The 72089-nt window shown below is 36.5% G+C and overlaps 1 protein-coding gene, 1 long non-coding RNA gene and 1 pseudogene across 4 annotated transcripts; all 3 read left to right on the top strand.

The window, feature by feature from the left end:
- Nucleotides 1-14293: 14293 nt before the first annotated feature.
- Nucleotides 14294-16865, top strand: LOC113310325 (translation initiation factor IF-2-like). Of its 3 annotated transcripts, none has more exons than XM_026558948.1 (2): nucleotides 14294-15743; nucleotides 16558-16865. In XM_026558948.1, the coding sequence occupies exon 1, from the start codon at nucleotides 14696-14698 to the stop codon at nucleotides 15692-15694; it is 999 nt and encodes a 332-aa protein (XP_026414733.1). In that variant the 5' UTR covers nucleotides 14294-14695; the 3' UTR covers nucleotides 15695-15743; nucleotides 16558-16865. The 3 variants fall into 3 exon arrangements, with proteins under 3 accessions (XP_026414733.1, XP_026414735.1, XP_026414734.1); XM_026558950.1 differs by lacking the exon at nucleotides 16558-16865 and adding an exon at nucleotides 16413-16526; XM_026558949.1 differs by lacking the exon at nucleotides 16558-16865 and adding an exon at nucleotides 16108-16358.
- Nucleotides 16866-47957: 31092 nt separating this feature from the next.
- LOC113312949 lies at nucleotides 47958-49098 on the top strand (annotated as a pseudogene).
- A 154-nt stretch (nucleotides 49099-49252) lies between these two features.
- LOC113313406 lies at nucleotides 49253-49808 on the top strand. The gene is made up of 2 exons (XR_003341824.1): nucleotides 49253-49310; nucleotides 49766-49808. It is a non-coding gene; the product is annotated as an uncharacterized LOC113313406 (long non-coding RNA).
- The last annotated feature ends 22281 nt before the right edge of the window (nucleotides 49809-72089 follow it).

The raw sequence follows: 72089 nt of genomic DNA, 5'->3' as shown, positions 1-72089 counted from the left end.
CATACACATATCCTTGAGGAACTTGGCACAATCAGGAAGTTGCCTATTGCATATAATAAAGGAAGGTTTACGGTAACTTGCTTAAAAACCTCCAATATGCCGTTTAAGTTGGATTCCTTCTTTGTTGGTACTAGTAGCTGCGGAAATAGGGCTCTAGGCAGATAATCGGGCTTATCAGGGACCATATTGGCATCATCAGAGATTTTATCACTCTCCTCAGCTACTAGTGGTCCAGAGGGGTGAACTGCAATATGTTCACTGTCGGGCATGGTTACCTTATTGTCTACCACTCTACAACACCTAAGGGTTCTAATTGCATTCACCTTATTTGATGGTTTTCACCTACTTCATGAACTCCTCTAGGGTTGTTGTGTTTGACTAGGAAACCTACCTCTTTATCTGAAAGACTCATTTATCTGACTATCTTGGGTCCATAGATCGACAATAGCCTGTTTGTTTTCGTGACCAATCCTATTATTAGACTGTAAACTTTGTTCAACTGATTGCTAAAACTTTACAGCTTGCTGGGTTAACAAGGAAAGAGACTCCTCTAAACTCATGATCTTCTTATCTGAAGGGTTCTAAAACTGTGTTGGATTCTTAGTATAGTCAAAACCCGGGGGAGCATTACAATTACTAAACTGACCTTGAGTTTATCCTTAGACCATGTAAGGTTTGGATGGTTTCTCCAATCGATATTATAGGTTTCTTAATGTGGTTAACACTTCAGACGATTATCGAATTTAGTGTTATTATATAGAGCATTGGCTTGCTCTTCAATGGTTTGTACTTCCCAAAAAAGCTCTACTCTACCACTAGTTTGACTCAATTCTAAAGTTTCTAACTTTTTTGTTATTGTTGCAATTTTTCATCTGATTCAAAGTTTCCTTCTACCCTATTAACATTTCTTCTACTTGGAAGAATTGTTGTATGGGAGTCCCTACTACTTTCCCGTTACTGGATTTTTTCGAGGATTTCATCCAAAAATGTCATTGCACCATCAACAATTTTGTTTTCAAACCCACATGTGCATAAAGACTTAACCATGGTTGTTGTTGAATAATTTAAACCCTCGTAAAGGAACTGAACTAGCCTTACATTTTCTAAGTCGTGATGAGGACATTGTGCCGGTAAATCATTGAACCTTTCCAAATACCTATGTAAAGATTCTCCCTCTTGTTAAGCAAATGTGAAAATCCACCGCCTAATATTAGATAATGTTTTGTACCTAGGGAAAAACTTCTGAAAAAAGGCAGACGCAAGTTGTTCATAAGTTAAAATTGACTCAGAAGTCAAATTATATAGCCAAGATTTGGATTTGTCTCTCAAGGAAAAACGAAATAACCTAAGTTTCAATGCTTTGTCATCTAGGTATTTGATTTGATCGTACTGCAGATTTCATCAAAATCCTAACATGAAAATAGGAGTTTTTATTTTCTTTCCCAAAAAATATTGGAGGGCATCTGTATGGTCTTAGATTTCAATTCATAGTTTGCTTCAGTGTCAGCTAACCTGATAGCTGCTGGACGACTAGTCCCAGTAGGATTTCAAAAAGTTCTTAAAGTTGCCATTTTTGGCGCTCTCACAGGACTAGGAGTAACTTCCTCGCACAGGTTCAAGTTCGCAAATTTTTTTCCCGAAAATAAGACTCTCTAGATTAGGGTCTTCGACATCCTGGTTTTCAGAACTGGAACTACTCTCTAGACATCAATCATGTCACATGGGGGATATTCACTAGGGTTTTGGTATGGAAGCCCACGGCACGTGTGCACACCCACTATGAGATTTGTGAGTAAGTCGTGCATGCAGTTGAAGGAATTAACAAAGTAGTGGATGGACAATCAACCAAGTCTCCCGCGCAATGTGGAAATGGTTCAAACACGATTTCCACTTTCTCACTTTTCCACTCCTTTGTAACTGTCAAACTTATTAGGATCAATGTGTCTACTATTCTTGCAATATAAATAAGTTCCTCAATCCACGATTGAACAACAATAATTCTCAACAGAACATAATTCAATCGATCGGAACTTATCTTATTTGAACTCAACAGTTCGCATAAAACTTGCAGAAGTCTCCAACACATCCACAATCCTTGATCATCATTGATCTCACACACTTCTCACCTTCCCTTCTAGAGATTGACCCTCATGCATCTTTGTGACCAAATTGACTCTAGAATGACCATTTTCTTGGTTTAGGCCAGAGTCTTACAGATTGATCTCTCGAACTCAAAGCACAACCGTGCAGTGCATCTGTTTGCTAAAGGTTTAAACAATTTGCTCGTTCGAGGAACCGCTCGTCTCACCACTTTTCCTCAAAAACCAACAAATCATTTTCAACCATCAACAATAATTTTCCAAAAGGAAAAGTAAACAAAACCATAAAAATTAAAATAAAATTAAAATAACTAAAATCTTCATCTTCTTTTCGCTTTAATTTTGAATCCAAGTCTTTAATCAATCACCAAACCTTTGGTTCAACTTTCTTTTTGATCCAAAACCTTAGACAAAATATAAATACCCAAAAATGTAAACATATAACAAAATAACGGAAATCCAAAAATAAAATTACTAATAAAAACCAAACCTAAAAAAAATAATCTAAAACCCTAAAAATAAGTCGGCAGCGCCGAAAATTGATATAGTTTTGAATGTGGTAAATAAGTGATTTGTTTCTCAGACTTGTGAAGGATGCACAAATTCTAATAATTATACTAGAAAACTCAAAATAAAATTGATATCAAGATTATAAAAACCACTGAGACTCGGGATTCTACCATTAACCAATTAAAATGATTCAATTTAATCAATATTCATGCAATTCTTTACATTTTAAAGTGATTCTAATATGTTGAAAAAGTAGATTTTCATAATAAATATTGTATATCGAAAGCATATAACATCAACAACCCTAGGATAAGCATGCTCTATCAAAAGAATTCACAATTGCTTAATAGAAAATCCTTAAATCAAACTTTAATCAAAGCAAATAATCAAATATAAAAAAATTTGCAAAAATTAGTTAAAATCAATTGTTCGAACTAATATTGTTAAAGCGCTTTGAACATTCAATGCTTGAATCATATTTCGAGATGTTTAACAAGACAAGCTTGACTCGAAATTTCTTCTTTGCAATAAATCTACTAAAAGTCATACAACATAGTCTCAAATAGATACAATGTTAAATCTTGTGAGTAAATAGAATGGTTCAGTTTTCACATACCTTGTTGATGAAGTTCTCAAAATATGTTCATCGATCTTCAGTCTTCGAGGGTGATGTTTGATATTCAACAACCAACTTTTGTACCTAGTCCGAGACTTGACTTAGTAGACTAGAAATCAAGATATAATTTTGATCAACCAATATTGTCAACAAGCTTGTGATAGCAAAACTTGTGAGAACCGATCAGTTCTATAACAGTTACTGCCTCATGCCGCTCTCAAACTCTGTGGAAAACAAAATAAAACGTGTGAGCCACAACCAGTAGAGGAATAACGTAAAAACAAGCAATGCCTAGATAAAGATAACAATGAGTTATTGAATCGATTTCAACATAATCAACGTGTAAAGTTGCCGAGTACATAAATATCAAAGTATCGAAGGCTTTAAAAAGTCGATACAATCGAAATCATCTTAAATGAAAGAATCACAATACTCTACTGTAAGGGTCCAACCAACTATCGAAGTTTATCAGAAAACCACCCTATCATCCAAACGATCTGTTGCATATAACCATTAATATGGATCGCCCTTATAGAGCCCGACAAACTCAACAGTATAATTCAAACATAAAGGGTGCTTTATACATTCAATAATCGATTCAGAAAACATCATTAAGTACGAGTAATGTTCAAACCATCATAAGTATTGTTTCATAAACCACATAAGAAACTTACCTTATTTTACCTTGTATAAAACAAGACGATAAATACAGAGAAGTATCAAAACATAAAGTTGGGCACAACTTAGAATCGTCAAATGCACTAAAACAATGGAATACAAAATATATTTTAAACCAGTTATACTTATGAATTTCTATGGGCTATGATACAAGTTAGAATTCAATCAATCTTATATTATTTTAGAAACTATAAAAGGCTTGTATTCATGTAAAAATAACCGACAAATATAATACATTCAATAGCTCAAATAACTAAACACGTAGGTTTAAGATATCAACATAATTTTTCAGAAAGCTTGCGGAGCCTGTTTTCAAAAAAAAATGTGTATATTTCATTACACAATGAAAATGAGTGATTCTTGGCTCTTTTAAAAAAATCATAAGATATCGTATAATATTATAGAGAAAAAACAATTAGTTCAAAACCAATTCGAAAACATGCTGGAAAATACTGTCAATAATATTTCTACAGAAAATCTATAGATTTAACAGTCCTCAATTAAAAATTCACCCAAGCTTCGTTACTCATCCAAATTCATTGGTTATTGGCTCATTTTAAAGACGAGAAGATCATGTTTCGCATAAAAAAATATATAAAAAAAACAACAATAAATCCAGTAAGAAGCTCGAGAATCTCTGAAAAAGTCAGGCAGAAAAACTGCTTAATGAAACCTATAGTTTTGTAGTCACACTCAAGAATTCACCCAGACTTCATTACTTATCGGAATCTTTTGATTAATGGCTCATTTTAAACAAAAAAAGGGCCTGATTCATATAAAAAAATATAACCAAAAAGAAGGGTTAGATGACCTAGATATAAGGCTAGTTCTAAAACATGACAGAAAAATAATATATAAATTCTTAAAATACCTTAACATCGAATTTCAAGATGAAGTAGTAATTATTTCTAAGAAGTTGAAAGAACCCATTGATAGATTTATAAGTAACACAGTTTCAATATTAAGTTAGAAGAAACCCATAACTTAAATTCATGAACTCTAAATTCGAAATCAATGAGAACAAGCATGCAATAACTTAAAACATCACAAATTTATCTTACAACGTTTCATAAGAACATGAAAACAATAAATAAAATTTCATTAAAGGGAACTCAAAAAAGTTTCAAGTAAGAATTTCCCCTACTTTTTATGCAATTGAACTTTTCAAGCTACCTAAATCCTATCAAACAACCCAACGATGTAATTAAGCTTCAATTTTTTAAAGTTTAATGAAAAGATTTGGTTGGAGGAAGAAGATCAGATATTAACTATGAAGTAAAAATTTTGCTTAGAAATAAAAATATGTAAAAAATTTTATCAAATAAAATAATAGGTCTGAAGTTCCCTTAGTTAGACTCTAGCACAACACGTATCCCCAGGATGCATTGCTGTGCCATAATTTCAAATATAAATAAATTTGTTGGCGTCCTTACATGCTACGGGAAGGTGTGGCAAGAAGAGAAATATAATTTCTCGGGCAAAAGACCAAGTATTTCACAACCGAAACACAATTACAACTAGATTTCTCGCTCAACTTCTAGTCTTCCAAATAGATTGGGCTCATACCCTAATACTAAAAAAGAACTTGGGTATTACACTCTTTGCTAAAGAAGCTCTCCAAATGTCTTCGTTTGATCTCCAGTCTTCAATCTTCGAGGCTTATTCAGTGATGGCTAATACTCAACTACCATACTCTAATTCTAGTCCGACGCTTGACTTTAGTAGATTAGAAATCAAGATATATTTTATGCAACTAACATTGACAACATGCTTGAGATAATAAAACTTGCGAGTGCGGCCGAGCAGTGCTCTAACACAACTATCTAAACAACTGCACACAAACTTATCCCGTTTAACTCATAGTGAAACTGAATGAACTGAATATCCTTAAATCATACAACACCACATATCCATACTCTTACAATTTTAATACATTTGAAACTTTCATGAACACATCACCTGAAACAACATACACATAACATATCACCCCTATTATTGACAACCTTGTCCGCAAGGTTGTAAAGCCATAATAATCTTTGATAGCAACCATCAACATCATTCAAAGATAGAGTTAATATGCGTCCACTAATTTTTCCATTATAGTTGCTAAACCAATTCATGTCGGTAACCCTGAATCCCTATCGAAGGAAAATACGATTGATTAGTTAGTTATACACAATAATATTTTTGCAACACATATTGATACCTTTTGTTCAGCATGTTCATCAATATTTGAAAAGAAATCAACATTATTAAACCAAACATAACTTGTACTTGTAGAATGCATTATCACATACTTTGCTTTAATACGTTCTTGGCACTAAAACTCCGCCACTGATGTTGTACATGTTATTCGAGCATTACCAAATTTATGTATTTCTTTTAACATCATCCTATGGTTTATCCTAACATTCTCAATCTTTTGAACATCATCTTTTAGATTAATACTGTTAGATATGCGTCAACACATTCTATACCTTGTTTGTTAGTGAATCAATCCAAACGAGACCTCGATACTGCAACCAAATCCTTCATGTCCTTCATCATACTTTCTTGCTTTGTTACTATGCTTTTAACTTCAACCTTTAATTGATTTAACTTGTTATTATGCTTTGCGAAAAATGATAAACCTTCACCGGATACCGCTTGTTATGTCCTTACATAACATATCGAGTTTTCGACTACAAGTGAAGATGAAAATGAGGAAGAAAATATTTTCGCTATAATTAGAAGGTCGTTGGACCTTCGGTATATCAAAGGGACACCAGGACCTCTATGTTAGAAAGACTAACAAATATTTTTACTAATTAATTCTTTGATCCAATTGATTTGATCGTGGAATATATTTATACATAGTTACGTACAAACCAGGAAGAAACAACTGACCCAGCTATCTACGTAACTGTACACAAACTTATCCCATTCAACTCCTAATGAAACTGAATATCCTTAAACCATACAACACCATAAATCTATACTATTACAATTTTTATACAACTCAAACTTTAATAAACGCAACACCTAAACCATCACGCACATAACACAACATAGTCGATACTTGATAAGATTATTGAGATTTAAGGCGGATGGATGACTGAAACGTTGAATGAATTTGAGGACTCATGTTAGTAACTATTTTAGACTAACGAAGTTCGATTCGAATTAAAGTCCATCGAGACCAGACCGATATGTAATAACGTATGCTAATTTATAATAATCAGATTAAAAATTTCGTTCAGATTGTTTTATGATTAATAAATTTGGTAACGCTTTATTTCATGATTTGAAACAATTTGTATACAACCCCAATTATGACGGTCAAATTGCATCTGACAATTCTTAAATCCATTCCCTTGTTAACGATATTTTACTCCGACAACATTCATTAACCATCGAACTATGAGATATTTCACACTTTCTAAACTCTAAAACCTTCTTCTTCTGACAAGAATTACAAAGTGTTCTTGACATTTCAATTTTTATCGTTATAATGCCAAAATATCACGTACTTTTATATTAACCCCAATTTATTCATTATATATGTGTCAAGGGAACAAAAAAGGAGAAAGTGTTATTAAACTGTGGTGGAAATGAGAATGTGGTCACGATGGTGGTGTTGCTAAAAAGAATTTACTGTATTTCTCTCCCAGCCAGTCGGAAAAGAAATGTAAAAAATGAAATAGTTGATATTCGATGGAATTATGAATATCACAGACGAATTGAGAACCGACACTGAATGGATTTTGAGGACTCAGATTAGCCAATTTACACCGATGATTTTCGATTCGGTTCCAAAGTCCACCGAGACCAAACCAATGTCGAACTGTTTACATAAATTTAAAACCATTAGGAACCTTTGGATTAATGGCAGGGCCGGTCCTGAGTTGTTTTTCCCCTGAAGTGTACAATTTTTTTGTTGCCCCCATAATTACATCAATGATCATTTTTTTCTACAATGATCGGACAATAACAATAGCGAACTTAACTATCAAGAGAATGAAGATAGACAAGCATACAAAAGAAGAATGAGAGATTGAAGATGAGAATTAGAAAAACTTTACAACTTCACTCCTAAATCCTAAAAGCTCTGATTGATTTTTTTTCTTTTGTAATCCCCAGTAATGATTATCTGATGGAATGGGTAAAACACTTCCATTTTAGCACCGGCTATTCAATATTCTGTCGGTATACAACACAATTATGACTAAGCCTATAAAATATTTTTATTTTTAACAAAAGTGAAAACTACAGTCACACCCATTTTCTAGATTTCTCCCACTGTGAAACCCACGCCCAGCAATTTGAAGGCGCGCACCCATTTTTTAGGGAAAATTATTCTCAGACCCAAAATTATTGAAATTAAGTTCTATCCTGAGATTTTATATGTTCTTCGTACTCTTCTTCGTTCTTCTTCTTCTCTCTTTCTCCTCCGTCGTACTCTTTCTCTTTCTCTCTGCTTCCACCACCTACTCCTTCTCTACCACCACTGCTACCTCGGTCACCGGCACATCCACCACTTCGAACACCGCTGCCACCCCAAAATCAAAGTACTTTGTTTACCCAGGAAAAAAAAAACGCCAGCAACACCAAATCACCACCACCATATGCCATCACAACCACCTCCGTCACCACCAGAACCCCATCTATTCACTTCTTCCACCATCTGTATCTTCTCATAAATCTCAACAATCGATCATTTATTTACCTAATTGATTTGGTGAATCAATTTCTCAGTTCCGACTCACCTCTCTAATTAAATTTGAACATCGGTCTTTGCCATCTCCACTCACCTCCTAATTGCTGCGTATTCTTCCATCATGAAATCAATTTCAGTTCCCATCTCGGATTGTACAGGAAACCAATCAATCCACAACAAATGTCAACGATAAAAGATGAAACCCAGCAATTAATCCAAAGATCCCATTCTATCAATATGAATTTGATATTCTGGTTTAAAAAAAAAGAAAAAAAATGAATTTGATAGAAATGTAAGGGATAAGAAAATGGTACAGAAAAATGAAACGTGGTTTGGCCGCGGCTTCTAGAAATAAGATTGGAGTTGTTCTGGCTTGATAAGAAAATGAAACGTGTGGTGTAGACCTTGACACATCACCCACTGTTTTCTTAACTTCAGAGCACCAGGTCCCCTTATTCGGCAAATGAAAATAATTCTTTGTCCCACCACTTTTTTTTTGGTTAGAGTGTGCTACCGAGTAAACAAAACAAAAGGTTAACATGACTGAGCATAGGTATGTTATCGTCGGTACCACTTTTTTTTTTGAAACCTTCAATTATTGTTTCAAAATGTTGCTGTTCCAATTGGTTTCGAAAAGTTGTTAAACAGCTATGAAAATGGATGCATAACAGGTTATGCAGCTATGAAAATAGATGCATAACCTGTTATGCAGTTTGAAAAGTTCTTGTATAACTTGTTATGCAGTCCATAAAATGTTTGCATAACATGTTATGCATCAACTTTTTTGTTATTGTTGGAACCAACAAAAGCAAAGTCTGTATAACTTGTCATGTACCTACAATAATATCTACATAATATGTTATGCAGTCGTGAAAATGGATGCATAACATATTATGCATCCGAAAATATGACTGCATAATGCATTATGCATCGAAAAATTGTTGCACAATCTTTTATGCATCGAGAAAATAGATGCATAACCTGATATGCATCCGTAAATATGGATGCATAGTGCATTATGCATCAATTTTTTTTTATGTAAGCACTAAAATCAACCAAAACAATGGTTACATAACTTGTTATAGATGCATAACTTTGTTATCCAAATGCATAATTTTTTATGCAGTGGAGAAAATGGTTGCATAATTCGTTATGCGTATGCAGAATGTGTTATGCATCTTTTTTGGTGGCTGCATAATAGTTATGTATCAAGTTTTCAGAATTGCCTAAAATGATGATCACTTCCGATTTTTCGTGAAAAACAAAAATTTGATATTCTTGTTTGTACTCATTGCGTAGTTCTTTTAAAAAGATTTCCAACGATATAAAATTTGTAAAATTCCAAGACGCGGATTTTTAGATATGTTATATCCAAGTTGCGTTGCCAATTATACCCCTGATGCATAACCTGTCATGCGGATGCATAATCCGTCATGCAGACATTTTTAATAATTTCATATAATTATGAGTGTCACGGAAATAATTATGGGTGTCACGGTACCTAAAATTAATTGTGGGTCTGACAATGAGAATATTATTTTTTTTGGGTCTGCGCCTAATTTTCCCTTAACAAAAACCCAAAGGGGAAATTAGGCTAAGGCCCGACCCATGGGTAATCCATAATATGAGGCCCTTAATTAAAAGAAGTTTGAATATAGGCCTCGAGTTATTAAAAGACACCCATGCCCTTTTATATATTGTCAAACCCAAAATTAAATAAAATTTAAATTTAAGCCCAAAATTATTAAATCTAGGCCCAAAATTATTAAAGTATAGTGTGAATGTGTAAAAAGAAGTTACACATGCATATGGCATGTGTTTCTAGAAGTTACACATCCTTATGCCATGTGTAATGCGAAGTTACACATCAAAAAATAGACATCAAAAAGAACGCATACAAAAATTACATGTATTACTTTAATTTTCATTTACAATAATTTCTTAGCATGTGTAACTAGAAGTTACACACGCTTCTGTCTATTGTAATTGAGAGTTACATATGCATCTATCTAGTGTAATTGAGAGTTACAAATGCATCTGATTTGTGTATTCAGCGTCAACTCCAATTCCAGCGAGACTATTATCATATTTAAGAAATTAGCTTTTATGAAGTTATCTGAAACCTGAAATATAACAACAAGCAATCAATATTTATAATATTAAAATGAACAACACATACAACAATGTATATTCAGTTTCACCTACACGAAATCACATTCTATCATAGGGAGATGTGAAATCAAGTAATTAAAAACCAGAGCTTAAGAAACAACTTTGCTGCAAGAATTCAAATTTTTTGCAAACTCAAAACAAGTGCTCATAAAACACACCAAAGTATAAGCATATGAAACAAATACACATCCAGCAAGCAAAGAAATGCCAGAACGATACATGGCATGACTATGCATTAAGATTCAGATACTCCAGATTGGCCTCCAGCAATAAGCACGCAGTTCTTTACAGGAACTCCAACATACTCTGCCCCAGCGCGCAATGTAGTTACCATCTATTCAGAGCTGAACGTAAACTCAAAAGTATTATATTCCAAACTCTCTCATATTTCTTTCGTTACGATCTGAAACAAAATAAACAAACTTTAATATCAACACCAATACTAAGCACCGAAGCAACCTATTCTGTTATCTTTTGCTTCTGTGCCTAAGCTACTCACAAAGAAAAACTTCAAAAAGAATTTGAGTGCATTGAATAATGTTTTTCCTTTTCATGGAAGAGTCGAGGGAGAGAGTTTTAGGGTAAATAATTGAACTGCTTTACTCGCTTTTTTAGCTAGATCATCATCCAAACCGAATGATGGTCCTTTACTGAGAACAAGCTGGCCATAAAGCAACTGCAGACCAATGTTATCTAGTCATTCCAATATGCATGATATACCTTTTCATAAGAACCTGCAATATATAGAACATAAACTTTATATCCCAGGATGTGTAACTAGCAAGATGTGTAACTAGCGGTTACACATCCGTATAGCTTGTGTAACTAGTGGTTACAGATCCATATAGCTCGTGTAACTACTAGTTACACATCCATATAACTACTAGTTAGCAGAAATCACTAACCATTTCTAATTCTAAACCACCTCCAAGCACAAGTCCTCCTAGAACATCAACTGTTGGCTTTGGGCATCTGCATGGACGAACCACTATGATCAATCAAAGATAATCTAAGATTCAAAATAGAAAATTTGAACTCTTACCATCAGGTAAGGTTTCATACGAAACAACAACTTCGTTAGTTGGAGTCTGATCTTACTTCGTCAGCGCTCCAACAATAAACCCAAGTCATCAAACAAATACAAGGAGAGAGAGAGAGAGAGAATTCAGATGAATACTTGTTGTTTTCTCGATTCTACCCACATCAACACTTACCATGAGACTCCAATTAACAAGACACCAACATCTACTGCCAATTCTGCTTAAAATTCACACACAACTAAGCATCATATGAGAATTAGATACAACTAGTTATTACCCATTATTGGTTATAATTGAGAAACCCAAAAAATATTGGATCAAAAATCACTGACATACAAAACAATTGCATCTATAATTTCATACTTCATTGTTCAAAAGGGATTATGACATACATAATCACTGAAATGGTACACATAGTACATAAATATGTTAATGAACATTAGTACACACAACAATGTATAACCAGTTTTACATGCACTTGACTAGTGTAAATAGGAGTTACACATGTATATGATTAGTATAACTGGGAGTTACAGATGCATCTGAATAGTGTAGACGCAAGTTACACATGCAATTTGGATGTGTAGACGCAAGTTACACATGCAATTTGGATGTGTAGACGAAAGTTACACATGTTGTTCATAATCATCAAAATGAGAAACATAATCACATTGAAATATTAATAAAAAAATACCACCACTGACTTCAAATCCTCCTCTAAACCTGCTGCAACACCACCATCTCTATTCAAAAAGGGATTAGCTAAGAATTTTATTCGTTAAAGAGTGTCAATTCAAGTTAAATAAATTCAAAACAAAAGTGTATAACTAGTACTATCAGATTGAGCAGCTTTTTTCAAAGTATTAGGTATAACCTCAAGTGATAGATTCAAAATAAGTACTCAAAACTCGATTTTCGCTAATTCCTCTTCTTCATACTCGTCAAACATATACACGAATCAGAAATTAAATGATAAACGTATCAAGAACGACGACAAATTGAATTATCCAAAACAAAGAATCAAGCAAATCGAAACTAAACAACATCAACAACACAAATGATACATACAGTCTATAAACACTATTGATGAACATCAGTACCCTCTACAATTACTGATAACAACAAGTAATCATCAACAACAACAAAAACAACAATAATCTAAACGCATGCCTAAATTTAAAACCTGTTGATTCAAGTAAAAACGAGAGAAATCTTACGGATTTGCAGATCTTTACTCATACGACGATTTCATTTCTGTTGTTTTTGAAGATTTTCTTGATTCCATTGTTGAATCTGCACAAAAAGTATGTAATTAAGGTTAAAACGACTTTGAAGATCTTCGATTGATTCAAAAACAATCAGGTTCTTCTTCTTCTCAGATCTGAACATAATCAATCGAAATAAAAATCAAAAACCTAATCGAACTAAGAATGATGAACCTGATTAAAAACCTAATCGAAAATGATTTCTGCTACTTCGAATCAACTGAAACTTAGATTCAATTCAAAATCTTCAAAAAACCAGTCGAACCAACGAAAACCTAACCTGATAAAGCTTGGAAACAACTAAACATATATTCAAATGAAATCTATTGAATGATTTATTCGTATTTGTAGATCAACTTAACCTAGATTCAACTAAAACCTAATCGGATCGGTTCGTCTTCTTCTTCATCGATCTGAATTCGATGCAGCCAGCTGAGAAAGAGAATGGAGAAGAGAGAGAAACAGAATTTAGAAATGAAAAATATCTTATGTATTCCTCATGTATATATACTAAAGGGTAATGTTGTCATTATTAAAATTCAGAATAATTAATTATGGGCCAGATCTGAAGAAAAATTGATATTTTGGGCCTAGTAGTAGCATTTTTTGAAAGTATGGAGTTGATAGTGGAGGATCCATTTTGTGGGACTTGTATATATTGAACCCATATAATAGGAGGGTTCTAGTATTTTTCACAAACCCAAATAACATAACAACTATTTTGTTGTCCCTGGACCTTGTTGCCCCGAAGTGGAGCTTTCCCTGCATCCCCTATTGGCCCGGCCCTGTTAATGGTTCTGTTCACTTTGTTTAGGATTAATAAGTTTGGTTCCGTTGGATTTCACGATTTGAAATAGATTGTATGCAATCTGCCAATGCCATTTATGGCAGAGTATGGCAAATACATTTTAGAGTTGGTGCCAAACAATTCAAATTGGGTGTATCAGTAGAAAAAAGAATCCGGGTGCAAATAGAATATCCATAGATGGAATCATGGAAAGCAAAGCAGGGACGTAGGTTTTAATTTTGTAATTATAAAGGGGTATTTAGGACCCAAAATCCATAAAAGAATCCGGATCTCAACTAAATTACTCCAACGCCAACGAAACCTACAAGAAATCGATCTCATTCATCCAATTCTGAAACGGAAATCTAAGCCGTTGATTGAATCCGCTTTTCATTCTCTCTCCTTATAAATACTACCCTCTGGGTACCGTATAACCATTTGCATAGCGTCCGTCTTTCGATTACAAGAAGGAACAAGAAAACTATAACCAGAGAGAAAAAGAGGGTTTCAAAAATCAATTGAACAATCTTCCGCAGAATTTTAAAAAGAGGGATTTATTAGATCTGATCTGATTTTGTTATTATCAAGTGACCGTAGAAAGACAAAATTTCTAGGGTTTCTTCTGATCTGATCTGATTTTACATACCAGAAGAATCCTTTTGTTTTTCTTTTATCTTGTTGTTTAATAATCCAATTGATTGTGATAATTGAAGAAATCTGGTTTTAATTTTGAGTATTATCAAATTTCCCCTAATTTTGTACATTTATTCGGTGAGAAATTTTAGGGGTTTCGTTTTTAGTATTTAATTTAAATTTGTTGTTGTCCAGTTTAATGAATAACGATCAATCACAAACGATCAATCAGTCACAAATGATGATCAATCGTAGTTATGGCGGTTGGAATCAAATTCCATTACCACAACCTCCTCTTCCTGAAGATCCGATGAAATTTCATAGTTCACAAAGGCCTGGAGTCGGTGGTGCTAGTGGTTTCCCAGTTAGGAAACCACGAAGTAACTGGAAAGGGAAAAAAAGTATGGATAATAAATGGAGTGGTGGTGGTGGTGGTGTGAGCGGAGGTTCTGGTGGTGGTGGTGGAGGTTATATACCTCCAACTCTTAATGAATTACAGTCTCAAAATCGATTGAAAGCTCGTAGGTTTTATCCAAAGAAGAAGCATAATAGATTTGCACCCTTCGCTCCAAGGAACACAACTTCATTTCTAATTAGAGCAAAAAAATCAGGGGGAATTGCATCACTTGTATCACCTTGTCCAGTAACACCTGCAGTTTTACCAACACCAATATTTTCACCATCGAGAGAGGTTTTAGTTGATATGGCTAAAGAGGAATGGGGTGTAGATGGTTATGGGTCAATGAAAGGTTTAATTCGTCTTAGATCTTCTTCTTCACCTGGCCGTGGTGGTGTTGACGACGGCGATGAAGATGTTGAAGGTGGTGGATCAAGTGAAAGTGATGTTGAAGAACATGTTGAAGTGGAAAGAAGATTAGATCATGATTTAAGCAGATTCGAAATGATTTACCCTAATTCTAGCAGTGAACTACATCATTCAAATTTGTTAGAAAATCGAGTTGATGATCAAGATACGCACATAGCTCAGCTGGAAGAAGAGAATTTAACACTGAAAGAAAGACTTTTCTTAATGGAGTCCGAATTAGCTGATTTAAGGATGCGGTTACAGTTTTTGGAAAATGGTGGAAATCGTGCTGCTGTTGGTGGACAACAAGATGAGAATAACAACGATGAAGCTTCTGACAACGAAGGAATTGGAGATGTTTGTTCTGAGAAGAGTGTTGGAGATGGTGATTAAACTTAGGGTTTAGGTTACTATAATAATCAGTTCCACTCTCTTTGATGAAGTAAGTCTCTTCTCCTCCTCCTCCTATGTACAGAACTTTCTAGAGATTTAATCTTTCTTTATCTCTTGAATATGCTGTCTGTACAAATATCTGTATACATGACTTCTATGATGTTAGGTTAGGGTTTGGTTCTATTATTTTCAATTTCGATCATATATTTTGTTTGCTAACTTTTCTCTGTTAATAATTTTGACAATGGAGGAGAGAAGAAGGTTTCTTCTCTGTGGTTGATGTTGTTGACCCAGAAGAAGAACAAAATAAGGAACCTCTATAATCCTAACACGGTCTTTAGCTTTGTCTTTTTTAGTTTTTTTTTTTCCTTTTTCTTTTTGGAGGGTTTTAATGGCTTCTGATTCTTGTTCAGGGAAGCGAAGCTGAAGCTTTAAAACCTGCAATTTGTAGACATTAATGGATAATTTGTTTTCAGTTCCTAGTGTTCCTAATAATTTCATGAACAATTATGTTTATTTTAGTTATTATGTGTGTATTTTATTTATACTTTTGTGGTTGTTATTTGATTTTGTTTGTGGATAATAATAGTTATCTATGAGGATTGAATGTAAACGGATTTGTTTCCTAAGGTGGAATTTGATGTCTATGAATGTATTATTTTGCATAAATTGTTTTAGTTTTGCTGTAATATATATTGAGAGGAGTGGATGTTTGCAGCAGCAGTTAAAACAGAAGAAAGCTTGGGAGCTCCTCTCTCTCTGTTTACATGGCGAGCAAGAATTTCGTAGCCACTTTTGGTATCTGTTTCTATCTCATTCATAAGTTGGATCAAATAAGGATTTTTTCTTTCTTTCTGTGTTAGATACTGAGAATGGGCAAAAGCCGAACTCCTTCATGTTGTGGGTGAAGGAAAGGGAAAAAAGAGGTCTCATCAGGCTACTACTGTTGGAATCCTTTCAGCTCTTGAGGTTGACATTGCAGAATTAGGCGTTTTCTGTATTCTTGTCAATATGGCCATCAAAGTTGCGAGAGATCTCCATCCCAGCTCGGATTCCAATATATGACAATAGGAGAAATGAAATCAGTTTGACTTTGGCCAAATTTTGTTGCATACAGTTCTTATACGGACAATTGAACAAGATAACAAAACCCAAATATTATTTGCTCTTCTTTTCCTAGTTCCTACTAATATATTGCTCCAATTAATGAGTAAGAAGGGGTCTGTCCATGGTGCGACTGTTAGGTGCATGTACAATTGTCGTTGCACCCAGAAACAATGGACTTTGATTTGATTTTCCAAATTGTCTCGCTACGGAAAACACATTTACATGAAAATAATCTAAATACCAATCTTCTAGATATTGTGCTATTTGATTTGTTAATCCAAGTCTTACTAGTACGACCGTTGCCACGGTGGGAGATTTGGTTTGTTAATCCAAGTCTTACTAGTACGACGGTTGCCACGGTCGGCCTATTATTTTTCAGAAAAAGTGATACTTTCTCCCCGTTTCGTAAAAAGTGATACTTTACTTTTTCTGAAACGAAACAAAAGTATTATTTTTTCCGAAACGGAACGAAAATATCATATTTTCCGGAACGGAGCGAAAGTATCACTTTTCCCGGAACGGAGTGAAAGTATCACTTTTTCTGAAACGTAAAATTAGCCGATCCATAAATTAAAATATGGTTGCATGATGTGTTATGCATTCTTTGTGGCGGTTTGCATAATGGCTATGCATTCAATTTTCTAGAATTGTGTCTAAAATGAAAGTATCATTTTTCTTGAAACGGAGGGAGTACATCGTTTTATTAGTTGCAACGGAAAATTAATTGATGCATAAATCAAAATTTTGCTACATAATTATGTGTCCATTGTGGTTTGCATAATGGATATACATTTAATTTTCTAAAAGTATGCCTAAAATGATAAATACCTCCAATTTTTTCGTAAAAACTCTAAATTTGATATTGTTGTTTGTACTTGTTGCGCAGAGTTTTTTATAACCTTTCCAACGAGATAAAATTTGTAAAATTCAAAGGCACGAATTTTTAGATATGTTATATTAAAATTTGCTTTCCAATTATACCCCTGAAAAGATATGATACACAGAGTTATAGTAATTGGACTAAAAAAGGGAGAGACATTTTTGGTTTTTCGGCCCCAACCATTTCCAATCTTTTTGTGTCAATTGATCACTTACATTTTACAAAAAAGTGGTCATATAAAGGTCCTCCCTCGCTTCGCTCGATCGGCCCAATTAATCACCAATGGGTGGTTGTACACATTATTTTTAATTTTTATTGTATATAAAATGAAGCAAGGTACATCACACATTATACTCTTTTATACTCCCTACGTCCCTAATTAGATGACCTAATTGATTTTAAGTTTTGTTTCATAAATAGATGACCTATTTTTGTTATTATAAGAAATATGTATAATTTGATAATTATATTTATATTCGTTACGTAGGTGTTTTAAAATGTTTTTCAACGGTATAAAGTTTACGAAAAACCGTGATATAGTTTAAGAGATAAATCATTTCTAAATTTTATTAACATCTTTGTTTTAAAAATTATGCAAACTACAACTAGGTCATCTAATTAAGAACGGAGGGAGTATATAAACAAAAATGGGGCAACCTGGCATAGGATTTTGGAATTTGAGGTTCACCCTGTTTTCTAAAACCGCCATCCAGGGCCGACCAACTATTTTATGGAACGCGTTAATTTTACAGGTGTGATTCAATTGGGGTTCCGGGAAGGCGTTGTTGGACTTCGTTAATTGTAATTTGGTTAAGGCTGCGGAAGGCCGTTGGACTTGTTCCAAACGTAGCAGAGAAGGATTTATTCCTCTTTAGGTCTAGCATACGCTTCAACGTAACCTAAAGTATACTTTATTCTACCGTCAGTAAGCGCTGTGACATACCATACCGCATGGGAGAATAAGGACCATCGTTCATTTTGTAGTCGCCTTCTTGACTTTGGCAACAACCCACGAAAAATGAGATGTGTGTCATGAGCGAAGATGTACAGCTGCACGCCGTTAAAGATGACAGATACCAGGGCAGTTAGCACTCCCATGCAGGGGAACAGAGTTGTTACAGATGTGTGATTGACGTGTAGTTTTTCTTCTTTTGTTTGTATTTTTGTTAGAGATGAGGGAGTCCAAACCAACCAATGTAGTTAATATCGGATATCGGTTTATCTCGGTCGGGACCGATACACTGGTACGACTTTATCTCAGAGATATTATCGTTGAAATATCGGTATAATATCGGTTCCAAATTTTAAGACTGTAATTTTATAGCAAATATTTTCTGTTAGGATATAATAAATACCGTTAATTTTATCAAAAACACAAAAGAATAACTTCAATAACTTTAAAGTTCACTACCTAAAATGATTATTACTACATACGTTTCAAAAAAATAGGTTGGTTTCATGTATAAATTACATATGAAACCAGCCTATTATTTTGAAACGGGGGAGTAAACTTCAACAACTTTAAAGTTTACTACCTAAAATGGTAATTAAACAAGGATATCACAATTTTAATCAAAATCATACGAGTCATTATAGATATCGACCAATATTATCGGGAAAATACCCTTAATCCTTACCTAAAACGATTAATTTACAAATACCGAATTATCGTAAAAATTTCGTATCGGCCGATATTATCAGGAAGATACCGTATCGCCGATATACTGCTTCTCGTATCGCTCCAGAGGATATCCGATATTTCGCCGATATATCGGCCGATATGGCCGATATTGACTACATTAGTCCAAACACGTAAGGTAATCCAGTCCGATTTAAGATAAACCTGTAAATCGTTATAGGTGAAACCCGTATATTAAAAAAAAATAATCAAACACACAACTGATTGATATACTCTATATATTAATAACCTTTACATATTAATACAACTCAGAGAAACCTTCCCTCTTCTGTCCCGTCTTGGTTATTCACGTCCCTTCAAAGCCATGCGTATTCCCTTCAATTTCTACATCATAATCCCCCTATAAAACCCTATTTTCAACACCTAACAGCTTCATTAGCCATAACTCCCTATGGAACTTCCTTCAAGAGGAGTATTGGTAGGTCATCTAACTCTCACAAAGTATTTTGGGGTCTAATTAAAATTTCGTGTTTTATGCAGATTAGAAGAATGCAACATCAGTTGAGAGGCACCATTGCGGTTTGGGGCATGTCTGCCAGATGGGTTATCCCCAAAACTAGCATAACCATCAAACATATATCCACCACCAAAAGGCAAATCACCAACCAAAACCATAAACCACCATATTCAATTTCCCTCCAATTCTACTACCTCAATCCTCATCACCTATTTTGTAACACCACTACCATTATTACTCTTGGCACCTTTGAAAAAGCGGGGGTCTAACAACACCACCAAATATTTCGCATATCAATCTCTATGGACTAACTCCGAAATACTTTGCTAGAGAATCAACTAGACAGTCAGACTCAATCTAGATAAAAGTATCTCAAGGAGTTAATATCTCTCTCTTGATTTGATTTTTACTCAAGCTAAAAACAATAGCGAGTCTTTATTAAATACAAGGAATACTTGGACGGTACCAAAGATCAATGTCCAAGGATCAATCAATATTGATCAACAACCAAAGGTTGGATTTCCAATTGATGATCACGAACGCACAACCTGTATTATTTCAATTATATAAAATATAATGCGGAAAAGAAATAACACAGGCACCCGAAATTTTGTTAACGAGGAAACCACAAATGCAGAAAAACCTCGGGACCTAGTCCAGATTGAATATACACTGTATTAAGTCGCTACAGACACTAGCCTAGTGCAAACTAACTTCGGACTGGACTATAGTTGAGCCCCAATCAGTCTCCCACTGATCCAAGGTAGAGTTGTACTCAAATGCCTCTGATCCCAGCAGGATACTACGCACTTGATTCCCTTAGCTGATCTCACCCACAACCAAGAGTTGCTGCAACCCAAAATCACAGACTTGATAATAAACATATCCGTCTCATACAGAAAAGTCTATCAAAGGATAAATCTTTCTCCCACATATAAACCCTAGGTTTTGTTCCGTCTTAAGATATAAAATCAAGATGAACAGGAACCAATTGATAATCCGATCTTATATTCCCGAAGAACAACCTAGATTAATCAATCACCTCTCTACAATCCTTCCTGACTACACAGGCGGTTTGTCGAGGAATCACAAACAGTGAGACGAAGATGTTTGTGACTTCTTTATCTTGCCTATCAGAGAACTCTCACGATCTCAAGACAATCAATCGATTGTACTCGTACGATAGAAGATGCAAGATTAGATCACACAACTACGATAAAGTAGTATCGGTATGGCTTCACAATCCCAATGAAGTCTTTAAGTCGTTAACCTGATTTTAGAAGAAAAAAAAATCAAAGGTTAATGGAGATCGACTCTAGCGGGCGCACTAGTAGCACACAGACGTGTGGGGATTAGTTTTGCACAATGCTAGATGTCTCCTTTATATATCCTTCAAATCAGGGTTTTGCCTTAGTTACAAAGCAATCCTTATTCACCGTTAGATGAAAACCTGATTTAGATTCAAGCTAATATTTCTCAACCGTTAGATCGAAAAACCTAGCTTGTCACATACATTTTGGTAAACGTTTACTGGGTTCGTGAAAACCATGCACAAACGTGTACGTGTATGTTGGTTCAACATAGTAACCCAAAAAGGTCAACCATATGAGCATTTCATATTAACCTTGTTCTTCTCCACCATAACTAGTTAAATTGACTAAACTAGTTAAAGAGTTGTTCAATTGCTATGAGATCTTATGTAACTACACAAGACACAATTGAAACAAAGATGATTCGATTCAATTAAATCAGCCCATGAAAATTATAGCCACGGTTTGCATAAAGCATTCCTTAGTAATTTAATGTTTCATGTTCAGAGCACATCTTTAGATCCTAACCTCTTAAGTTCACAAAAAAGTTCGTGGACTTAAGTTAATCGGTTGAGTTTTCCAAACTCAGTAGAAATTCTCGGAAAGAGAACTTCCGCCAGTTCGTGGACTGGGTTCGCGGACTTAGCACACAAACGAGTTTTAGAAAATCCAGCAGAAATTCTTGGTCGAGAACTTCCGACAATTCGCAGACTGAGTTTGCGGAATGGGTTCGCGGACTTGGCAAACCAATTCCACAATCCTCCCGATTTCTCTTGATCAACAAAGTTCGAAAACTTCGGTTCAAGGAATACATGGTCATGTAATCTAAACTCTCATTTCAATCATTGAGACATTCTCAGAGGACGTTATGTAGCCGTTATTCACAGACCGATTCACGTCAGAGCAATTCTCAAAGTGATTGAAACTTTTCATGACTTTCGTCACTAGGTGAAGATAAACTTGATCAAAGCGAAACGCTTTACCAACACACGATTTCGAGATAAAAGATAAGCAATGAATGCTCAGCTCGAAATGTCAAATGTGTATGATCTAGTCTATATAGCATACGACTTTTTTCTCATAAGAAGTAGGAGATAGAATAGATAGACTTCTGAGTGATAGATAAGTTCAAGTCTCCACATACCTTTTTGTTGATGAAGCTCCACGGTTCCTTGTATAGATCTTTGTCGTTGTATGATGAATCGCCATGAAGTCCTTGAGCTCAACTTCACTTTTCTATCTTAGTCAGAGACTTAGCTATGTAGGCTAGAAATCAAGACTTATAGTTTTGATCACTAACATTGACAAACATGCTTGAGATAGCAACGCATGCGAGGTCGACCGAGATATGCTCTAAAAATCTCCCCCTTTGTCAATTTTAGTGACAAAACTATTAATACATATGAAATAAAAAAAAGATAAACTTTAGTGGCTCCTATTCCATAGTCTAATCTTCAACGTTCCTTGAAATCTTTGTCCTTCCAAGTACTCCAATGATCCCAAAGGTTGTAAGTTTAGCGTCACCGTTGTTGAAGATACGTAGCTATAACAATGAGAGAAATCGAGATTCTCGATCATTATTATACAGTGTCATAGTATTATTATGTAATATCAAAGTCCAATTTTATCACGACTTTAACAATAATACTACGGTGATATGTATCACTCCCCCTTAGTCAATACTCCATCTCGATCATGGAAACCACTCCCCCTTACACAATGATCCGAAAACCATATGTATTTGTAGTGTGAACTACATTATTTCTCCCCATTTTTGTCAATAAAATTGGCAAAGGTACAAGAACGGGATCATAATGAAATTTCCACAAGAGACATTTCATAGACTAAAATAAAAATACATACCAACTTAATTTAGATGCAATCATAAATCCGAAGCTAAATGCATTCATCAAGGAGTTTTAAGATACATGATAACCCCTATAAAATTCCATAGCCGCACACCCCGCAAGATATTACCATTAAGCACAAGTTCAAAAGAACTCTCCCCCATTAGATGTCATTCCCGAAAGAACAACAAGAGCGACCTTAATTTCTAAAGAGAAGAAGTATTTTTTTAATTGGACACCAAAAACCATAGGAATGATTTTCTATATCCGAAGCTCAACCAAATTAATCACAAGTAAACCCATGATTAATTCAATTGAAAATGCAACTAAATCAAACCGCAAAAGTGATCAATTTAATTGAAAGTGCTCAACATAAGTAAACTTACAGAGCTACGACTAAGGTAATCATACAGAGATGACTAACTTAATCGTTCACATACTCAACATAAAGAAAACCTTACAGAATATACGACTACATTAACCAATAGAACATGATTAGTATAGCCGTTCATATACTCAACACAAGAATTTGTGGAATATATGAAAACTCAACTAGATTAATTACAATAGAACCTATAATTAATCTAATTGGAATACAAACAACCAAACTAATAACCGAAGTAATCAATTTAATTATTTTGGGCTCAACATAAGAGAACTTATGGAACCCCGACTAAGTTCATCATAGAATATGACAACCTTAACCGTACATGTACTCGACATAAGAAAGAAAACTTATGGAGTACAAACTAAATAACCAAACTGGTTGATTAATTTAGTTCCTAATGCTCGACATATAGCATCATAGAGTAAATCGACTTAGTTGTAAGGTGCTTCAACATAAGACACACAATGGAGCCTTCACGGTAAAACATAATAAAATGGATCAATGAAGATCAATACCGTGGATAACATACAAGGATTTATTCTATTTTCCATCATAACGACATAATAGACTTTATCCTTGTCGAACAAAAGATATCATCCTATTTTCCATCAAAAACATGACTGCATAGGCATAACTTTTGTATATGTCAAAAGTCCATTCGTCCTTTCATCAATACGAATACCGATTCATAAACGACTTTACTTTTGACCGCAATATGGATCTTCAAGTTCACGGACGCAAACAATACATATCCCATAAAAATATTGCAATATCACAAACCATTAAAAATACTGCAGTAAACATCATCCTCCAAATATTTTTAGAATTTAATACCAATAAACCTAAAAAATAAACATAAGAAGATGAAAACAAAAATAGCTATATGTAATCACAATCATCGCTATTCAACGCACTAGTTATTCTTCCAACTAATCCAAAAATAAGACATCTTAGGCGACAATGCCTTTGAGAAATTCAGCATCATTCCCGAACTCCTTGTTGTCAACATCCATTGAAACATACGGTTCACGAAGATAGGAGTTTATATCAACGAACTGTCTTGGCTGATTATGTCGTACCAGGGCTCTCTGAATTTCTAAGGACTTTGACACAAAAGCCTTTATTTCACGAATCTCCTTTCTTACTTCCTTCAACTCATCAAGAACATCGGAAAACTTCTGAGAGTTAGAAGGCACAACCCTGGGATTTCTTGTATTTTTTTTTCAGGGACTTGAAAATAGGAGATTTTTCTTTTTTCTTGATTGAAGATTTAACAATCATGTTGACATCCTTTCCATCTGACATGGTGCTTTGAGAACAGTTATAAACAACTGGATTTTGTATGATTGAATCACTTAACTCAACAAGCAATCTTATATAGGATGTCAAAAAGGAAAAAGGAATGTAGGGTTCGAAACCTATTGACAGGTTCGTATACGCCCAACTCTAAACCCTGTAAAGAGTATAATTGTCGATAATAACCATTTATTTTATTTGATAGACAGAAAATAACAAATCTAAGAAAAGAAGGAAAAACTTTACTGAAGCCTGAATCAACACTCAATCTTGTCTCTTTTCGATCAGGCACATGAGACAAGATTTTCACAACAACACAATCAAGTTGTGTTGCGATGAACAACGAGTCTTTTTCCTCAAGGGAGGAATCTTCAGAATTTTGTCTATCAAAATGATTCGACCATACTTTCTTTTCAAATGGTCTTACACTATCCCTGGAAACCAACTTCTTAGACGAAGATAAGATCCTACATACCTTGGCGGTCTTCTGATCAAGTTTCAGCTTCCTTGCTAATCGATCTGCTCTTCGTTGAAGTTTGCTGGTGTGCCTTATTTGATGCTTGTACTTGTAACACCTTGATAGTTCGTGTCCCTTCATCGAGCAAAACGAGCACGTAAAACTTGGATAGTATTCAGGCATCTGAGATGTGCAAGCAGCTAGACATACAGTAGATCCTGAAACATTACTGACAGGGTTTCCAGTTAGAGAATCTTCCAGCTTGATTTGGTTTTCTTCTTCTCCGAACCCATTGAGGTTGATATATGTATTTCTACAAGTATCAAAATCGATGGTTTCACCAAGGAGCCCTACACTTGATTTCCTATCTTCATCGGAATCATAGGTTTCAGACATTTCATCAAGTGTTACAGCTAGACCTTTGTTCCCAGTGTATTTTCTACGATTTAGGCATTCGTTAGCAAAATGGCCAAAACCCTTACACTTAAAGCACCGAGGCATGTCCTCGTCATCAGCCTCGTCAGCATCCCTGTTTTTAGGAGGTACGCGACCGTGAGTTTGTCTGATGACCTAGGTTTGTCTCTTGAAAACCGTTTACTTCTCTTCAACAGAATATCCCTAAACTGTCTTGTGATCAAGGAGACCGACTTGTCAAGGTCTTCATCTGAAAAATCATTCTCAGACTGATCATCCTCAGAGACATGAACACCTTTACCTTTGGCGAGTAATTTAGTGCTCTTCTGTGCTTTAAAGGCAACATCCTTACCGACTTTGGATGTATGCTCATGGTCAAAGATCTTTAGCTTCCCAACCAAGGTGTTTCTGGAAAGATTATTGAGGTTATTCCCCTCAACGATGGCATGCTTCTTAGACTCGTATCTAGATGGCAGCGATCTGAGAATTTTCATCACAATGTCCTTTTCAGGAATAGTCTTACCCAATGTAAAAGATGCATTAACAATTTCAGACACTTTGTGATTAAACTCATCAAATGTTTCTTCATCTGCCATACGAAGGTTCTCCCAATCAGAATTAAGGTTTTGAAGCCTAGCTTCCTTTTCACTGGAGTTTCCTTCAAATACGGTTTCTAAGATATCCCAAGCATCTTTAGACCTAGTGCAATTAGATACATGGTGTTCAAGACTTGGGTCAATGTCATGTATGATAGCATTTAACCCTTCAGAATTCTTCTTTACAGCAAGAATCTCGGCAGCATCATATTCACTAATATTCTTGGGAACAGTTCCGTCTCCAGCTGCAACAACGGGCGCATCATAACCATTCACCACATATACCCATGATTGAAAATCACGCGATTGAATAAAATCTCGCATATCAATTTTCCACCATAAGTAATTTGAGCCATCGAAGACTGGTGGTACGTTAATAGAGAAAGCACCTCTGTCCATAGAGTCAGATCGCTACAAACACGGACTTGTTAGGTCTTTAATGTGTTTGCCTGCTCTGATACCAATTGAAAAAGCGGGGGTATAACAACACCACACAATATTTCACTTAGCAATATGTATGGACTAACTCCGAAATACTTTGCTAGAGAATCAACTAGACAGACAGACTCAATCTAGATAAAAGTATCTCAAGGAGTTAATATCTCTCTCTTGATTTGATTTTTACTCAAGCTAAAAACAATAGCGAGTCTTTATCAAATACAAGGAATACTTGGACGGTACCAAAGACCAATGTCCAAGGATCAATCAATAGTAATCAACAACCAAAGTTGGATTTCCAATTGATGATCACGAACGCACAACTTGTATTATTTCAATTATATAAAATATAATGCGGAAAATAAATAACACAGACACCAGAAATTTTGTTAACGAGGAAACCACAAATGCAGAAAGACCCCGGGACCTAGTCCAGATTGAATACACATTGTATTAAGCCGCTACAGAAACTAGCCTACTGCAAACTAAATTCGGATTTGACTATATTTGAACCCCAATCAGTCTCCCGCCGATCCAAGGTACAATTGTACTCCTACGCTCTGATCTCATCAGAATACTACGCACTTGATTCCCTTAAATGATCTCACCCACAACCAAGAGTTGCTGCAACCCAAAGTCATAGACTTGATAATAAACAGATCTGTCTCACACAGAAAAGTCTATCAAAAGATAAATCTGTCTCCCGCAGATAAACCCTAGGTTTTGTTCCGTCTTAAGATTTAAAATCAAGGTGAACAGGAACCAATTGATAATCTGGTCTTATATTCCCGAAGAACAACCTAGATTAATCAATCACCTCTCTACAATCCTTCCTGACTACACAGGCGGTTTGTCGAGGAATCACAAACAGTGAGACGAAGATGTTTGTGACTTCTTTATCATGCCTATCGGAGAGCTCTCACGATCTCAAGCCAATAAATCGATTATACTCGTAAGATAGAAGATGCAAGATCAGATCACACAACTACAATAAAGTAGTGTCGGTCTGGCTTCACAATCCCAATGAAGTCTTTAAGTCGTTAACCTGATTTTAGAGAAGAAAATCAAAGGCTAATGGAGATCGACTCTAGCAGGCGCACTAGTAGCACACAGACGTGTGGGGTTTAGTTTTGCACAATGCTAGATGTCTCCTTTATATACCCTTCAAATCAGGGTTTTGCCTTAGTTACAAAGCAATCCTTCAACGTTAGATGAAAACCTGATTTAGATTCAAGCTAATATTTCTCAACCGTTAGATCGAAAAACCTAGCTTGTCACACACATTTTGGTAAACGTTTACTGGGTTCGTGAAAACCATGCCCAAACGTGTACGTGTATGTTGGTTCAACATAGTAACCCAAAAAGGTCAACCATATGAGCATTTCATATTAACCTTGTTCTTCTCCACCATAACTAGTTCAATTGACTCAAATGAACTAGTTAAAGAGTTGTTCAATTGCTATGAGATCTTATGTAACTACACAAGACACAATTGAAACAAAGATGATTCGATTTCAATTGAATCGGCTCATGAACATTATAGCCACGGTTTGCATAAAGCATTCCTTAATAATTTAATGTTTCATGTTCATATCACATCTTTAGATCCTAACCTCTTAAGTTCACAAACAAGTTCGCGGACTTAAGTTAATCGGTTGAGTTTTCCAATCCCAGCAGAAATTCTTGGAAAGAGAACTTTCGCCAGTTCGGGGACTTAGCACACAAACGAGTTTTGGAAAATTCAGCAGAAATTCTCGGTCGAGAACTTCCGACAGTTCGCGGACTTGGCAAGCCAATTCCACAATCCTCCCGATTTCTCTTGATTAACAAAGTTCGAAAACTTCGGTTCAAGGAATACATGGTCATGTAATCTAAACTCTCATTTCAATCATTGAGACATTCTTAGAGAACGCTATGTAGCCGTTATTCACATACCGATTCACGTCAGAGCGATTCTCAAAGTGATTGAAACTTTTCATGACTTTCGTCACTAGGTGAAGATAAACTTGATAAAAGCGAAACGCTTTACCAACATACGATTTCGAGATAAAAGATAAGCAATGAATGCTCAGCTCGAAATGTCAAATGTGTATGATCTAGTATATATAGCATACAACTTTTGTCTCATAAGAAGTAGGAGATAGAATAGTGATAAGTGCATAATTCATATGATTTTAGTATCCATTCCATACTTGTTTAAGCTATTATTCTTGCATGTATTCGTATTATTACTCTGGTTTTCTCTTATTTTCCTCTAATAGGTGAATCATCCACAAAGGATCCACAAAGTGCTTAAAAGAGCTAAGAAGAGAAGTATTCCAAGTATCCAAGCGCCAAAGTCCAAGAGAAGTGGAAGATGGTGCGGCGAAAAGGAGCAAAACGCTCATAATCAAGACACAGGCAAAAGACAGATCTTAACTCATTCAAATTAAGGATTTCTCATCATCATCTTTAATAGAATTTAAAGATAAAAATAATTCAAAAAGAATGAGGTCATTCCGAGTTCGGATGAAAAAGTTGTGGCCAAAACAGTTTCCATTGAATACCGAAGACAGTGAAGTCCGCGAACTGGGTTTGCGGACGGGGTTCACAGACTTATTTCCGAAAATATATGCTGGAATTTGAAGTTTGCGGACTGGGTTCACGCACTTAGCAAATGGGAAACGTGTATTTACACCTTGGAAGGCCTAAGGGCACGTTTGGAGTCGTTATGTCGTGTTTTCGGGTCGGGTTCCTAAACCTAACTAAATACTTGGAGACCAAGCAATGTAAACCTATAAAAAGGTATTAGGTTATGTAATCATATCATCGAATCTCATATCACAAGTTCTACATCAAAACCTAGGGTTTACCCCTTTAGGGGGAAACCACCATGATTCATCTTCTTTGTAATATGAGTAGCTAAATCCTTTGTTGATTAAGGATGAATTCAATGTTCTAAGCGTGAAGCTTTATTAATAATACAAGTCTATTTGAGGTTTTAATCATCATCGTTTGTTTTCATTATATCTAGGGTTTATGATTGATTCTTAGATTGGTTTGGAGTGCACGCTAGATTAGCCTATTAATCATTCTATTGCTAGTAGCGAGTTGAACGATCCGTAATTGTCGTGCATCTCCTACACAAGTAGAAAACATGAGACCTTGCAGAGGGATTCTGTAAAGCAATCGTGTGTGGAAACAACACCAGTAAGTGAACCGAGCATACTGAGTTTAACTGCTGGAATCAAACCTAAATTCACAAACCCTAAACCGTTCGGTGAGTTACACTTTGTAAGCTTACCTCAAGGCGGCTCAGTTGAATAGAATCCGGTGACTAAGCGTACCTGTTATCCGGTGATACAAGGATTTTTGGGGATATCTAAGCGTACCCGCTATTCTACGGTTGGTGATGAATGGTTCTAACGTAAGATAGATAAGTATTCTAATCATGTTAATGCTTGGTAACAACGAAGGATTCCTTAATCATCTCTTTTCTTTATTGTCTTTCAATTTATCTTACAACCAAAACCCCCTTTGTTATTTACTTTATCGTGCTATTTCAAATAACCTATCAATTACACAGCTCTCTGTGGGGACGATCTTTTACTACCGCTATATTACCAGTTAATTAGTGGGAAATATATTTATTAATTTGTTGCATTAACGACACGCATCAAATTTTGGCGTCGTTGCCGGGAAGCAGTTGCTAAGTGATTTGTTTAGCTTTTTTTAATTTATTTTTGTAGATTTTTGTTTTGATTTTCTTTTTCTTGTGAATTGTCATGTTTCCTTACGGAAATAACATGTACGGAGCACTGAACCTTGTGAATCAATCATATAATAGTGGTAATCAATATGGTTTTCAATCTCATTCATATGACAACTACCAACCATCCTATGGGTATAATCAAAACCAATATTGGCTATGATCAATATCCCACTAAACCTTATGGATATCCTCATACATATCAACAACCTTATGATGGGTATGTAAGTGAGCAAAGACAAGGATGGGGGGATAGTTGTGCTTCTAATGATAATTCTTCTAGTCTTGCAGATCTAATGCAACAATTTATGGATAATTTGGATCGAGATATCCAAACAATGAGAGAGTACCGTCAAACTATGGATGAGTACAACAAAAAGACTGAAGATACACTCCAAGAAATTCAAAGGAATGTGGACAACTTAAAGTTACAACTTGCTCAACTCAAGGAGACAATGAATGAAGAAGAAGTTTGGCCTCAAAACCAAATTAATTCTGAAATTCCTATGGACGACAAAGAATATTTTGAGGATGACCAAGCTTTTGAAATTCCTTGTAGCAATGATGAAGTTATTCCAACTTCGGATCGTAATAATGATCATTCGCCTATTCAAAAGGAGGAGCCTTGGTATGATTAAACCATTGTTATGAACGGTGTGACATACTCGAATGCATATCAATGTTACAATGAATATCCGGATAACAATATTTTTAGGCCGGTTGATTTGCAAGAAGTAGACCCGATTATTCCATCGACGGATGCTCATACAAAATACCCCAAAATATACACTGAAGAAGAGTTCATGAGAGCGGAATTTGATTCGGATGATGAGAGTGTTGAAGAGATTGAAATTGAGAATGGAACCAAATTGATTAAAGTCGTGGAAGACCCAATTGAGCTAGATAATAATAGTTCGATAGAGGACCACGATATACTTGAGGTAAATAATTCACTGTTAGTTACGAATGAGGATCGCGTACAAGGTTTGTCTAATCCTTTTCATAGTTCTATATCTATTGATCCTTTACCTCCAATTGAAGTAGCTTCTCAAAGAGTTGTTAACCCAACTTTTAAGAAATTACCTCACTTAGGATTGGAGTTGTGTGCTTCCAAAGTTTTAACGGATTATTTTGCTTCTAAGTATCCACCACTTGATGTGTTTGATTCGAGCATTGTGCAGGTTCACAAAGGTGAGGAACCCTTTGAGGTCCCCGAATTCTATGTTCTTTATCCACTTCCGAGTGTAGAAAGGACTAAGTGTGGGGGAAACTTCAATAAAGTGATAGCTTCAATGTTTATCTTTTTTGCTAATGTTTTTGTGAAGCTATTATTTGAATTGCAAATTGTTATTTGGAACGACTACCAAATTTTCAGATTATTGGTATATGGACGATAACAATAACGTCGAGCTTTGACGACGTTAAACCAAGCGCTCAATGGGAGGCAAACCATCGGTTTCGTATATCTATTCCTTTTGTTTTTAATTTTTTTAGTTTTTCATATCATATCTTGCATTCCCATCTTAAGTTTTAAAAAATCCTATATCTATAATGAAAGTTTTGACGAATTCTCGTCAGAAAATGCTGACTGCGCACTTGTTACGAAAATAGCTCTCGAGATTTCATAATGAGTCTGATTTGAGTGGTTGATCCCAACTTTTAAATAGGAAAGACTCATATTTCTTTTCCAAAAATAAAATCTGAATTCGGAGTTTGTTAAGTTGGAGCGATTGGCCTGGACATTTTAGTTTCGGCATTCTTCCAGAACCTTTTCAGATTGCATGTCTGTCAGTCTGGAAGCCATAAAAGTCAGACCGTTTATCGAAAAACTGTGCCCTTTTGATACCTCATATAAAAGATGTAGGCGAACAACTTTAGTTTAGAATGTTTTTCCTGGTTACCTACCCATTTGTACAGGTTTTTGAGTTTTTCAGGGTTGTTATGTCAGAAATCAGAATTTTTGGTTTTGAACATTGAGGACAATGTTGAGTTTAAGTGTGGGGGAGTAGTTAAGCATGTTTGGTTTGCATGTAAAATAAATAATAATACTCTTTGATTTCTTGCATTCTTGAGACTTCATCTTTTAGAGTTAATTATGAGCTATTTAGGATGACACTTTAAACCTTTTTAGGTTGAAACAGTTCTTACGGCTATAGATTACGTTCCATTTATTTCAATCCTTAAATATATATACGTTCATAATTGAATGCGAAACTAAGCTATGGTAGTCATTTGAAAGATTCATCCTCGCAATTAATCATTACTGAATCACTTTCTTTCTATTTTTGCAGTTTTATGTTTCTCTAAAGTGATTTGGTGGGATCCTGATACTGTCGTGAATGTTGTAGCAAGGTAATCATTGGTTGAGTTTATATAATAGCCCCATAAGACAATTTTCTTACACTCATAAAGAGTGACCCTAAAAAAAAAAAATGAACAAGAGGTTCTTCCACTTTAGGGTTTCGCAGCTAGGGTTTTTATATGGGTTTTTGATTAGCCATGGTGATAACAAGAGGTTCTTCCACTTCGTACAACATCTAGGGTTCTGAATCTTCAGAAGAGACACGCTTTCATTGCTCATTCTCTGGTTTCGATGGTTGCTCTGACGGTGTTCGAGGAAGAGGCTATACCAAAGGTTCATTACTAACACATCTGCGTGATAAGCATTACCCCAATGCAGAGTGCAAAGCTGTTTGCCGTGGCAGGATCAACATCAACAGTAAAGTCTACAAAACTTGGGAAGATGTCTTGCGTCAATTGAAGATGTGGATGTGTACAGACTGTATGCGACTAAAGGTTTGGAGGAGTTCTTGCAGGTTACATCCACGGGACGTAACTAAAGGTCCGTTCAATGGAGTGGGGGTTGATTTCCTGATTCATAACATCCCCTGCCCTGTGGATGTACCTACATGTGACAGTCCATCTCACACCATTCCTACATCTGATACCCTTCCTTGTTTGAGCTTGGAATTGCTGGATACCGTGCTTCGCCAACAAATCAAAACTGTGTCCAGCATACCAGCTAAATGTAAACTTTTCTTTGCGAGAACTTTCAACTCGGCAATACATAAAGTCATCCATAACCCTAAGGATATCACATTGTGGATTCAACTTCTGCTTTTCCCAGTCTGTGTACTTCATACCTACATCCCAACGAGTAGCAAAGAATAACAGTCTGGCAGCAGGAAGAAGTTGCAGATAACATCCATCAATAATGCCTTGTCGATGTGGTCTGACAACCAACGGCGTATCACTCTGGTTAATCGAGTTCTGGAAGAGCATAAAGCCTGGCAAGAAGAGATGTTGAAGATCAAGAGGAAAAAATACGATAGTCAGGAAGCCAAAAACGTGCGTCTCTGTCGTAAGAAGATGAGCCATGGCATGTACACAGCAGCCATACGTACCCTTACATCCAGTGGGGTTGCTCCTGCCAATTCTGGCACATTGGAAGAACTACGCCACAAGCATCCCCAGGCCGCGTCACCAACAATTCCTGCTGAACCTACTTCACAAGTTGCGTTTACAGCCTCCAAGGATATGGTTTTGGGTAAATCAAGAGCTTCCCTAAGGGGACCTCATGTGGTAGAGATGGTCTACGTGCTCAACACTTGATCGATGCGATTAGTGGTTCTGCAGCTGCGGTTTCAGATGTTTTGATTACCTCCATCACTAGTATTGTTAACATCTGGCTGGCCGGCTTATTCCCATCAGAGTTGAGTGTTTTCATTGCTTCTTCACCACTCACACCGTTAGTCAAGCCAAGTGGAGGGTTGCGGCCCATTGCCGCAGGTACAATATGGAGACGTTTGGTTTCGAAAGTCGCAACTGCTCATGTGTGTAAGGAGATGGAATCATATTTTGGTGATTATCATATTTTTACTCAAGCTAAAAACAATAGCGAGTCTTTATCAAATACAAGGAATACTTGGACGGTACCAAAGACCAATGTCCAAGGATCAATCAATATTAATCAACAACTAAAGGTTGGATTTCCAATTGATGATCACGAACGCACAACCTGTATTATTTCAATTATATAAAATATAATACGGAAAAAGAAATAACACAGACACCAGAAATTTTGGTAACGAGGAAACCGCAAATGCAGAAAAACCCCGGGACCTAGTCAAGATTGAATACACATTGTATTAAGCCGCTACAGACACTAGCCTACTGCAAACTAAATTCGGACTGGACTATATTTGAACCCCAATCAGTCTCCCGCCGATCCAAGGTACAATTGTACTCCTACGCCTCTGATCGCAGCAGGATACTACGCACTTGATTCCCTTAGCTGATCTCACCCACAACCAAGAGTTGCTGCAACCCAAAATCCTAGACGTTATAATAAACAGATCTGTCTCACACAGAAAAGTCTATCAAAGGATAAATCTGTCTCCCGCAGATAAACCCTAGGTTTTGTTCCGTCTTAAGATATAAAATCAAGGTGAACAGGAACCAATTGATAATCCGGTCTTATATTCCCGAAGAACAGCCTAGATTAATCAATCACCTCTCTACAATCCTTCCTGACTACACAGGCGGTTTGTCGAGGAATCACAAGCAGTGAGACGAAGATGTTTGTGACTTCTTTATCTTGCCCATCGGAGAGCTCTCACGATCTCAAGCCAATCAATTGATTGTACTCGTACGATAGAAGATGCAAGATCAGATCACACAACTACGATAAAGTAGTGTCGGTCTGGCTTCACAATCCCAATGAAGTCTTTAAGTCGTTAACCTGATTTTAGAGAAGAAAATCAAAGGTTAATGGAGATCGACTCTAGCGGGCGCACTAGTAGCACAAAGACGTGTGGGGATTAGTTTTGCATAATGCTAGATGTCTCCTTTATATAGGCTTCAAATCGGGGTTTTGCCTTAGTTACAAGGCAATCCTTATTCACCTGGGTTCGTGAAAACCATGCCCAAACGTGTACGTGTATGTTGGTTCAACATAGTAACCCAAAAAGGTCAACCATATGAGCATTTCATATTAAACTTGTTCTTCTCCACCATAACTAGTTCAATTGACTAAACTAGTTAAAGAGTTGTTCAATTGCTATGAGATCTTATGTAACTACACAAGACACAATTGAAACAAAGATGATTCGATTCAATTGAATCGGCTCATGAACATTATAGCCACGGTTTGCATAAAGAATTCCTTAGTAATTTAATGTTTCATGTTCAGAGCACATCTTTAGATCCTAACCTCTTAAGTTCACAAACAAGTTCGCGGACTTAAGTTAATCGGTTGAGTTTTCCAAACTCAGCAGAAATTCTCGGAAAGAGAACTTCCGCCAGTTCGCGGACTGGGTTCGCGGACTTAACACACAAACGAGTTTTGGAAAATCCAGCAGAAATTCTCGGTCGAGAACTTACGAAAGTTCGCGGACTTAGTAAGCCAATTCCACAATCCTCCCGATTTCTCTTGATCAACAAAGTTCGAAAACTTCGGTTCAAGGAATAATGGTCATGTAATCTAAACTCTCATTTCAATCATTGAGACATTCCCAGAAGACGCTATGTAGCCGTTATTCACAGACCGATTCACGTCAGAGCAATTCTCAAAGTGATTGAAACTTTTCATGACTTTCGTCACTAGGTGAAGATAAACTTGATTAAAGCGAAACGCTTTACCAACACACGATTTCGAGATAAAAGATAAGCAATGAATGCTCAGCTCGAAATGTCAAATGTGTATGATATAGTCTATATAGCATATGAATTTTGTCTCATAAGAAGTAGGAGATAGAATAGTGATAAGTGCATAATTCATATGATTTTAGTATCCATTCCATACTTGTTTAAGCTATTATTCTTGCATGTATTCGTATTATTACTCTTGTTTTCTCTTATTTGCCTCTAATAGGTGAATCATCCACAAAGGAGCTAAAAAGTGCTGAAAATAGCTAAGAAGAGAAGTATTCCAAGTATCCAAGCGCCAAAGTCCAAGAGAAGTGGAAGATAGTGCGACGAAAAGGAGCAAAACGCTCATAATCAAGACACAGGACAAAGACCGATCTTAACTTATTCAAATTAAGGATTTCTAATCATCATATTTAATATAATTGAAACATAAAAATAATTCAAAAAGAATGAGGTCATTCCGAGTTCGGATGAAGAAGTTGTGGCCAAAACAGTTTCCATTGAATACCGAAGACAGTGAAGTCCGCGAACTGGGTTTGCGGACGGGGTTCGCAGACTTATTTCCGAAAATATCTGCTGGAATTTGAAGTTTGCGGACTGGGCTCGCGCATTTAGCAAATGGTAAACGTGTATTTACACCTTGGAAGGCCTAAGGGCACGTTTGGAGTCGTTATGTCGTGTTTTCGGGTCGGGTTCCTAAACCTAACTAAATACTTGGAGACCAAGAAATGTAAACCTATAAAAAGGTATTAGGTTATGTAATCATATCATCGAATCTCATATCACAAGTTCTACATCAAAACCTAGGGTTTACCCCTTTAGGGGGAAACCACCATGATTCATCTTCTTTGTAATATGAGTAGCTAAATCCTTTGTTGATAAAAAATGAATTCAATGTTCTAAGCGTGAAGCTTTATTAATAATACAAGTCTATTTGAGGTTTTAATCATCATCGTTTGTTTTCATTATATCTAGGGTTTATGATTGATTCTTAGATTGGTTTGGAGTGCACGCTAGATTAGCCTATTAATCATTCTATTGCTAGTAGCGAGTTGAACGATCCGTAATTGTCGTGCATCTCCTACACAAGTAGAAAACATGAGACCTTGCAGAGGGATTCTGTAAAGCAATCGTGTGTGGAAACAACACCAGTAAGTGAACCGAGCATACTGAGTTTAACTGCTGGAATCAAACCTAAATTCACAAACCCTAAACCGTTCGGTGAGTTACACTTTGTAAGCTTACCTCAAGGCGGCTCAGTTGAATAGAATCCGGTGACTAAGCGTACCTGTTATCCGGTGATACAAGGATTTTTGGGGATATCTAAGCGTACCCGCTATTCTACGGTTGGTGATGAATGGTTCTAACGTAAGATAGATAAGTATTCTAATCATGTTAACGCTTGGTAACAACGAAGGATTCCTTAATCATCTATTTTCTTTATTGTCTTTCAATTTATCTTACAACCAAAACCCCCTTTGTTATTTACTTTATCGTGCTATTTCAAATAACCTATCAATTACACAGCTCTCTGTGGGGACGATCTTTTACTACCGCTATATTACCAGTTAATTAGTGGGAAATATATTTATTAATTTGTTGCAATAACAACACGCATCAAATTTTGGCGTCGTTGCCGGGAAGCAGTTGCTAATTGATTTGTTTAGCTTTTTTTAATTTATTTTTGTAGATTTTTGTTTTGATTTTCTTTTTCTTGTGAATTGTCATGTTTCCTTACGGAAATAACATGTACGGAGCACTGAACCTTGTGAATCAATCATATAATAGTGGTAATCAATATGGTTTTCAATCTCATTCATATGACAACTACCAACCATCTTCTGGGTATAATCAAAACCAATATTGGCTATGATCAATATCCCACTGAACCTTATAGATATCCTCATACATATCAACAACCTTATGATGGGTATGTAAGTGAGCAAAGACAAGGATGGGGGGAAAGTTGTGCTTCTAATGATAATTCTTCTAGTCTTGCAGATCTAATGCAACAATTTATGGATAATTTGGATCGAGATATCCAAACAATGAAAGAGTACCGTCAAACTATGGATGAGTACAATAAAAAGACTGAAGATACACTCCAAGAAATTCAAAGGAATGTGGACAACTTAAAGTTACAACTTGCTCAACTCAAAGAGACAATGAATGAAGAAGAAGTTTGGCCTCAAAACCAAATTAATTCTGAAATTCCTATGGACGACAAAGAATATTTTGAGGATGACCAAGCTTTTGAAATTCCTTGTAGCAATGATAAAGTTATTCCAGCTTTGGATCGTAATAATGATCATTCGCCTATTCAAAAGGAGGAGCCTTGGTATGACCGAACCATTGTTATGAACGGTGATACATACTCGAATGCATATCAATGTTACAATGAATATCCGGATTACAATATTTTTAGGCCGGTTGATTTGCAAGAAGTAGACCCGATTATTCCATCGACGGATGCTCATACAGAATACCCCAAAATATACACTGAAGAAGAGTTCATGAGAGCGGAATTTGATTCGGATGATGAGAGTGTTGAAGAGATTGAAATTGAGAATGGAACCAAATTGATTAAAGTCATGGAAGACCCAATTGATCTAGATAATAATAGTTCGATAGAGGACCACGATATACTTGAGGTAAATAATTCACTGTTAGTTACGAATGAGGATCACGTACAAGGTTTGTTTAATCCTTTGCATAGTTCTATATCTATTGATCCTTTACCTCACTACAAGAAAAACTGGATTAAGCGACCAGGCAGTTTTGGTTGCAAAATCCCATATTGAGTCGCTCTAACCCTTAGAGCGACTTAATTTGGCTCTCGCTCTTCAGTTGCAAAAGGTGGGATCTCTATAGGTCTAGAGCAGCTAGGCACTTGCTTTAGTAAGAAACCAACTATCATGTAGCGTCTTCTTTGCTGCTTGCTTCATAGCTAGACCGACCCACCTAAAGTAAGAAAAATCATAATCGCTTCATAGCTAGACCGACCTCCTTAGAACGAGCAAAATAACCATCGCTTTAGAGTTAGACCCACCATACTTGAGCAAGTGAAACTCCGATCGCTTCATAGATAGACCAACTATGCTTAAGCAAGTGAAACGCCGATCGCTTCATAGATAGACCAACCAAAACTAGAGAGTGAAATACCGATCGCTTCTAAGCTAGACCAAGTACCCTTTGAGCAATTAAAATACACAGTTAATTGCTTCATAGCTAGACCAAGCAACCCAAGAGCATTTAAAATACCTATACATGGCCTGAAGTTGGTTGCTCCTGGTTTAGAAAATCCGAAGATTAATTACAATTTAAAAATTAATAATGGAGGTAATTACTAATTAAAATATTATAATTATAATTATCCACTTCCATTTATAAAAATCATTCCTTAATCACACGTGGTATGTATTTCAGTATCCTTACCCAAGCAAAATAACTTGTTACAAAAAAATAAAAACCATCAAGTTAACCAACTTGTTTGCAAGCCATCCCCGAAAAGAACAAAAAACACACATGTCCAAACAAAAAAGTAACAAAAGGTGCGAGTGAAGGCAATGTACCTGTATGTTCATCAAAATAAAACTGCACATTCAGCATTCAGCCTATTCATCCTCCCCAAACAACAACACATCCATCTACTTGAAAATCATCATTGTCCCCCGCATAGTTGTTCTCATATTCTTGCAAATCATCATCGTCCCCAGCATAGTTGTTCTCATATTCTTGCACATCATCCCAAGTAAATTCATCATCAACTTCACGTTCATGTTCATCTTGGGACTCATCTTCTAAATCATCTGGCACAGGTTGTCAACCAAGCGTCTGCAAAACCTCATTCAAGTACTCTCTGGGATTACGCTCCCTCCTTTGAAGATTTGAGATTTCTTTGTCTTGCTTCGCAACTTTCTTCTTTTCAGAGTTCAACTGTTCTTGGAGAGCAACCATCTGTGCTTCATTTTTCTCATATAAACTGAAACGAGCAGCAACTTTTGACTTACGAGCACGCTTAGCCCCTATACGACGTGGATCAACAACCATCGCATATATTTCCTCAGGTGTGTAGTTGACTTCACCTCGACGAACCTGCTCACTAATCTGGTTCATCTCTGTCTGCACAAGTTGTAAAAACAAGCAACTAATTCAAAATTCAAGCTTATGTAGCTACTATGAAGAAAATGAAGAAAAGACAACAAAACAACAGTAATAGAATAAGCAGAATTTTCATTCAAAATGCAGTAACTAGAGTAAAAAAGCAAAAGATTAATGGATCAAATATTATCCTAAATAAGGTTTCTATGTATCATCAAAGAACCCAAAATCTGCATAAAAAAATAGTTCATAACAAATCATAGTTTGACAACATAAAAGCATGCAGGCATTTAAAACATCAATGAACAAAGAATTAATGGATCCTGAAAATGGAAAACTACGCGCAATAACCCTATCTTCCTGAGTTGCTCAAAAATATTGGTATCATACAAACAGGTTGAACATGTTACAGAAAGTTTGTGCATCCATCTTTCCTAGAAAATATGCTATGAGTCAGTGACCCAAATAAGTGGCATGTCTGTGAGTCTGTTACAAGTTGAAGAGAACTTAAACAAGTGAAAAGGCATGCGTCTATTATATGTGCAGTTTTTATTTTCTTTGCAGGTTCATTTTATTGCCTAAAAAGATAAAGTTCCTGCGACCATCTCCAAACGGATTCATATTAAAGATTGCAACATCTGCTAATCAAAGTCCTACGGAGAATGAATCATACCAACAGTAAGAAATGCATAGCTAAAAAGCTACACAAATTTGAGCTCCACATTGCTATCAGACAAACAGTAACAAATGGCACATGCTGCAAATCTGGACCGTGTAGCTTGGGATGCTTAGTTCACATTTATACCTAAGTCTCAAGCATTATTCGAATTTATTACTAGTGAGTGAAGGATATTTGTACCTGCCAATCTTGACACAGTTTACCAAGCTTTCTTGTTTTGTGGGTTACCATGAACATACTGAGTGGATCAATCGGGAGATTTTTGCGCGCCTAATAATATATAACTTGTGAATTTACCACCGTTAAAAGAAATTAACACATGAAGAACAAGGAAAAGACATCAATGAATAATTTAGAACTTACCCTATCATACGCTTTTCTAGCGAAACTCTCTGTACCATTGGTATGGTTCAGAGCTTGTGCCTTCCGCGCAACCCTTGATTTCTCAGATGCAGCCAACAATTAAATATAAAAATGAAAATTAAGAGACACTCCTAACTTCACCAAAAATATAGCTTTTCACAGTTTCTTAAAATTGAGATACTAATCATTATGTGGTGGAACAGATGATTGTCGTCTAACATGTTCTGCATCATCCAACAACAATGATCGTTTTGCTTGAATTAAACTTCGGGGCCTTTGACGACTGGCTGCTTGTAATGCAGTATCTATCACTGGCTGCCTTCTCTTTAATGGCCTTTGAGGAGTTGTTAGTACGGCAGCAGGTCGCTTTCTCGACTTTGATATATTTAAAGATGGACCACCAATAGCTGCAGCAACTCATAGACAAAAAGATTAGATATGGATAACAAATGAAATGGTACAATAAACAAAATAAGGGAGGAACTACAAGAAAGGGGAAGAAATATTGTTACCGTTTACAGATCGCATATTAGTTGGATCCTTTTCTCATGTTGGGGGGAGGAAGAGTACTGCGGAGTGGTCATGGGATCACCACGGGAAACTTGTTTCGCGAGACCACTTCTACTTCTAATCATTTTTTAAAACAAAAATCAGGAAAATCACTCAACAAGCTAAAACTTCACAAGTTTACCAACACCCAAAACTAACAAGGGCATAAATGAACTTCATAGAAGAAAAAAAATAATGCATGAAACGTAAGGTAAATCAAAGGAAACTAGGGTTCTTCCTTTATAAGAAAGGTACAAGACATAGTTACAAAGAACAAAAAAAAAATATAAAAAAAAAAACACACACACAAGGTTAATGGAAGATTCCATCCAACCCAAACACAAATGTAAGATAAAATTAAATAAAGCATGAAAATAGATAACATCAAGAGAATAAAAAAAGAAAAAAAAAAACTCTTTCTAGCCATTTCTGAAAACAACTATCAAGGAAATCACCCAACAACCAAAACTTACAGCAAGGGTATACATGAAATTGACAAGGTATATATGAAATTGCCAGAAAAAAAATCCATGAAACAAAGGATTTAGGGTTCTTCCTTTCTTTAACAAGGAAGAAAGTTACATAAAAAAAAGAAAAAAAAAAGAAAGAGGTTAATGGAGGATCCAATCCAACCAAAAAACAAATGTAAAAGAGAATTAAACAAAGCTTAAAGCACCAAAAAGGACGACATCAAAAAAAAATTAAAAAAAAAAAAAAAAAACTTTGATTAATCCCCAAATTGAACCCTAGGTAGTGGATTTGAAATCTTAAAATAAAATACATGCCTGTTCAAAATGAGACCCCTAAGCTTAAAATCAAAGCTTAAAGTAGCAAAAAGACAACTTCAAAGACTAAAAACAAAAATTAAAATTAATACTTTTGATGAATCCCAAAATTAAACCTAGCCAGTGAATCTAAAAGCTTAAAATCAAAGGTATGCATGCTCAAAAAGAAAACATGAACTTAAAATCGAAGTAAAGAACAATGATTTACCCAAGAATTTAGTGTACGATGAAGAGAAACCCTCGATTGTCCTGCAGCCGCTGCTACTAAACATAAAAGAGAGAGAACGAACTTAAAAATGTGAAGAAGAAACCCTAGCTTCTAACTTATACGACTCACACGGGTGAGAATATAGTTTATAACTTTTGTTCCCATTTCACATGGGGTGGAAACAAATTTATTCGGGGAGATTTCTTTATTTTATTAAGATATTTTGTACTGAGTGGATATTGGCGCCGAGAGTTCCCGCTCGGGGAAATTAACAAAATTTGAACCAACTTTTTTTTTTTGGCATGTGAGTAAGAAGTTGGGGGAAAGTTGGGCTCGCCAAATTACCAAAATTTGAACCAAATTTTGATTGGTACATGTTGGAAAAATTTTCCACTCATCCAAATTATTAAAATTTAAACAAAATGTTATTTATCATGTGAATCACATGTCGGGGTAATTTGCGGCTCAACAAAATGTTCCAAGCCTACGATTGGCGACCAGAAAAAATGACGACGAAGTCAGACTAACGTTTAGGTGGGGAAAAAACTGATATGATACAAATCAACACATACATGAGGATACCGGCCACAGGATGCTCCATATTTTTTCCGCATTTTAATTCATTTTATAGTATAAATTGAGTGGATATAAAATTATGAAACATTCTTAAGTTAAACATAGTGATTTTATGGTTTTTCATATTTAGTACAAGCATTTTATGACTTTTTATTTATGTGGGAATAAATGGGATGTCCCTATATCCCTTCGCACACAAATCGGCTAATGTGCAAAAATGTGGGCACAAATCAGAAGTGTAAAACGTAAATTTGATTGAATATTATATTTGATCAAATTTGGATTATTCGTCGGTCCAGTTTCTTGAATTTTAATTGATGAATTCTTTTTAATTTTAGGGTTCTCATTTCTATGAATTGTAGATAGGGGAGGAGCCAGGATTTGTAAAGAAAGTGTGCAAATGAAAAAATATACCACTAAAACAGAGAAAACTAAAAAAAAATATCATTACACATGAAAAAATTAGAAATACCTAATAGCGTATCACAGGGTTGTGAGACAGAATATGACAACTCTACCTTCTTGTTGTGTGAAACAACATATAAAAGGGTTTGTTTAAGGTTTCAGAGAAAATTTCGATGGAATCTTACTTGTAAATAGGTGGATTCATCGTTCTTACGAAGTTTCCGAATTATAGTAGTCCACACCCGGCTAGGTTTCGAGCTCTGAGCCACATTCTTTCTCGAAGTCGCCAAAAAATGGTTTGTTTAAGGTTCGAAGAATAATTCGATGGAATCTTACTTGTAAATGGGTGGATTCATCGTTCTTATGAAGTCTCTGACTTATAGTAGTCCACTCCCAGCTAGGTTTCGAACTCGGAGCCACTTTCGTTCTCGAAGTTGCCGGAAAAGGATTTGTCTAAGGTTTCAGAGAATATTTTGATTGAGTCTTACTTGTAAATAGGTGGATTCATCGTTCTTACGAAGTTTCTGAGTTATAGTGGTCCACTCCCGGCCAGGTTTCGAACTCGGAGCCACTTTCTTTCTCGAAGTCGCCAGAAAAGGGTTTGTCTTAGGTTTCAAAGAATATTTCGATGAAATCTTACTTGTAAATAGGTGGATTCATCGTTCTTACGAAGTCTCTGACTTATAGTAGTCCACTCCCGGCTAGGTTTCGAACTCGGAGCCACTTTCGTTCTCGAAGTCGCCGGAAAAGGATTTGACTAAGGTTTCAGAGAATATTTTGATGGAGTCTTACTTGTAAATAGGTGGATTCATTGTTCTTACGAAGTTTCTGAGTTATAGTGGTCCACTCCCGGCCAAGTTTCGAACTCGGAGCCACTTTCTTTCTCAAAGTCGCCAGAAAAGGGTTTGTCTTAGGTTTCAAAGAATATTTCGATGAAATCTTACTTGTAAATAGGTGGATTCATCGTTCTTACGAAGTCTCCAACTTATAGTAGTCCACTCCCGTCCAGGTTTCGAACTCGGAGCCACTTTCGTTCTCGAAGTCGCCGGAATAGGATTTGTTTAAGGTTTCAGAGAATATTTCGATGAAATCTTACTTGTAAATAGGTTTATTCATCATTCTTACGAAGTTTCTGAGTTATAGTGGTCCACTCTCGGCCAAGTTTCGAACTCGGAGCCACTTTCTTTCTCGAAGTCGCCATAAAAGGGTTTGCCTAAGGTTTCAAAGAATATTTCGATGGAATCTTACTTGTAAATAGGTGGATTCATCGTTCTTACGAAGTCTCTGACTTATAGTAGTCCACTCCCGGCCAGGTTTCGAACTCGGAGCCACTTTCGTTCTCGAAGTCGCCGGAATAGGATTTGTTTAAGGTTTCAGAGAATATTTCGATGGAATCTTACTTGTAAATGGGTTTATTCATCATTCTTACGAAGTTTCTGACTTATAGTAGTCCACTCCCGCCCAGGTTTCGAACTCGGAGCCACTTTCTTTCTCGAAGTCGCCAGAAAAGGGTTTGCCTAAGGTTTCAGAGAATATTTCGATGAAATCTTACTTGTAAATGGGTGGATTCATCGTTCTTATAAAGTCTCTGACTTATAGTAGTCCACTCCCGGCCAGGTTTCGAACTCGGAGCCACTTTCTTTCTCGAAGTCGTCGGAAAAGGATTTGTTCAAGGTTCCAGAGAATATTTTGATGGAATCTTACTTGTAAATGGTGGATTCATCGTTCTTACGAAGATTTTGACTTAAAAACCGCAATTATATCGGGTTCGGCTTGGCGGGTCGGTTCTTATGCAGCTCTATTTCATTGGTCCTTCATTTAGAATCATTTCTAATCCATCACTCTTACTCAATGTCGGTCAGTCTCACTCAATTTCCCTCAGATTACTTTGGTTTCTCTAGTATATATTATTTTAATTGAATATATTGTCATCGACCTTAGTCAATTTCACCCGTTATCTATCGATCACGGTCTTATCCCATATTGCTCGACTTTGCTCGATTTCTCCTTGATTCCAAGGGTTGTGTGGTTACCTATTGATCCAAACTAAATTTCAATTGGTTTTCCTTAGTTTCACTTATTTTCTGCCAACCTATTGTTTTTTTTTTTTAGAATCAATCTCACTTGTTGCCAATCCGCCTCACTCAATTTTTCCATAATTCTATTAGTTTCTCCAGTTAGCAACCATCTTAGCGGAATGTCCATCGACCTTGGTAAATTTCATTTGTGATCTATCAATTTTGTTACTATCACTCAACCTCACTCAATTTTAATTGAATTCAACTGGTTCATACGGTTATCCGTCAATTCAAGCCGAATGTCCGTTAACCTCGCTCACATGTTATTCAAAAGTATTGTTTTTCAATAACCCTTCAACTTGGATTCTTCGTCGGCCCCTCACGTGTAATCAGTCTCCTGGAAATTTGGACCAAAAATGGGGAATCCTTACGTGATGAGAATTTGTATTTAGAGAATGAACCGATAATGAAAGAGATTCTAACATTCCAAAAAAGTATTTTCAACTTACAATAAACTATGAATTTTATCGGTTTCCCCTTCTCCCATAAACTCTCTTAATTGCATTATCCACTAACATTTTGCTACTCAACTTACCTTAACTTTACTCAATTTCTTGTTATTTTTTGATACTTAGTACTATAATTTAGAGATCAATTAGCGATGCAAATCACACAAGATGCTTCCCACACTAGAGATACCAATTATGATCCTCATGATGCATATCTAGCCAATTGAAAACACCAAAGCTACCAGATATGATCCGCATGATATATTCAGCCAATAGGAAACAATGATCTTTAATCGTATGGCTATAAACGCAAAACACAAGCAAGGATTCAGATTACTACCTTATCCAACGGTGCCAAAACTACAGCTCTTATGTGGCGCGAAAACATCTTAGGGTATACGAATTGGCGGGAATGTTGGCGCTTTTTTTGGGTGAAATCTAAAATTCATGTTTGGTAAATCTAGAATTGAAACCCTGAGGCAGAAACTCTCTCCTTCTCTCTCATTTGGAACCTTTTCACAGCTTCTATCTCACCTCTCTTTCTTTCTTTCTTTCTGTGTCTCAATTTCTGTAAAAAAACTCCGATCCATCACATATCTTATGAAGTAAAATAAAAAGTAAAACTTGTTTCCTGAATTAAACCTCAAATCCGTAACATCTCTAGTTCACAGTTTGAAAGGAACTCGAATCCCTCGTTTCTCTCTCAGAAATTGAAAAGGGAATGACGCGGCCGTTACAGTTTTAGGTTTGTTCTGATTTCTCTTTTTATTCCCTTGAGAAAGTTTTGATGCTATATATTGTTCAGATCCAGGGTTTTATCAGTATGGGATTTGTTTGATTTTTGGATTTCTTGAGCGGTTCATTTAATTTTGGGGTTTTAATCAATTTATTACTTCGATTTTGTCCGGTTACTGTTGACAATTGATTGATTCAAAATTCTTTTCAGTAAAAATTGTTTCTTTTACCAAGAATTTATCAAGATTTAGTAAGCTAGATATTTCACCTGTTTACTTAAATCTCTTTGGGCGTGCTCGTTTTATTTAGTTTTTATACAGGCTTGTATCTTTCTCTATTAGATGTTTTCTTCGTTTATTTTACTTTTCTTAGATAGACTTTCATTGAATTAAGGAACAAAATTGATTTTCTTCAAAGTGGGATTTCATTCAATTGAAATCTGGGTTGAGTTTTAGAATTGTCTGTTCATGTAATAGGGGAAATTTGAGATTTTTAGAAGTGGGTAGTGATGGAGTTGAGCTTAACAAATTGGGCTTTCTGTGTATTACAAATTTGTTACTACCCAAATTAAAATCCCTGTGAATTTTAATCGTTTGGGTATTGCTTTTTCGGTTGTGATTGCTTAGTCATTGTCTTATGAATCGCTGCTTTGGGTTCTGATTAGAAGAAATTTTTATTTAACAAATATGTGATTTATGTTGTTCCAGTCGGGCATCCATGTGGGTAACAGTAGTCTGGTTTTCTTTCTGTTGCAATACGAGAGAGTTTGTCAAAGTAAAGGATGATTGTGATGCCTACCATTATGCTGAAAAGTGACAAGCGTTTTATGTTGTTTGAGTCATAATTGAGATATGAGAGGGTTTGTGAAAGAAAAGGCTCATTCTTATGCTCACCATTAGGCATTATGCTTTGGTATATTTTTTTGCTCAGTGTGTTTATTTGAAGCCTGTTTAGGTATGGGATAACATTTGTGAACTATACCATTTCTATGCGAATCCATTGGATTCAGTTGCTGGTTCATCTTCATTTGTATGTGATAATGAAGTACCATGACTGTCAACTGTTTTTTCAGGGATCCTACCTTTACTCACTTGTTGCTAGTTGGAATATTTTTATTATAATTGACCTTGCTCTATTTTTTTTTACAGTACACTGCCCTCAAGCCGTTGGGAGACACAGGCCCTTGGGAGACAGGGTGCTTGTTGTAACCAAGACAGCAGAGCAGAAGACCACAGGTGGTATTCAGTCGCCTTCTACCGCTCAGACTAAGCCACAAGGAAGTGAGTTCCTTTTTATTGAGAAGGGTAAGACCGTCGGAAAGTCCCAACTCGATGTTAGTGTGAAGGTAATGATTAACTCAGCTAAGGGTATTTATCTTCTGTGTGTCTATGGTTTTGAATTGACATTAACAATTGTAAGATGATTTGTTGGTAGACTGGTGCTCAAGTCATTTACTCCAAATACGCCGGAACTGAGTGGACTTGAATGGAGTAAGCCATATTTTATTGAATGACGATGGCATTGTTGGTATTCTCGAGACCGAAGATGTCAAGGATTTTAAGCCCCTGAGCGAACACGTGTTAATTAACGTCTGTTCCCACTTTACATAGTCAGATTCTTCATAAATCTAGAGAAATTTAAGGTGTCGATATAAGTAAAGAATGGCTTGGGAGAGTAATAAATTGGGAAAACAATTGCAGGGAAATTTTACAGGGGAGGGTTGGACCTTGCACTATGAGGCACCATAGTAGTATTGGGTTCATGTGAACATGGTTTCTTTTACCTAAGCAGGCAATATTTTAGATTGGGGTTGTTACTCGTTGCATTATTTTGGTTGTAGTATAATTTGTGATTACATATTTGAGTGATTTCCTATTTAATAGTGGTTCTTACACATGATTGTGTTCAGGTTGAGGAGGCCGAGAAGGAAACTGCTGGTGGGTTACTTCTAACAGAGGATAGCAAGGAGAAGCCCTCCATTGGAACGGTAAGAAAACTTCTGTTTTATGGGTTTGAGTTACACATGCATTACCTGCTAGGTTCATCTCAGTCAATATCCATGTACGTCCTACCTTTGAGCTGTGTACAAATGTCCATTTAGAGTGCTTCAGAGTATACAATTGAATTGTACAAATTCTTATATAGGTATATCAGTTTGTCCTTTCTTTGTACATGTACTATGTAAGCTGATGTGACCTGTGCCATTAGAAGCAATAGCCATGATAATTTTACACCTATCTTGACATTTACTTAGGCAATTCCCCTCTATGTTTTTTTTTATCATAGTTTGTCCATCATGAGTAGTCACTGTGTTCTTATAATTCTGCAGATAAAAGGTCCTTCATTTCAGAGTTTACAAACACGAATGCAACACCTGAAAAACAAATCAAGCCATCAAAGAAGTAAGTCATGCATATCTCTTTTAACCTTGCATAATGATTATTTGGTTAGTTATTCAGGAATATCAATTTGGTGACTAACGGGGAACTCATAAGAACATGTGTAACTTCAGTTCAGGGTAAATACTCATATTGATTCATCTTTAAAATACAACCTATTTAACAAGACAAGGAGTTCAATCATAAGTGTTCTGTATTCACCTAGTTGCCGTAAACCATGAATCTAATGTCGGGTCTTTACAAAAGTTCGAAGATTGGTTCTGCTAGATCATTTCTGCAGACCGACATTTCTTTTTCTTTTTATTTTCTTTCTTGATTGGAAAAACCTGCGGTCTTCTCAGCACCTTGCTTGTCACTAGTATATGCGCATACCCATTTTACGAATCTTGCTATAGTCACCATCTTGCATAATCTGTATATACTCACAAGGCATAACTAGTATTCATTTCTGCTTAAAGGTCTGGACCTGAATCAGAAGTAATTCAATTGCAGCGAGAGCTTCAAAAAAGCCTTCCGACCAACTTGGGGTGTGTCACTCTCTCATAGTTCTTATTTCTGCTTCTGTTATCTGTTGTGTTTTCATATTTTAACTTTATGTATGCGTAATGACCCTTGTCATTCTGTTTTGCATTAATATGAGCAGTTTCAAACGGAGCTACAAAAAGCTGTTGGAGGAGAAGAAAGTGGGGAGAAGCAATAATGCTTGCAAGCAAGTCATTATCTACACAAATATGGAAGTGTGTTGAGTGATAGAATAAATGACTTGTACTAGTGTGAATTTTGAGTTTTTATTAGTGCTTCTCGGATTTTGAACATAAGTGTCGATTGAATTCAGCTGTAAGTTGGATTAAGTGTAACTTGACACAAACAATTGTTTAGGGGAGAATTTGAATTACGATTGGGTGTATATCTATTGGATTAAATTCATTGTTTTTTTCGAACCCTTATGCAGGATGATTAGTAAACTGTCCAACCAATGAGCTAAGCTAGCTACATGCTCGTGATCTCTTCTGATTTGGTGATTCTAAACTTGGTTGCTGAGACAGGTTTGACCGACCAAAATTTATTTTGACTTGCTGGTCTGTGGTCGCTTGACGTAAATAGTTACTAACCTACTATGGCACTCGCTATACAGAACTTGGAAAAAGTACTTGAACAACCAAAAAAATTATTTGGTAGCTAAGAAGTAGCGGTAACAGGTTAGCAACCACCAAAACTTATGGTAGTCGGAATTTTGGTTGCTCGACTGCTAAAGCGACCAAAATTTTGGGCTCTTGCTAAGATTTTGGTTGCTCAAACCAAGTTTTCTTGTAGTGCCTCCAATTGAAGTAGCTTCTCAAAGAGTTGTTAACCCAACTTTTAAGAAATTACCTCACTTAGGATTGGAGTTGTGTGCTTCCAAAGTTTTAACGGATTATTTTGCTTCTAAGTATCCACCACTTGATGTGTTTGATTCGAGCATTGTGCAGGTTCACAAAGCTGAGGAACCCTTTGAGGTCCCCGAATTCTATGTTCTTTATCCACTTCCGAGTGTAGAAAGGACTAAGTGCGTGGGAAACTTCAATAAAGTGATAGCTTCAATATTTATCTTTTGTGATAATGTTTTTGTGAAGCTATTATTTGAATTGCAGATTGTTATTTGGAACGACTACCAAATTTTCAGATTATTGGTATATGGACGATAACAATAACGTCGGGCTTTGACGACGTTAAACCAAGCGCTAAATGGGAGGCAACCCATCGGTTTTGTATCTCTATTCCTTTTGTTTTTTAATTTTTTTAGTTTTTCATATCATATCTTGCATTCCCATCTTAAATTTTACAAAATCCTATATCTATAATGAAAGTTTTGATGAATTCTCGTCAGAAAATTCTGACTGCGAACTTGTTACGAAAATAGCTCTCGAGACTTCATACGGAGTCCGATTTGAGTGGTTGAGCCCAACTTTTAAAGATGACAGACTCATCTTTCTTTTACAAAAATAAAATATGAATTCGGAGTTTGTTAAGTTGGAGCGATTGGCCTGGACATTTGAGTTTCGGCATTTTTCCAGAACTTTTTCAGATTGCATGTCTGTCAGTCCAGAGGCCATAAAAGTCAGACCGTTTATAGAAACACTGTTCCCTTTCGAAACCTCATATAAAAGATGTAGGCGAACAACTTTCGCTTAGAATGTTTTTCCTAGTTCCCTACCCATTTGTACAGGTTTTTGAGTTTTTCAGGGTTGTTATGTCAGAAATCAGAATTTTCGGTTTTGAATATTGAGGACAATGTTGAGTTTAAGTGTGGGGGAGTAGTTAAGCATGTTTGGTTTGCATGTAAAATAAATAATAATACTCTTTAATTTCTTGCATTCTTGAGACTTCATCTTTTAGAGTTAATTATGAGCTATTCAGGATGACACTTGAAACCTTTTTAGGTTGAAACAGTTCTTACGACTATAGATTAAGTTCCATTTATTTCAATCCTTAAATATATATACGTTCATAATTGAATGAGAAACTAAGCTATGGTAGTCATTTGAAAGATTCATCCTCGCAATTAATCATTACTGAATCACTTTCTTTTTATTTTTGCAGTTTTATGTTTCTCTAAAGTGATTTGGTGGGATCCTGATACTGCTGTGGATGTTGTAGCAAGGTAATCCTTGGTTGAGTTTATATAATATCCACATAAGAAAATTGTCTTACACTCATAAAGAGTGAGCCGAAAAAAATAAAAAAAAAAGAACAAGAGGTTCTTCCACTTTAGGGTTTCGCAGCTAGGGTTTTTATATGGGTTTTTGATTAGCCATGGTGAGAACAAGAGGTTCTTCCACTTCGTACAACATCTAGGGTTCTGAATCTTCAGAAGAGACACACTTCCATTGCTCATTCTCTGGTTTCGATGGTTGCTCTGACGGTGTTCGAGGAAGAGGCTATACCAAAGGTTCATTACTAACACATCTGCGTGATAAGCATTACCCCAATGTAGAGTGCAAAGCTGTTTGCCGTGGCAGGATCAGCAACAACAGTAAAGTCTACAAAACTTGGGAAGATGTCTTGCGTCAATTGAAGATGTGGATGTGTACAGACTGTATGCGACTACAGGTTTGGAGGAGTTCTTGCAGGTTACATCCAGGGGACGTAACTAAAGGTCCGTTCAATGGAGTTGGGGTTGATTTCCTGATTCATAACATCCCCTGCCCTGTGGATGTACCTACCTGTGACAGTCCATCTCACATCATTCCTACATCTGATTCCCTTCCTTGTTTGAGCTTGGAATTGCTGGATACCGTGCTTCGCCAACAAATCAAAACTGTGTCCAGCATACCAGCTAAATGTAAACTTTTCTTTGCGAGAAATTTCAACTCGGCAATACAGAAAGTCATCCATAACCCTAAGGATATCACATTGTGGATTCAACTTCTGCTTTTCCCAGTCTGTGTACTTCATACCTACATCCCAACGAGTAGCAAAGAAGAACAGTCTGGCAGCAGGAAGAAGTTGCAGATAACATCCATCAATAATGCCTTGTTGATGTGGTCTAACAACCAACGGTGTATCACTCTGGTTAATCGAGTTCTGGAAGAGCATAAAGCCTGGCTAGAAGAGCTGCTGAAGATCAAGAGGAAAAAATACGATAGTCAGGAAGCCAAAAACGTGTGTCTTTGTCGTAAGAAGATGAGCCATGGAATGTACACAGCAGCCATACGTACCCTTACGTCCAGTGGGGTTGCTCCTTCCAATTCTGGCACATTGGAAGAACTACGTGATGAGTGCCAAATATTGTATATATTTATCCCTTTTTGTTGGCATTTAACTCATCTTTTGTGCATTAATTCTACATTTTATCCCATATTCTGCATTTTCTTTGTTTTCAAGAATAAATATTTTTATTAACTAATTTTGCATTTTTAGGTAATAAATAAAGTTCGGATGACTTGCGGAGCAAAAAGAGCAGAAAAGTAGTGAAAAGCCGGGAGAAATCACGCAAGGAAGCCGCGAAGAATGGTGCGCACAACCTCATTTTCTACACACAAAAACGCCTCCATTCTCAGCCATCAGATCAGTTCTCAGAAGCATCCGATGGTCGCTCCTTCATAGAGCATCAAAATCTGAAGTCTCTGCCAAGCACCACAGCGCTGAAATTCCAAGCCTTCAGATTAGATGGTAGTTGAATCCAACGGATGCTCCCTTGCTGTTCATCAAAGTTTGATATCTCCGCCTTACACTACAGCACCTAACCTAATCTAGCACCGTTCGTTTCGTTGTATCCCTTCATCCGACGGTCGCTCCTCGCTTGCCTCCGCATCACCGTCCGATCTACCTACCAGCTCCACATCTCACGGCTTAGTCTCGCTTCTTTGCCTGTTCATCAAATATCGATACTTCCGGTTAACACTACAACACCTAACCTCGATCTTCGCCGTTGATTTTGTTGTATCAAAGCATCCGACGGTCGCTACCAGCCTCTTCAGGGGTAGCCATCCGATTCACCTAACAGCTTCGCATCCAGTGACTTAGATTCGCCAACATCGAAATTTGATATCCCGCCTCATACACTAGCAACCTATACCTATACCCTAAACTATCGACCCATTCTTCTCCTCTTTCTTTCTTCTTCTCCCCCACTCCTCTGCAGAAACCACCGTACACCACCACCTTCTCCACCTCTGTCACCACCATCTCTACCACCTAACCTCCACCAAATCACCTTACAAACGCAACCCACCTTCACCACCAACTATCCATGATGATTTTCGATCCCTTCATCAACATCACACGACCTCAGTGACGTGTGGAATTGGTGAGAGTGATTGCATGTCATCAATCGAGGACAACAAGGCTATGGAGAGGTAGAGAAAGAGAATTGGCATCATGGGTTGCGACTATCACGATGGATTAGGTAATTGAGACAACCTAATTTTTATTTTTTGTAATTTGGGGAAGAACAAACCCTAATTTTGGGGGAATTAGGTATTTAGGGAAATTGAAGCCTGTAACTATAAATAGAGAATGGGTGTGGTGTAGAAAGGTATGCTGGACTAGCCAGTGTCCAGGACTGTGAAGTTCTGTTAATGTTTAATTTTAAATTTCAAGTTCAATTTAAGTTAATTTTCAATTTCTGTTTCATGTTTAATTCCATGTTCATTTAATTTATGTTTGTTTCTAATTTCAATTTGGTTTTGTGTTTAATGTTAGTTCACTGTTATGTCAGTTTTGTGTTTAATGTTTAGTTTTGTGCTTAATGTTAGTTCACTGTTAGTGCCATGTTTAGTTCATTGTTGTTTTAATTCACTGTCAAGAAGTGATGGAATGTTAGGTTAGAGCTTTGAAGCATTGTTTTGATTGTGCAATGGAAGAAATCAGTGCTCATAGCAAGCTGATTATCTTGCCATTCCATTTTTGTATGCTTAGGATGCAATGTGTTGATTGAGCATTGGGAGAAATTAGTGCTCATAGCAAGCTAATTCTCTTCCCATTCTATTTGTATGCCTGTATTCTTCCCTTGGCCTTGCATTGTCACCATTTCAGTTTCACTATCATCCCTGCCCTTGGCTTAGGCCTTGGTTCATTTTGCATTGTTCTCTGCTTGTTTTCTTCATTGTCTTCATTGTCTTGTTTTATTTACTGCATTGCCTTTGCTATATTGCCTCATTGCCACTGTTACCTTGGCTTAGTGCCACCACTACTTTCACTGCCATCACTGTTTTTCCTCCTCCTCCCTACCCTGCTACTCAGTGTTTGTGCAGCTGCTTTCTTTGCACTACTGTTGCTGCAGCTGCTGTTGCTGCAGCTGCCTTTTCCTTCTACTGCTGCAGCTGCTGCTGCAACCCTGCTGCTGCTGCTTTCTTTGCACTGCTGCTCCAAAGCTCACTTCAACTGAGCCCAAGCTCAGTTCTCAGTTCTAAGCCCACTGTCCATTGTTTGTACAAACTGAAGCCCATTTCATTAAGGCTAAAAGCCCAATTCAGTCAACTTTGGGCTTAATCAAAAGCCTAAGTTTAAGGCCAAAGCCCATTTACACTTCAAAGACTAACTGATCCCAAGCTCAGTTCATTTTATTGTTATCAAACCCATTAGTACTCAAAGCCCAATTTAAGCCAAAAGGCTTCATAGCCCAATAGCAGCTAGAACCTAAAATAGCTAGAAACAACAAAACACTCCCAATCTCTGTGGATCGACCCGTACTTGCACGAGCTACAACCGACGACCGTGCACTTGCGGTATTACTGTAGGCCCGCGTTTTCATTGCGCTTAATTTTATACATATCTCCGGGCCCACCAAGTTTTTGGCGCCGCTGCCGGGGATTGGTGCTGTGTTTTTCTTGTTGTTTTTTTAGCTATTTTTGCATTTCACTGCATAGCATTTGCATCTGCATCTGTTTCACTTCATTTGATGTTGGACCTGCTGTTCTGAACCTGTTCTTCCTCTGTTGGGACGCCACCAAGGAAAAGAACCAAAACCCAACTGGGTTTTTGCAACAATATCAGAGCAGCTGGGCTGTGCTTAAAAGGTAACCCATTTAAGAGAACCCGAATTGTGGGCTTCCAATTTTTTAATTGTGGGCTTGTAATATTAAAGCCAATTTTTGGGCTTCTCTTATTTTCTGTTGGGTTTGTAATAATTTATTTGTGGGCTTGTTTGTTTAATTTGTGGGCTTGTATTTAATTTTTGTGAGCTTGTTTAATTTGGACTTATATCTTGTATTCTGGGTTTTTAAACCCAGCTGAGCTTGTAACTGACCACGCTAGTTGAACTCGTTAGTGGGCCGAGTACCCAAATTCTAGGCCGAGATTTTGGACTCAGTTCCACCAAAAGTTTTCAACCAAGCGGAGCCAAAGCAAACACAAAAGGCTTGCACAGTGGGCTTGCTCCCATTCAAAAAACCAAATTTTATTTTCTTTCTTAAAAAAAAAAAAAAAAAAAAAAAAAAAAAACCAAATCTTCTTGTAGATAATGTGTTAGTTAAATTTCCTTTTGTATATATTTTGCTAATCCAATATGATCTCGGCTGAAATATGTTGGATTTTTGCCCTGAATAACGGAGTTTTAATTCTGCTTTCGCCGAAATCGGGTATTCTCTCTCCTTTTACTCTACTCAGCATGTCCCTTTCCATATGTTGCATTTTAATTCTTTCCATATTTTGAAACATTGAGGACAATGTTTAGTTTAGGTTTGGGGTATAGAGTAGATACCATGATAATTTTCCATAATTGAAAACGAACTCCTTCTTCTTTTTGAAAAAAAATTGAAAAATTCCAAAAAAAATTGAAAAATCAAAATTCAAAAAAAAATTAAAAAATTGAAAAAAATCATAAAAATGGAGCTCATTTACCTTGAAATGTTGACTCTTGTGCAAATATGTATTTTTATTAGGAGTCTTAGTCTAGATATTTAGGCACCCTGATTCTAGCACAATTCACATAGTGATAAGAAATTTGCACGCGCACGATCTACCAATACATGTATGGCCTCGATCTTTAAGGTGTTTGATAGGAAGTTACGATTGCCAATCACTTTAGAATACTGAACGAAACTTGACTAGCTTGTTCTTTGGTTGGTTGGGATAGAAGGTGGAGGTTACATTAAGAAAGACAACCATCGAATTTAACTGGGTGCATCAAAAAGGGCTACCTCTTGCAAAGTGTCATGTAATTTTTGTTTCCTTTTGTATTTGTATCAAAAGTGTTTACTCTTAAAAAAAAAAAAAAAAAAAAAAAAAAACGATGTATATATTCAGAAAAAAAAAAGAGAAAAAAATATCAGAAAAATACAAAAAAATCAAGTATTTATCAATTCCATCATCTCTTGTTCCAAAAATAAAAAAGAGAGTAGTCAATGTAAATAAGAGTCATGTAAAGAGTCATCTTTTGTGTTTTTTTGTAATAAGCAAGGAGGGTGTATGCCATTGATGTACAACGCAGTAATTGTGAAATACCTCCAACTCATTCACAATTCTCGTAAAGTCCGGACAGCTAGCTAGATTTCGACCTCAGTTCTTAGCCTGAGAAACTATCTCTTGGTGATTAGTAGTCATAACTTCAGATCTTTCTTTACACATGTGTAGATACACTTTACACTCTTATCACATGTCTTTTTTGTTATCAGTGCTAGGATTGTGCCTTGATAGCTAGATTGACATCTCCATTTTGCTGTGAGCTTAAACTGTTTTGCACATGTCACATTTGATGGAATATGAGCTCATATTTTGTCCTTAGGTTTTGTAGGCACACCTCTGGTAAACCTTCACGAGACTTCACTCGTCCACTAGGGACACTTAGTGGTTTAAAAGGCTTAGTGCGTACGCTAAATGCATTCGAGAGACCAGCGACAGTGGTATAGTTAGGATTTCCTTAGTTTTGTTTTACTTGAGGACAAGTAAAATTCAGGTTTGGGGGTATTTGATGAGTGCCAAATATTGTATATATTTATCCCTTTTTGTTGGCATTTAACTCATCTTTTGTGCATTAATTCTACATTTTATCCCATATTCTGCATTTTTCTTGTTTTCAAGAATAAATATTTTTATTAACTAATTTTGCATTTTTAGGTAATAAATAAAGTTCGGATGACTTGCGGAGCAAAAAGAGCAGAAAAGTAGTGAAAAGCCGGGAGAAATCACGCAAGGAAGCCGCGAAGAATGGTGCGCACAACCTCATTTTCTACACACAAAAACGCCTCCATTCTCAGCCATCAGATCAGTTCTCAGAAGCATCCGATGGTCGCTCCTTCATAGAGCATCAAAATCTGAAGTCTCTGCCAAGCACCACAGCGCTGAAATTCCAAGCCTTCAGATTAGATGGTAGTTGAATCCAACGGATGCTCCCTTGCTGTTCATCAACAGTTGTATCTCCGCTTACACTACAGCAACCTAACCTATCTAGAACCGTTCGTTCGTTGTATCCCTTCATCCGACGGTCGCTCCTCGCTTGCCTCCGCATCACCGTCCGATCTACCTACCAGCTCCACATCTCACGGCTTAGTCTCGCTGAACATCAAAAATCGATGAACTCGCCTCACACCCAAGTGTCGAACACCCTAGACCTCAAACAAACAGCCCCTACCCTAACCCATATCGACCTCTCCTCCCTCACCTCCCTCTGCAGAACCACCTTCTTCACCTGCCGCACCACCATCATCACCAGCACCTTCTTCACCTGCTACAACCGACGACCGTGCACTTGCGGTATTACTGTAGGCCCGCGTTTCACTTCGCTTCAATTTTATACGCATCTCCGGGCCCACCACTACGCCACAAACATCCCCAGGCCGCGTCACCAACAATTCCTGCTGAACCTCCTTCACAAGTTGCGTTTACAGCCTCCAAGGAAATGGTTTTGGGTAAAATCAAGAGATTCCCTAAGGGGACCTCATGTGGTAGAGATGGTCTACGTGCTCAACATTTGATCGATACGATTAGTGGTTCTGCAGCTGCGGTTTCGGATGTTTTGATTACCTCCACACTAGTATTGTTAACATCTGGCTGGCCGGCTTATGCCCATCAGAGTTGAGTGTTTTCATTGCTTCTGCACCACTCACACGGTTGGTCAAGCCAAGTGGAGGGTTGCGGCCCATTTCCGTAGGTACAGTATGGAGACGTTTGGTTTCGAAAGTCGCAGCTGCTCATGTGTGTAAGGAGATGGAATCATATTTTGGTGATTATCAGTTCGGTGTGGGAGTTTCTTGTGGTGGGGAGGCTATTCTTCACTCTGTCAACCGTATGTTGGAGGTTCATGGATGCTCCAACACGCGGACCATGTTGCTTGTCGATTTTTCCAATGCCTTCAACTTAGTGAGCCACACTGCCATGCTGAAATAGGTGAGAAAGCATTGTCCTTCTATCTCGTATTGGGTGGAGTTTTGTTATTCAGATCCAGCGAAGTTGTATTATATGGATAAAACTTTAGTCTCTGCGCAAGGAGTGCAACAAGGGGATCCCCTTGGACCCCTTCAGTTTTCCTTAACACTCTATCCTCTCATACACAGTATTGCTAGGCAGTGCCAATTGGAACTCTAGGCTTGGTATTTGGATGATGGGACTTTGATTGGAGACACACTTATGGTGGCTAAAGCCTTGGAGATAGTTCAACAAGAAGGCCGGGTGTTTGGCCTACATCTAAACGTGGTCAAGACAGAGATTTATTGGCCTACTGTCGATGACAGAAGCATGTTCCCAGGTGTTTTTCCAGACGACATTAGTAGACCTCCAGATGACGTAAAATTGTTGGGTGGGCCAGTGAGTATGAAAGAACAGTTCTGCAGAGAGTTCGTTGTTAAAAAAGTTCAGAAAACTGCGGCCTTAATGGATGCTATCAAGAAGCTTAAAGATACACAATGTGAGCTCCTCCTTCTGCGCAATTGTACGGGGGTTTCTAGGCTTTATTTTTCTATGCGTACAGCCAAGCCAGCACATTTGAGTGAAGCTCAGCCTTTGTTTGATGAGTTTTTGATGACATATCTTCAACACCTGATCACGGGAGATGGCCCAGGGTTTGGTAAGCTTCAACAAAGCTTAGTTACTTTACCTATTCAACATGGTGGCGCAGGGGTTTACACTATGTATGATACTATGCAATATGTCTATGTTGCTTCTAGCTTACAAACTATTGAGCAACAGAATAACATTTTGCGTCACTCAGACGTGTCTGGCTTTAGTCCAAGTCTTGAGCATGCTATAAGTACTTACAACTTAGTATGTGGTATTGCTGACTCATAGCTTAGTATCCATCGTACCGCCCCCCAATCTATGCGTTCTTTGGCAGTTAGATATTTTAATGCTGTGACGAAAGAGTTACCCCTTAACTTTAATTTGTATGCACGTGATGCTGCTCTGTGGCAATGCAACAAGATTAAACATGCACAAGACTACTTGATGGCTGTTCCAATCGAGGGTCTTAATCAGAATATAGGTCCTAGAAAATTCAGCGCGGTTATGTGTTATAGACTGGGTATACCGCTTTTCGAGGAGGGGAGTATTTGTCCTTGTTGTGGCAGAGACATGGATATTTTTGGAGATCACGCTATACATTGTGCTATGAAAGTCGGGCTTAAGTTCCGACATGATCTGGTTCTTGACATAATCGTTGATATGTGTTCTCGTGCCGGTGTCCCAGCTAGAAAGGAGGTCGACTTAGGTCTCGTTTCTAATAATGGCTTGGACTTAAGACATGCGGACATTCTAGTTCATAATTGGATTGATGGGCGTGATGTGTGCATGGATGTGACCGTTGTCTCTCCCTTCACGGGTGATGGAGTACGTACCTTTACCCCAGTGAAGGCCTTGCAAATGCTATTGATCGCAAATGTGTTAAATATCTTGAGAAACGTACGGAGCATGGGTTGGGTTTGAGGGTCCTTGCCTTCACTACCTTAGGTGAACTCGGCGATGATACTATCACATTCCTAAAGAGGCTTCGTAATTATATGGCTAGTAATGATGCAAATGTCAAAGTTGGAGAGTTTCTTTTCCATAGGTTAGGGGTTGTCATTCAAAAAGCGGTCGGGGCTCAGCTTGTTGCTAGACTCCCTTCCAATTTCTTACCACGGGATGATGTATGTGATGATTTTATATGATTAAAAAAAAAAGAAAAAAAAAGGCTCCTCTTCATTTATCGACACTAATAAATGATAGGTTCGGAATTGCGGATTAATCATAGTCGATGAAAACAAAAACCATATCATCACTATATAGCAAGTCAAAAAGACTATTGATGAGGTTCTTGACACTTTGGATAGCAGTATGTGTGAAACGTTGTCCCTGTCTCCGTCGCCTAAGCAAGCATGGAGTGCAGGATCCAAGGCAACTATCATGTACTTGCTGAAAAGGAAACATGCACTTAGAGTATCTAATCATGTGGTCAAGTTAAATGGGTGCTTCTCTCAACTAGTGCGCTATAAATATATATCCTTTGACGACATTCATACAAGTATTGTGGGTAACATCTTTCACTTAAGTCAACATTTGCACACTTCACTTTTATATTTCCATTTTCTTATCTATCCATGTGATTTCAGTATGCGAGTGTTGTGACAAACGTTGCAACAAGCACGATGACTATCTTAGTAGAATTTTGCAATCATGTTGAATGTCACACGCAAGTAATTGCTTATGTGTGTTGATTGGAATGTGTGGGATGTTTGCAGCTAAAGAACTTATGTAGGCTAATTATTTAGCTACTACTTTGTGTCTATCCTTAGTGCTTATTCCAAGGCGAGAAATTGGAGTAGTTTTTGTGGGTATACCTCTTGTAAGCCCTCACGAGACTATGACTCGTCCACTAGGGACACCTAGGGGTTTAAAAACCTGTTATTCATCCTAAGAGTAACTGTATCCTCAACGAGATGGAGTTGTTGTATTTAAGGTTATTTTTATTTAGTTTGCTCGAGTACTAGCAAAATCTAAGTTTGGGGTAATTTGATAAGTGCATAATTCATATGATTTTAGTATCCATTCCATACTTGTTTAAGCTATTATTCTTGCATGTATTCGTATTATTACTCTTGTTTTCTCTTATTTGCCTCTAATAGGTGAATCATCCACAAAGGAACTACAAAGTGCTGAAAAGAGCTAATAAGAGAAGTATTCCAAGTATTCAAGCGCCAAAGTCCAAGAGAAGTGGAAGATAGTGCGACGAAAAGGAGCAAAACGCTCATAATCAAGACACAGGCCAAATACCTATCTTAACTCATTCAAATTAAGGATTTCTCATCATCATCTTGAATATAATTGAAAGATAAAAAAAATTCAAAAAGAATGAGGTCATTCCGAGTTCGGATGAAGAAGTTGTGGCCAAAACAGTTTCCATTGAATACCGAAGACAGTGAAGTCCGCGAACTTGGTTTGCGGACGGGGTTCACAGACTTATTTCCGAAAATATCTGCTAGAATTTGAAGTTTGCGTACTGGGTTCGCGCACTTAGCAAATGGGAAACGTGTATTTACACCTTGGAAGGCATAAGGGCACGTTTGGAGTCGTTATGTCGTGTTTTCGGGTCGGGTTCCTAAACCTAACTAAATATTTGGAGACCAAGCAATGTAAACCTATAAAAAGGTATTAGGTAATGTAATCATATCATCGAATCTCATATCACAAGTTCTACATCAAAACCTAAGGTTTACCCCTTTAGGAGGAAACCACAATGATTCATCTTCTTTGTAATATGAGTAGCTAAATCATTTGTTGATTAAGGATGAATTCAATGTTCTAAGAGTGAAGCTTTATTAATAATACAAGTCCATTTGAGGTTTTAATCATCATCGTTTGTTTTCATTATATCTAGGGTTTATGATTGATTCTCAGATTGGTTTGGAGTGCACGCTAGATTAGTCTATTAATCATTCTATTACTAGTAGCGAGTTGAACGATCCGTAATTGTCGTGCATCTCCTACACAAGTAGAAAACATGAGACCTTGCAGAGGGATTCTGTAAAGCAATCGTGTGTGGAAACAACACCAGTAAGTGAACCGAGCGTACTGAGTTTAACTGCTGGAATCAAACCTAAATTCACAAACCCTAAAGCGTTCGGTGAGTTACACCTTGTAAGCGTACCTCAAGGCGGCTCAGTTGAATAGAATCCGGTGACTAAGCGTACCTGTTATCCGGTGATACAAGAAGTTTTGGGGATATCTAAGCGTACCCTCTATTCTACGGTTGGTGATGAATGGTTCTAACGGAAGATAGATAAGTATTTTAATCCTGTTAACGCTTGGTAACGACGAAGGATTCCTTAATCATCTCTTTTCTTTATTGTCTTTCAATTTATCTTACAACCAAAACCCCCTTTGTTATTTACTTTATCGCGCTATTTCAAATAACCTATCAATTACACAACTCTCTGTGGGAACGATCTCTTACTACCACTATATTACCAGTTAATTAGTGGGAAATATATTTATTAATTTGTTGCATTAACGACACGCATCAAATAGATAGACTTTTGAGTGATAGATAAGTTCAAGTCTCCACATACCTTTTTGTTGATGAAGCTTCACGGTTCCTTGTGTAGATCTTCGTCATTGTATGATGAATCGCCATGAAGTCCTTGAGCTCAACTACACTTTTCTATCCTAGTCCGAGACTTAGCTATGTAGGCTAGAAATCAAGACTTATAGTTTTGATCACTAACATTGACAAAGATGCTTGAGATAGCAACGCATGCGAGGTCGACCGAGCTATGCTCTAACAAGCTTATATAATCATATTTATATCCATCTAAAAAAAGACAAACTCATTTATGATTCACCAACCTCTAATCTCATCATGCTTACATATCAAATTTATATATCATTGGAAAGTTTACTAAGGATCATGGTATTTGTCCATACTTGGATCTCTTGTCATATACCTCACGTGTCTACAAATATCCCAACAATGATATCTAGTACAAAATATGGAAAAGAAAGGGACAAGTCGAATGGTGCTTCCTGTCTCCAACGGGGAGGTAGCAGCATAACAACAACTACTTTACACCATAAGTCATCTGAGCTTTTATCAAAAAAAATTCATCAGTTTTCTCATTCCCTTTTTAAGTAAGAGATTCCTTTCTATACACCTTCATATTATATGCTTTTCTGTATCTGTCACCTCTACTAATCCTTATTCATATATATCCAGCTTGATTTTCAAATGAATACTTCAAATCCACCTGATAACCCTCAAACAATAAACCAAGAAATTCAAAATCTGTCTAGCCAAATGGTTGAAAAGCTAACATTACCTTCTACACTTTCTGATCCAGTTTTCATTGATAAAACTGTCATTCTAGCTGAGTCTGATAGTAATTGGAAGTGGTGCATGGTAGGATACTTATGTTATGAAACTCTAGTTCCTACTTCCTCAATCCGCTTCTACATCTGTAACCAATGGCCTCCAGCTCAATCTCCCACTGTCACAAACTTTAGTAGATTGTGCAATAAAGTTCTTATACATTTCTTAGCTGAAGATGATTTCAATAGAATAAACTCACAGATACCTTAGTTTGTTTGTGGGCATTTAATGGAGCTAAAAGTTGTCCCAACAGAGGGATGGCCAGCAAATCATCAACTCTCCTTTACTGAAGAACTAATGTGGTTTATTCTGTGTAATATTACTAAAGAATGTACTGTGTTAGATCATGGCTCGGTTGAACCCACCAAGCGTTGGTATGTCAAGTTTGGTTGTCATATTTTAGTGAATCAAAACTCATGTTAAGAGTCGCTTGATTATGTACTAGAGTTAAACTTCGTATAGGTTAGCTTGAAAGTATTAAGATATGAGACATTAAAAGTATTGCAAAGACTTGAAGATGTGAAGAAGCAAGGAGCTACAACGATATCAATCATCCTTCCACTTGAGGTTAGTGATATTTGACTTGAACTGTTTCATTCCCTAACGTATCTTTCAGGTCGTGCATATTGAAAACATAACTCCGAAGCATATTTGAACTCTAGATAGACATAGTATTAAGGAATACAATACGAGGTTTATTGCTTAACCATTAAAATTTGTAGATAAGACATCGCCATAATCATTTGAATGCTATTGTGATTATGTATGGGTATGAGGTGAGGATTTCATCCTAGGGAACAATTTTTATATGTGTTCTAAGGAAGTAAGTTCATAAACTTGTTTTGTGAACCGAAAAAGAAATTGCCAGGTGTTATTGGTTTTGTTATTCATTTCACATCTTATGAACAACCAATATGTGTGATAAAGTAGAACCACTCACAACTTGTTGTGTTTTTGGTAGAACTATTCACAAAGGCCTGACTTTTATATTGGTATAACTTTTATTAGTAAAACAAATCTTAAGTAATCACCTTGGTATGATCGGATTATGTCTGCCTTGGGGAAAGAGAACCGATCCTTGTAAGGGGTGCAGTACATCAAGGGGAACCGATCCTTGTATGGGATGCATCAAGGTTTACAGCAGAAAGCAGAACCGATCCTGTGAACATGTGTAACACATATAAGTTAGATACCATATATATGTGGGGAACCGATCCTAGTACCTAGTCAACCGAATCTTTTGGGAAGCTAGTGTGACTATGCGTAGTACTCACATGGAGGTAGAACCGAAACTTGTTTTGGTAGAACCGTAAACCCATGATTGTGATTGAATGTTGGTTTGATCAATCACATAGTTCTTGAAAGTCAGATGAACCAATTCTAAACTTGTTTGCAAGTGTGGAAAATCTGTTTCAAGGTTGTAAGTGTGAAACAGAACTTACAAAGTTAAGATGTCGACAAACTTTGAACACGTGTTGAGAATATTTATTTCTATAATTGTTCAAATATATTCCTTAACGGCTAAGGGAAGAGAATCCCAGGAACGAAACACAAATAAGTTAAGAATCTTTTAATTAAGGTTATTAATTTCATTTGTATGGAAATTACAGAATTGGTAATGTGCATTTACTAATTATATTTTCCAAGAGATTTTGATTGTTATTTTTGGACAGAGCATTTCCAGGAATTATGAAAACCGAATCTGTGCATTTATGAATATCTTGAGAATATTTTCGGTTTTGGAAATTCCTTGGTGTCCAAACTTCCTTGTCTATAAATACACGAAGTTTTCCTTTCTAGCAAACTAATCCTTCATAACAGCATACTTCCTCTTTTGTCTTTGTTACTGGTGTAGCCACCTATCATAGAGGAGAATAATCTAATTAGGTGAAATCTCTTACGGCCGATCGTTTTAAAGTCTTCTTTGGGATTGAGAAGCTCTAGCTCGACCCGTTGGTGGGAAAATAGATAATTGCGGTTTATCTTTGTTTTCGATTGATTTGATTGACTAACGATGGGTGAATCTGATTGCACCTAGTTTGTTTATTCTTGAGAATCTTCTCTTCTTATATAAGATTCACGTCTCAAACTAGTTCAGAGTTTCGACAGGGATCTTTAGACTGTTATTAGTTCTAAAGACGATCTTGTGATAATCCATTGTTAACAGACTCCGTTCTGTGCGTGATTGATCACAAGAGATTCAAGTGATTGTGTGCAGGTTTTTATTGAAGATTTAAGAAAATTTGAAGACAAATAAGATATTGAAGATATGACTTGGGTTTTATAATCTTTGGTGTGCACAATACTTGTTTCGGTAAAAGAGGATCCAATTAATAATCGGTTTATCCTTGTGGTAGATTGGATTGATTAATTGAGTAGATCGGCATCAACACGGTTCTTCGGATTAAAGGTGTTGTTGGCTTAATCTTAAACGATTACCTTAGGGTGATTAAACATAAGATAGATCTAGACCCGACGAAGAAGTTTATGTTAAGATAAACGGAAGAGCCTTTGTCCGACTCATATCACTTGGTTGAATAGAGTTGATACCAAACAGATTTCTTGTTCCTTTACTGTTTGGAACGCGAACCAAAGGGATTGTTCCAAGTACGTGACTTATTCACAAGTCGGGGGCGTGTTAATACAGACGGAACTAAGTGAACTATAGGGTTAGTTATCTGGTCTCAACTATACGAAGTTAGGTATAATTTTGTGTAGCGGCTTAATCCTGAGAGTATTCAGTTCTGGACTAGGTCCCGGGGTTTTTCTGCATTTGCGGTTTCCTCGTTAACAAAATCTTGCTGTGTCATTTACTTTTATTTTCCACATTATAATTGTTTTATTATAATTAAAGTAAATTACACAAACGTTAATTCCTATTTACTTGATAAGCAATCCTATTGTGTTTGGTTAAGTCCGAACCTTTGTATCAAGTAAACATACTTCGTTGTTGTATTGTCTCGATCTCGTATCCATAGACGATCACACGAAGTGTGAACCGATTAGTTGTATTGTCTCGACTCAGTCCATTAACAATCACTTTCGGAGAAAGGACTTATAGGTAGGAAAAGTTTTAGCTTGAGGTATATTTGGGTACCCTCGCCTTTTCAATTGGTATCAGAGCAGGAAAACATGAAAAGATCTAACAATTTGTGTTTGGTGCGATCCAACCTATAAGAATTGAATCCATGTCTGATTCAGTTAACGTTATGCAAGAGTATGAATGCTCAAATGTTGAAGATGTTAATACTTCGTTGAATCATGATCCAGGAGTTACGAAAACATCTGTGTCTTTTTCTGAAAAAAAAAAGATGCTGATAAAGAGTTGATAAAACTCCTAAAGCCTATACAATCTCTGTCTTCTAAAGTATTTATCTTAAAGACATAGTCAAATCTTCTTAAGAAGGAGATTAGAGAAAAAGACATTCAACTGAACTGTCTAGCCAAAGAGAAAATGGATCTCGCCGTTAAACTAGAAGCTCTTGGTAAATCTCTTACAGATAAAGAGACACATCCTATGATTCTGACTAATGATGCTGTTGTGATTTCTTCTTTTGAGGAAACTAAAAGTCCTTGCTCGACTTTTACAGACTGTGACAAAACCGGGTTAATCACATCTGAAACAGATCAAGACGATGGTAGTTTGCCTAACTACATCAAGTTAGAAGAGGATGAGAAACCAGCTTCTAGATCTACTGATGATCAAACGAAATCTTGTCCAAAGAAAACTTTGAACCGATTCCGTGATGACTCTAAGGAATACAACTTTCAGTCACTTGACAGGAAACTTATACTTCTTCAACATACGGTGGTCAAAATTTTGAATTAAGTTTCTTGTCTTAAAAAATTGAAAGATTATTCCTCAGTAGAAAGACAGATTATACTACATCCCGATAAGATCAACTCAAAAGAGTCAGAGAAAAGAGTTGATAATCGCTTCTGGAAAAAGGTTCCTCCGCACCCATATCGAAACAGTTCTGGTTTTGATAAGGAACGACTTCAGAAGGAATGGAAAGAGCGAATCTCTGCCAAAACAAACAATCAGGATTTTCCGATAGTTGTTTCAGATGATCACACTAATGTGAATAATAAGGAAGTCCTTAGAATGAGAAAATCTTATGAAAATCTCATTGAAAGAATTAAGAGAGATCTAGCTATCTCCGAGAATTCTCACATTAGTACATTTTCTCCACATGATCATATCTCTAGAGCTAGAAAAGATCATCGTCTTGGAATAAAATATTTTGGGCAGAAACTCCCTAGAGGAAACATGAACTATGTTTCTGATAATCACTGTAAGCTGGAAAAGGCTTACTCTGATGCAACTTAGTTGTATCGGAATTGTGCACTCTCATCCCATACTGTGCTCTTGATATTGGATGAGAAAAGGCACAATAAAACAGGAGCACATGTACTTTGTGTAGTTGTTTATCAGAAAAACTCTGTAATTTATGGGTTGCTGCGAATCCATGGGAGTCTAAAAATTATTCATGTTTAACATGATTTACCAAAACACAAAATTGTTAAAAAGACCAAAATTAACAATTCCTGGGTGAAATGGACAGTTAGATTTTGATACTGTTTAAATGGACAAAAATGTAAAAATAGGAAGGATGTAACCAGTTTCATCGTGCCCATTTTCAAATATTTTTTCTTATTTTTAATTTACACAGGATGTATCCAGTTTCATCCTTACTATTTTTTTCTTTGGCCATTTCACCTAAACTATTTTTTACTCGTCCATTTGAACCGTGATTTAAAAATATTTGGACAAATGACCCATTTTCCGTTACCAAAAATAGGTGTTATTTGGAATTTCGGATTTTTAATAATCCTTCCAACTTGAGATTTCCGGACTAAGGAAACGAAATATATTATTTCATATTTTCGGTTTTACCAGAGGTCTTTTGGTCCGAAAGTTGACTCTTTTAAGAAGAGAAACTTTATCTTGTCTGTATTCGAAACCCTGAGGAATCCTTTATAAATTCGTTCATAACTGAACATGCCTCCAGTAACTCGCAGTGTCTCAAAGACTAATAAGGAGGAAGCTCAAAAAGTTAAGGATTGTCAAGGAATCAATACAGAGAGAAAGAAGAAAGGCATTATTTCTGATTATGACTCTGATAATTCTGCTGGATCACAAGATGAGTCATGTCTGTTGGCTTATAACCTTCAAGATCCAACCAAAACCAAGTGGATTCGTTCTGATAGTATGATTGAATATATCCAAGGTTTTGAGGAATTGAGATCCAATCTCATTATAACCGTTCGAAATCAAGATTGACTCAAAGACAAGATTGATGAAACAAAAGCTGATATAGCTGGTATGAAGATTCAAGTTGAGAGACTTGAGAAACAAGAAGTGGCTGCGGACAAGTCCCTAGAGACATGCTTTAAGAGTTTGAACACTGAAGAGACCTCAGTGAACAACAAGAGCACCACTAGAGATTAAGTTATTTGCTGTACTACTTAATCAAGTTTAATAGACATCAATTTTTGATTTCTTTCGTTGATTGTATTGGTCTATTACGAATAAAACTATTATGAATAAAATTATTTGAATAATAATTTTTCTTGTGATAGTTTTCGGTTTACATAGCATGTGCTTAATTGCTTTTACTTTATTGCTATGTATGTTTTCGGTTTTATTACCTTAATATTCGATCTCATATATTGTGAACCCTCATGGTTTGGGTGACTTTTTGATTTAGCGGGATTAAGTTATATCCCTAGTAAGTAGGCTTTATCAAAGATTATGAAAGGTTCTAATAGAAACAGTATGTGAAAAAGTCGCCATATGTTGAATCAGTTTTGGTTTAGCATAAAAGCATATGTGTTTCGACAGTTTTCAACTTTTGCTTGCAATAGTTAAAACCGGTTTTCAACCTTTCTCTAGTAAAAGTTGAGGTATGTTGTTATTCTTTTGTTCACGCATAAGGATGACAACGTGGTGATATTTCGATATCAATTTTCCCTGGACGAAGATGCAATCATATTGGAGAAGTGAATGCGAAATTTGAGGTAACAATCTTGTTAGTTAATTGTTTTCCTGTTTAAGAAAATCCTGAGTTTATATTATATATATTGTTGCTTTTGCTTAACGAAATTTAGGTTCAATTAATATTTATTCCATGATGATGTGTGTGGATGTGTGTTTCAATTGGTTCCTGTTATGAAAAATATTGTTATCTTGCTTTACTGTGTGATATCAATCGTTTAGGCTTACAAAATTTCGGTACAATTGATGTGTGTGTGATTCAATTGGTTCCGGTTAAGAAAAACTATTGTTATCTTGCTTTTGTATGGTATCAATCGTTTAGGCTTACAAAATTACGGTGCAATTGCGGTGCTTATAATGTCTATTATTGTTTCAATTGCTTCCGGTTGAGGTGAGTAATTATGCAAGTTGATTTATTTTGGTTTGTGTGAATTATTTATGGCTTAACGAAATAGTATGTGTACGGGATGAGTTGTTTAGTCCAATTCGATTCCGGATAAGAAACTAAGTTAATTCTGACCTTAGTTTGTCTTATCAAAGTGAGGTTTCAATTATTCAAGTCCAATCGAATGCCTAAACAAAGAAATACTAGTTAACTAACCTAGTATTTGGTTTGTTTAAAATTGAAAAGTCTAAGTTTATGGATAATTAGAACCTGATGAGAAAAATGGAGTTTATTCTTTATTTTGGTCTTATCGAATTAAGCGGTTGTTTTTGAACAATCGGTTTAGCAAAGGAACTAATGTGATTAGTCGTTTTTGGTTTGCTAAACTAAATGGGAAAAGTTGTTTCGGGCGATTGTTTCCTTGGTAACATATTAAAATAAGACTACTTGTAGTTTCGGTTTTGATTTTGGTTATCAGAACATGATGTGTGGAACCCTCGTGCCTAACTCTACAGGTTTGCAAGTCTATTATGAGATTTGTAAGATTCTTTTCGTGTTGTCCTTTATTTTTCGTTTCTTTGTCATTTTTGTGACAAAAAGGGGGAGAAATATATGGAGTAAACAAGTGATACTGGCATTGATTTTATATTAATTGGTATCACTAAGGAAAAGAACATTGGTACTTGAAAGAGTGAAAGCACAGACTAAGGAGGAGTAACATGTCATATAGATTGGTATAAGAAAGACGTGCGGATTGAATATCTACCTATATTCATTAGGGGGAGTATTTTCTTTGTTATTATAATGTCAACAACGACATTTTCAAGGATTGAATGTAAGCAGTTTCACTGTGCTGTTGAATCGGGAATCAAGCGGATTGTAATGAATTATTGTAATTTGTTTATCCATATGATGTAAGAGTTTTGTCACTAAAATTGACAAAGGGGAAGATTGTTATAGCATGGCTCGGTTGAACCCACCAAGCATTGGTATGTCAATCTTGGTTGTCATATTTTAGTGAATCAAAACTCATGTTAAGAGTCGCTTGATTATGTACTAGAGTTAAACTTCGTATAGGTTAGCTTGAAAGTATTAGGATATGAGACATTACAAGTATTGCGAAGACTTGAAGATGTGAAGAAGCAAGGAGCTACAACGACATCAATCATCCTTCCACTTGAGGTTAGTGATATTTGAATTGAACTGTTTCATTCCCTAACGTATCTTTCAAGTCGTGCATATTGAAAACATAACTGCGAAGCATATTTGAACTCTAGATAGACATAGTATTAAGGAATACAATACGAGGTTTATTGTTTAACCATTAAACTTTGTAGATAAGACATCGCCATAATCATTTGAATGCTATTGTGATTATGTATGGGTATGAGGTGAGGATTTCATCCTAGGGAACAATGTTTACATGTGTTCTAAGGAAGTAAGTTCATAAACTTGTTTTGTGAACTGAAAAGGAAATTGCCAGGTGTTATTGGTTTTGTTATTCATTGCACATCTTATGAACAACCAATATGTGTGATAAAGTAGAACCGCTCACAACTTGTTGTGTTTTTGGTAGAACTATTCACAAAGGCCTGACTTTTGTATTGGTATAAATTTTATTAGTAAAACAAATCTTAAGTAATC

This window comes from Papaver somniferum, chromosome 9 (assembly GCF_003573695.1).
Source record: "Papaver somniferum cultivar HN1 chromosome 9, ASM357369v1, whole genome shotgun sequence".
Taxonomy (NCBI): Eukaryota; Viridiplantae; Streptophyta; class Magnoliopsida; order Ranunculales; family Papaveraceae; genus Papaver; species Papaver somniferum.
The sequence above is the reverse complement of the archived record's forward strand: the minus strand, read 5'-3'. Positions and strand labels throughout refer to the sequence as shown.

What these genes read in the sequence shown, in the direction of transcription:
- LOC113310325 (XM_026558948.1), top strand. Translation starts at nt 14,696, where the DNA reads ATGAATAACGATCAATCACAAACGATCAATCAGTCACAAATGATGATC.